Genomic DNA, 70,871 nt, shown 5'->3' on the forward strand with positions numbered 1-70,871 from the left:
GAACAAGGGAACAAGGGACTAAAGGAAGGGTGGTGTGCCCAAATCTGTGCTGGAAAAACAAACACAAGGCAAGCGGGTTCTAAAGTACATTGAGCAGTGAAAGTCACTCAGTTGTGACCGACTCTTTGTAACCCCATGGACTGTAGCCCACCAGGCACCTCTGTCCATGGAATTCTCCAGGCAAGAATACTGGAGTGGGTTGTAATTTCCTTCTCCAGGGGATCTTCCAGACCCAGGGATCTTCCCTGGGGGATTGAACCCAGGTCTCCTGCATTACAAGCATATTCTTTACCATCTGAGCCAGAGGGAAGCTACTGAGCAGTCGGCCTGGATAAGAAAGTCATGTGACTGTTTCTTCTTCTCACGGGTATCCCAGGTAGGGGATGTGTGTGTGTGTCTGCAGAAAACAGAATGGGAAAGCTTACATGCCATGGACAACCCTGGAGGACTGGGATGAGGAGATGTTGAGGGGAGAGGTGGCAAGCAGGAGGGCTGGGGGAAGGGGGAAGTGGAGTCTAAAGACAGGACGATCTGCTCTGCTACTTTCCAGCTGGGTTCCCCAAACAAGCCACTTGAACTTCTGAGTCTCAATTTGCTAGCTGTAACTTGAACTTCAAAGACTGTTATCTACCTACAGGGAGGACCATGTCACCTACTGTGACATGCCAAGATCCTGACTCGGGGGTGGGGTGGGGGGAATCCTGATTCTGGGGTGGGGGAATCCTGATTTGGGTGGGGCAGAATCCTGATTCCGGTCAGTCACGTTCATCAGACTCAGGGTGAGCCCCAGGCAGGCCGAAACCTGGCCTCTGCTCAAACTGAAGTTGCACTCTGCTCCCCAGCCTGGGCTGGGGTTCAGCTTGGGGGTCTATTTTGCCTAGAATCACTTTTTGTGGCCTCCTTGTTTCTCTCTGTCCCCCATCAACCCCCGTCCTGACAAATCCTCCTCTTTTTCCATTCCAGCTTATAAAGTCCTGTTTACCCCCGCGGCTTCTTCAGCCTCCCAAGACAGAGCCCTGAGACGAAAGCGGCTATAGGATTTCTCTTCCCATTTTCATAGTCACAGACCGAAGCCCGCAGCGAGTTAGAAACGCTGGAGGGAGCTTGTTTCGGAGCCCCTCCCGCAGGCTGGGGCCCGAGGGGCCACTGAGAGACGGCGGTCTGGTAAGGGCACCGGGTGCTGGGGTGGGCGCCGGCGCACCATCCGGGGCCTGCGCTTCCCTCCGGCCGCCAGCAGCAGGCGTTGCGGCGGAGGCGCCCTCCGTACCCGAGCATTAACTTAAGAATAGCTCACACTAATCCCTGGCTGTGTGGAAACAGCGTTTTATTAAATGCTTCACACAGATTTGGTATAATAAAGATGAATATATTATATCCTTTGCCTCCCCCAGAGTGAGACAATAATGAGAGGAGAAAAAAAAAACAATAAAGTGAAACATAAATACAATGTAATGGGACTTGTGTCGAGGGACGCGTGGCCTGTCGGGGCTGCCATGCCGCGACCTTGCAGCGGGAGCTTGGGACGGGGTCGCTGGGGAGCCTGTATTCCAGCCTTCCTTGCCCAGCCAGCGGTCCCACCAGCCTCCCTCCACTCCCCCCAGCCAACTCCTCTGCCGCTAGGAGGACTTTCCCTCAGAGAGGCGCCCCTGGAGGGGGTGAAAGCGTCGGGTGTCCTCCGGCCATACCTGTGCCCGGGAGGGGGCCTTGTGCCTTCTCCTCCGCTCCCAAGACGTGGTCTTCTGAAGACGTGGGCTACACAGGACCGACTGAGCAGATGGATAAACTCGAAAGAGGAAAAAATCCAGGTGCGAAGGCTTCAACCTAAGCTCTGCTTCAGAGAAGAGCCGCCTTCCTTGTTCCGCCCTAGTGGCTCTCCCACAACAAGCTGGAGGTCCCCCCACCCCACCCCGGGTGTCCTTTCCATTCCTTCCCCGGGAGCGGCCAAAATCGTTTACCTGAAAAAATTTTCAATGCTTTTCCGGCACACAAAAAATGTTGAATGCTTAGCAATTCAGCCCAACCCCTCCTCGCTCAGGTGGTGGCCGGCCCTGTGAGGGCTCGATTTGCTAGTCCAAGGGAGGCTACCTGGCTCAAATTTAGGAGCGCCTCCTAAACGGAGGCAGGTTCGAATCCCACCTGTGCAGTTGACCAGTGGGACGCAGTCTTAACCTCAGTTTCCTCTTCGGTAAAACCAAGATGTGGTGAGGACTGGAGAAGTTTCTAATGCCTGGGAACCCATCAGCTGTAAAAAAAGAAAAATAAGCAGCTACCAGCTGCTCTTGAAATATTCGTTAAAATAAATAGTCGTTTTGGACCTAGTATTCTCCTGAAACTCACTTCCTCAGGCCCCAAAGCAAGCAACCCCTTTTCCCAAACGAATCGAATGACTTAGTCTCTCATCCATCACTCTCCCTAAATTTCTTGGCCTTTGCCCAGTAAGGGCTTAGAGAGGTTAAGAGACTTACCCAAGAACACACTGCTGGGCAGTGGTGGAGCCGTCTGGGGTCCAGGTGCCATCAGTCCATCTCACATGCCTCTGCAAAGACACCCCAGCCAGCCTCGTCCCCAGCCGCCTGGCCTCCGGAAGCCCAAGGCACCGAACCAAGAAAAACAAATGCATAGAGGCGGAAGAAGAGGAGGAGGCAGCGGCAGAAGACGAGGATTCTGCTGGGGTGGGAGGAGGGATGAGCAGGGAAGGGGGGACTCGAGGTGCCTTCGGTGGACTTCTCAAGACCCCCGGAGACCAGACTGGGGCCTCGGTCGCGCCGGCCCCGAAGGGCCAGCGATGTCAGCGCAAGGGTCTCCGGCAGCCCGAGGTTCACTCCATAGGAGTGGGGAGGCTGCTGGAGAGAGGGCGGGGCCGACTGCCTGGAGGTGAACGGTTCTGGAGAAGAGCCGGAGGAATCAAGCGGCAGTGGATGTTGGACGGGATGAGGGCGAACCCTCAAGATCAGAAACCCAGAGGCTGGTGAAAAGTGGAAAAGCCAAAGGAAGCTGGTTCTGCTCAAACGAAATAAGGTTGAAGGTGGTGTGCACTTAGACAAGACCCTCATGCTGGGAAAGACTGAAGGCAAGAGGAGAAGGGGACGACAGAGAACGAGATGGTTAGATGGCAACACCGACTCAATGGACACGAATTTGAGTAAGCTCCAGGAATGGTGAAGGACAGGGAAGCCTGGCGTGCTGCAGTCCATGGGGTCGCAGAGTCGGAGAACAACAGGCCTAGCGGCCTCCGGTGCTCCCCTTCAGCGCCGGCTGACGCGAGGTGGGGGCGGGAGGGTGGGCTGCCGCCTCAAGAACTGGATCTATGGGTGGGTGGGTCGGTGGGTCGATGGGTCAGTGGGGGTGGGGTTGGGGAAGAAGCACAACCTGGGGATCCACCGTGGGTGAAAAGTCCCGCAGCTTCCCTGGAGCTCCATTCTAAGCACAAGGAAAATCCCGGCCCAGACGAAGCAGCCCCTGGACACCCGGGCTCTGAGCACAGGAGCCCGCCTTCTCCTCTCTGCTCAGAGCCACCCCGCCCACGTTCTCTGCGCGACTGGGCATTGCCGCAGCTCGCTTGCCCACAGGTCGGGTGGGCCCCCTCCTTCCCTATTCCGGCCCTGGTCCCGCTGCCTGTTTTCTCTTGCCTGGGGTCTTAAGAGCGGCTTCGCTGGGACAGCCCTGCTCAGTAGGCACCCTCTGACTGGTGGGGCCGCAGGGATTCGGGGGACCAGTGAGTCTCCTGGGATTGGGCCCGGCAGAACCCAGGATGCTAGCGGCCAGGAGTCTTCTATCTGGCTCCCTCCTCAAGCGCGTTAGTGACCCCCTCTTCCCCTCAACCGGAAGGTGAGGCGCTAATGCAATGAGCCCCTGCGCAGCTGCTGAATTATTCACGTGAAGTTTATTATGAGAAGCCTGACTCAGGCCTTTCTGGAGCCCGCCTAACCACGTCGCTGGCCAGCTCCTAAGTCTACTCGCCCCTCCCCACTTAGGTTCCTTTCCCCATCCACCTGTCCTGGCCCAGGCTCCTCTGCCTGGCGCCCTCCCACTGGCAGAGACCTCTGTGGTAGCCTGATCACCATTTGCGGTTTGGGGAGCTCAGGGACCCAGGAGTTGGTTTAGTAGTAGATCAGTTCTTGGTGCTTCTGTAGATGGCATAGCAGCATAGTGAATGGAACCCCTATTGTGGACCCAGGACTGGGGTGCAGCCTGTCCCCAACTCCCCCCTGCAGCCCCAAGCAACCATCCCAGGAGCCCACCAGTCCATGTCCCAGGCTGCAGACCTGCTGAGGTTGCACAGGGGACCAACCAACCTCAGCAGCTCGATGCCCAGGCCAGGGAGTGAGGGGCACTCTTTCTCCCCCTCTGGGTTGGCACTTCTGGCCTCCTGATCAGCTTCTCTGCTTACCAGGAAAGTGGTCCTCACTTCTGTACCTACCCCAGTGCTTCTGGATTTTCATGGCTCATTTCAAATGCTACTCCCTGTGGGACAGAACCAGACACTACTCCCCCCACCCCACCACCCCTGGCCCCTATCCTTTACCCTCTGCATAGTCCCCTGAGCTACTGGGGAGGAGGTGTATTTCCTGCCACTCCTACTGGCCCATCTCTCTCCTTCTGTCTGTTCCTCCTCTCTGCTTCTGGGCTCAAAATAGGATGGGAACCTGTTTTTTTTTTTTTTAAGAGAGAAGGTTAACAAACTCCATTCCTGAGTCAGGCCATACCGCAGCTGGGTCCAGAACTTAGGACACTCCCCACCCACCATGGCCAAAAAGCATTAAAGAATGAGGTCTCTGTGCCCCTTCATGTATATTGGAGGTACAAGCCACAGGAGTGCCTCATACATCTGCACGCAGCTGGAAAAACAATGCACCCACCCTTCCCTTACTCCCTTCTCTGTCTCTCAGGGGCACAGGCAGAGGTCCCTGCCTAGTTCTCTCTTTTATCTCTTATTTAGTTTATTAATCAATGAATGCATGGAGAGTTCTTCATATATGCCACGCTGGCACAGGTCATGGAGAGGAGTTTCAGGTTCCCAAGTTCACAGCCAGGTGGAGAGAGGTAGAAGGACAGACAACAACCAGCAGTTCCTGGCAATCTGACAGTGTCTCCACGGGGAATGTTTGAAGGGGCACAGAGGACAGAACAGGCAGGAAAGTTTCCCCAAGATGAGTTGAGCACTAAAAACAGCAAGAAGTGCCAGGAGGGAATTCCTTGGCGGTCCAGTGGTTAGGATTTCTCACTCTCACTGTCAGGCCCCAAGTTCCATCCCTGGTCAGGGAACTAAAATCCCATAAGCATGCAGCATAGGAAAAAAAAAAAAGTGCCAGGCGGGGCAGCAATAGATTTACTTCTGGCCTCAGGGTGAGGGAAGCAAAGGCCTGGGACCAAAATGAGGGCTGCAGGAATATGGTCACTTGGGCCTTGAGCATCTTTCCTCATCTCTATCTATCTGTGTTACTCAGTGATCTGTTGATCCCCCTACACTTCCAAAGGGCAATCAGTTACCCCATACAGGACTGAAGGGCCAGAAAGAGGTTGGCTTATGTGGTGGGACCACCTGTCACTAGGTTCTAAAGTAGTTCAGCTCATGAACGAAGTTGGGGAGGTGAGAAGAGAGAAGGAAAGAAGGGTGCTCTCTAAAAAAGTGCCCTGGTCTTAGAGCCTACCCCCATCTCTCTGCCAGAAGAGGTCCCGAGAGCTAGTCATGGTCAGAGACAGCAGGGCAGGTCCAGAAGCAGGCTTGGAGCCTGGCATGAATTTCAGAGCAGCTGGCTCCCTGCTCCCCAGATCTGCAGAGAGGCAGCTTCTCTCTCCCTTCCCCTATTGGCCTGCTTCTGGCCTTAACCTTTTCTGGATCTCCAACCCCTTTTGAGAATTCAGTGTGTTATATAATATTGCCCCTGAAAAAATATGAACACTCGGGCTCATATACAAAATTTTACACACAATTTCTGGGATCTACAGAACCCCTAAAGTCCATTCAAAGAAACTTTGGGCTCCAGTTAAAAATCTTATGGTTCTAGGATTAAGATTTGAGTCAGAAAAAAAAAAAAACAAAAAAACAGTCTTTAAGTCCTAACTACTCCCAAACAGGCTGTGTGACTTTGGCTGTGTTACTTAACTTCTCTGTGTTACTAACTTCATTTTCCTTATATGTAATCAGGGTAATAGCAGTAACTACCTCATAGGGTTGTGAGTAATAAGTGAAATCAATAAAACTCTTAGCCGGAAGCCAAGCACATGGTAAGGGCTTATGGTGTTTATTGTCATGGTTATTATTATTGTTGTTACTGCAGAAGGTGGCCCAGGGCAGAAAATAAAAACCAAGTGGGCAGTTCTGGTTCAGCCAGGGTGGCAGGAGTCTGCTTCTACAGCAGAAGAAACACTCTCTGAATTCCATGAGGAGTGTCACAGTAGCAGGTCCCTGGGGGACAAAAATGATCCCACTTGGTGGTCAAGTTAACTCATTTCCAGCAATGTCAGAACTTTTTTTCTCAGGGAAGCTCTGGCCTGAAGGCCAACCTGATGCTTACACAAATAATCTGGAAATGAATGGAGCTACCAAAACAATCTGGATTAAAGCTAACAGAGCCTTTGGGGATTTATTTGAATTATTCTCCCATGCTAAGTAATAACTCCTTGTGTATCAGTCTACAGTGTCCCCTTATCCTCACAATTCATGCAATGTTCTTTCCCTCTTCTTTGTCTGAAGAGGGAAACTAGGGGACAAGCAGATCCGGGGCAGAATAATCCCTTCCCCTTGCAGTGGAGATGGAATAAGGCTGGAATACCCTGGTGGTATAGACAGCAAAGCAGGAATTCGGGAGTCAGGATGCAATATTGACCAGGCTCTGAAGACAGGCATTCCCTCTGTAGAACAGACTCCGGGACCAACTCCAGGGGAGAAGACAATGGCCCAGCTGACTGGGAAGTGGGGAACCCTCTGGAGCCTTCCAGATCCAGCACTGGATGCCTGGAAGGGGGCTGAGCAGAAGGTGAGATCCTGGAGCAATGGCATATTCCTTCCAACCAACCCCTACCCTACCTGTCTCTGAGTTACTTCCTTTTCCAAATCTCCTGATCTCCAAAACTCCTCTGAGGTGGGACCACCAAAGCCCAAGCCTTCCCCCTCTACACAATTGTCTATACTCCATTTGCCTGACAAAAACTCATTCAATCAATACTTGAGGGTGTCCCCATTCTTGCCTAGCCTGTGAATGTCTGAAGTGGACAACCCCCACATCAAGGACCCTGCCCTAAGGGATCTCCCATTCTGGCAGGAGAGGGAATGAGGCTGAGGGCAAACCCCAAACACAGCCCCTAGCTCTGCAGAAGGGTTTGGGCTCTCGTGAGTTCAGAAGATTCTATCCTCCTACACACTGGGGTCTGGAGTGAGTTGGGGGGGGACGGGACAATGGACTGGTTTTTGAAGATAATCTCGATGCGGTGATGGATTTAGGGGACCCTGAACAAAAATAGGCAGGTGATACCATGTGCCCCCTGATTCCCCAGCTATGCTGGCCAGAGCTGTTTGGCCAGCCAAGAGTACAACCAATTAGGCCAAAAAACCCCAAAAACCTTGGGATTGGACAGCCAAGAAGGGAAGAAGATTTGACGATGGTGATTAGAAGGGGTACTATAGCAGATGATTTTGGAATGTCCTGTGCACTTTGACAAAACGTGGCCATAGACTGAAGGTCCAAGGAAACAGGACTCCAGGGGAGGCATTCTATGCTGCCACCTCTCTGCTCCCCAATTCACATTCCTCACCTTCCTGGCAACCTCACAATAATCCTGAACTCTGCTGGTCCTGAGGGACTGGGAGATGGGAGGAACGGGGTTGTCCTTGCAATCCTGTCTTGCAGACCAATGTCAGGTGTGGAGAGATGAACAGACTGGAAGAATAGGGGAGGAGGAGTATGGGTGAGAGCTCCTCTGGAGGATGAGGACCAAAGAGTCCCCATTCCCTGATGTGGAGGGGCCTCTTCTGGATATGGTTTGCCTCAGACTCTGGGTCGTGGCTTTGGGGGTTATGGCAGGAATGGGCTGTGGGCCAGGGGTGAGGTGGAATCCTAAGAGCAGAAAGTGAGAGACAGCAGACCCCTTTCCATCTCAGAGCTTCCAAGCCAGCAGGGTTCAGCTCCCCGGAACCCTCTTCTTCGGGTCCCTCTTCACCATCTCTGGACTCTGAGCCCTGGCCCAACCTTACCTCATGGCTCTCAGAGCATCACTGATGCATGAGACTGGCCTGCCTGGGGGATAGTTCTGCATCTCTGGGGGAACAGTCTCACCATTCCTGCTTCTAAAGTACCTGTCCTTTCCCCAAAATGCAAGACAAAGACGGGGAGAGAGGGTAAATAGCTCTTCCCAACACTGCCAGGCAGGCCTGGGGCAGGCACTGGGGTCCCAAACAAGAATCCTCTCTCCCTACACTGTCCTTTTTTTACTCTGGAGAGCTACAAGCCCTTTTCCAAACAAACAACTAACCTGGAGATAAAGAAACTGATCTCTGATGCTCAGAGGTCCCTATGCTAGAGGCATCCAGGAAAAGAACCTGTCCCCTGCCCCGCAGCCCAGCTTGGTTTTCTCTCTGGAGCAGGTAGGACAGGGCAAGAAGCCCAAGAAGTCCTATCCTTCCCATCCCAGCCTCTGAGTCGGGCCACGGTCCTTTGCATTGGCCTCTCTGGAGCCGTCTCTGGACCAAGCAGGGCTGCCAGACTGCGCTGCCTGCCCTGGAGTTTACAAACAAAGCCAGAGAAAGGGCTGGGGCTGTGTGTGAGGAGGACAGCAGCTATTCCTCCCTCAGCTGCGGCCAGTCCCCTCCTCTCCTCCTTTCTATGGGGGCAGAAACAGAAAACTAGGGTGGCAGGGCAAGTAGCTGCATACAAACCAAAGGAAGGACTCAAGAGAAAAAAAAACTAGGGGCACAACCCTCTTGGGTGCCTCAGGGGGATGAAAAACATAGGCATGCCCAAATACCCACAAGTTTACATATGTTTACACAAATATATCCATGGAGAACCACACATATATATACATATTCGAACACATAAACACATTCAAATACCGATGCACACAAATGCTCGCTTGATACGCACAGAGTTCGGGCCATAGGGTTGCCAGAGCCCAGTCTCACTCGAACCCCAGCTCCCTGCGGGTTCCTGAGAGCGCAGCCCTAGCCGTGGCCCGGCCCCCTCTGGGCCCCCCGCCCCGCATCCGGAACAGCTGGAGTCGGCCTGGTGGTGCACTCAGGCCGGGCGCTGGGCTGGGCGGGGCCGGCAGCGGGGCCCCGGCCGGGGCCGGGCAGAGCGCAGCGGGGAGGCCCTGAGCCTGCCCCGTTAGCCCCGGCACCCGGCCCGGTTACCTCGGTCGGACGCCGATCACCAGACGGGCCGTGGCCCCAGTCGGTCCGGAGAGCAGAGGCCCGAAAAGAGTGTGCAAAATTGCGGGAGGAGGTAAGGCTGTCGCTTCGGCTCCGGCCAGGGGAGAGGTGCCTAGAGCCATCAACAACTACTCCCCCCGCCACCTCTCGGCTGTGTAAGGCTGTGTCCTCGGACTGGCCTCCTCCCCCAACCCCTGGGATTCCCCCACCCCTGAGTCCTGTGTCGCCTCACCCAGGGCTGCAGAACCTCCTTGGACCTACCGCGGGCCACCCCGAGGGCTGCAGATTCCTTCCGCCAGGCGCTGTCGCCCAAGGCCGTGGGTGAGGGGTAAGTGGGTCTAGGGGTAGGGGCGCTGCGTCCTTGATCTCAGCTCGACAAAGTCTGCTCTGGGTGGCGACGGAGCCCACCCAGGCTCCCGGTCTTACCTGGCCCGCGCGGCGGCTGCATACCTCCCCGGCTGGGCTCTTGCCGCCCTTCTCGGGCGCCAAATCCCGGGTTGGAGAGCCCGAGATCTCCGGGCCAGCGCTGCCATCACAGCCAGGCCGGCGGGAGGCGGGTGCTCCGGGAGCGCGGCTCGCAGTTTGGGGTGGGGGCGGCGGCTTTTCAGTCGCCGGAGGTTCGGGTGCAATAAAGGCGCGGCTAATGTAATTTACAAACAGCTCGGGCCGAGCGCGGCGCAGCGCCCGGACTGACAGGCGCATTAGGCAGGCTAATTCCAGCCGGCTCCTCCTACCCCAGGCCCGCTAATTAATGAGCTTCCCAACTTAGAGCAGCCTGCATTGGACAGACAGAGAGTGAAAGAGAGGACGAGGGAGAAGGAGAGAAGGAGAGAGACGGGGGGAGCAGAGAAGAGAGAAGAGGGAGGGAAAGAGGGAGGGAGAACGGGAGGAGAGAGAACAGAGAGAAAGAAGAGAGGAGAAAGACGGAGAGAAAGAGAGAGAGAAGTGCCGCTGCAGATAATTGACTACTCCTCGATCAAGGCTAACTTGTTAGCAATAGTCAATTGCCCCATCTCTCCGCCTCCCCTCGCAGTACGGGATCGGCGCCCTCGCCTCGGCTCTTCCAACTGCTGCCGCCAGGACCCTGGGCCAGGAACCGCCGCGGAGCCACCTGACACCTTTAAATAGCACCGGGGCTGGCGAAACTGGAGCCCCGCGCGGCGCGCCCCGGCTTGGGCCTCGGGTTGCTGGAAGCCCCGGCGGCGGCAGCGCCCGCGTCAGCGCCCTCCTCCCGGGGCCCCGTGCGGCTCTGCTCGCCTCTGCTGCTGCGCTAATCGGCCCCGAGCCCGGCCCGCGCCCTGCCCGGCGCGGCCTCCTTCCCGCCTGCTTCCCGCCTGCTGCCTGCCGCGCCGTCCGGCGCCCGAGCTGCCCGCGGGCTGGGTCCCCGAGGCCCGAGCCGCCCGGGCCGGGCCCCCAAGCGAGGCCGAGATGACTTCCAAGGAGGACAGCAAGGCGGCGCCGGGGGAGGAGAGGCGGCGCAGCCCGCTGGACCACCTGCCGCCTCCCGCCAACTCCAACAAGCCGCTGACGCCGTTCAGCATCGAGGACATCCTCAACAAGCCGTCTGTGCGGAGAAGTTACTCGCTGTGCGGGGCGGCGCACCTGCTGGCGGCCGCGGACAAGCACGCGCCGGGCGGCTTGCCCCTGGCGGGCCGCGCGCTGCTCTCTCAGACCTCGCCGCTGTGCGCGCTTGAGGAGCTCGCTAGCAAGACTTTTAAGGGGCTGGAGGTCAGCGTCCTGCAGGCAGCCGAAGGTAGGCGCCACCACTGGGTTCCCCCGCGCCCAGCACCCCGCGCCCTCTTCCGTGTGTCCCACGCTTACTTCCCCGTGTCTCTGCCCGCCTCACCCCCCACGCCGGTCGTCAGGGCCCTCCAACCCAAGCCGCTGCCACTGGGAGTGGAGATGCGTGGAACAGGACCCAAACCCTGTCTCCTAGAGACCTCGGGATAGGCTAGAGTGACCGCGGAGGGAGGCGGGAACCCAAGATCTCTCCGCGGTCTGCCTGGTTCCCTCCCGTTCTCAGTGGCCTGGTCACTCCTAGCCCTGTTCCTGGGCTGGGGAATGGAGAGCCTTTGCTGGGACCTTTTGGGTAGCAGTAGAGTCGTGTTGATTGCGACGAGGTGGAGAGCCAACATTCACACCCAGTCAGAGCGTCCCTGTCTGGCTCTCATGTTCTAGCGACCTCGGGTCTTTCAAACGAACTCTCAGGTGACGGGGCAGAGATCAAAACAATTTTTCCTAGGGACTTCCGGTAGAGGAGAGATGGAGGAAGGGGACTTGCCGTAGCCTAGGCTTGCCCTAGTCCAGGTGGCCGAATCTAATCCGAGAAGGGAACAGCGGCAGACTGATGGCCGGATGGGTCTAGGTGGGGTGAGTAAGGGCCGGGGTGGGGTCTCCTCTCCCCGGGCGCAAGCCTATACTCTGGTTTCCTCGCAGGCCGTGACGGGATGACCATCTTTGGGCAGCGGCAGACCCCCAAAAAGCGACGAAAGTCGCGTACAGCCTTCACCAATCACCAGATCTATGAGTTGGAGAAGCGCTTTCTCTACCAGAAGTACCTGTCCCCCGCCGATCGCGACCAAATTGCGCAGCAGCTGGGCCTCACCAATGCTCAGGTCATCACCTGGTTCCAGAATCGGCGCGCCAAGCTTAAACGGGACCTGGAGGAGATGAAGGCCGACGTGGAGTCCGCCAAGAAACTGGGCCCTAGCGGGCAGATGGACATCGTGGCGCTGGCCGAACTCGAGCAGAACTCGGAGGCCGCGGGCGGCGGCGGCGGCGGCGGCTGCGGCAGGGCTAAGTCAAGGCCTGGCTCTCCGACACTCCCCCCAGGCGCCCCGCAGGCCCCGGGCGCCGGGTCCCTGCAGCTCTCGCCAGCCTCCCCGCTCACAGACCAGCCAGCCAGCAGCCAGGACTGCTCGGAGGACGAGGAAGACGAAGAAATCGACGTGGACGATTGAGCGGCGCCCGGCATCTTCCACCGCCCGCGGGCTCCGAGAGCCGGATGCCCGCCGCCTCCCGGACCGGACCGCCGAGGGGAGCTGGGACCTCCTCTGCAACTCCCGCCTTCTCCCCATTCTTGGCCCGGACTCGGCTCCCGGCAGCCGCCTCTTCCCTCTCGAAGCAATAAACCCGGGCTGGCCGGCCGAGCCGGTCGCCGCGCGCTGCCTCCACCGCCCCGGGAGCCCTCGCCGCGCAATTCTGTCTGGCTTCTGTATAAATATTTAAGCCTATATGCCGGGTTCTTCCCACCGCAGCCTGACTTCTTCCTTTCTTTTATTTGTTAAAGTTTTGGAGAGTTCCTTGATTTCAAAGCTCAGGCTGCCGGCTTTGCTGAGGGCGAGGCAGAATCGAGGGTAACAAACACTTAACCTCGAGGTCTGGGGGAGGGGGCCGCCCCGACTTTTTGATTTTTCTCTGCATGTGGCGAATGCACCGGCCCTCTCCCTCCTCACCTCCCTAGACCTATTGCAGTTGATTTCTTTTATTCCCTTCTGCCTTTATTTCCCCCCAGCGTGGGAAGGGACTGAGGGGGACAACCGGGTCCTGACTTGCAAGTTTCAAATTAATGTTTTCTCCCCCCACAACCTCCCACCCCTCGAGAGAAAAGTCTGTTTTCGATGCCATTTCTGCCTCCTAATGCCCAGAAATGTTATTTTAAAGATTCCTTCCCACCCTCTCTTGGTTGCCTTGGACTGACTACTGGGGTCTGGGTCTTAGGGACAAAGCAGGGGGAAATCCAACAACCAATCAACCAACGAAAACGGAACCCAAAGTCCAAGCATTATTTTTTACTCTTTTTAGAATTTCTTTGCATGTGACAGAGACTGAGAGGAGGCCCACCTAAATCCTCGCCCCACCTCCTCCAGAGCTCTGGGTCTGCCTTGCAGTCTCCAATGCCCTGCTCCTAGCTCGACTTGGCCAGACAAGGGTGGCTGGATGAGGGTGGGTCCCGCGTGCCACTCCCCTTCTCCTGCCCTGCCCTCTCCCTCCCGGACTGTACCTAAGGCCTCTTTCTCCGATAAATAAAGTCTTTGCCATTTTACTAGAACCGGCGGTGACCGTGTCTGAATGAATGGACCTTCTTCAGTGAAGCCGCGGCAGGCTCGGTGTCTCTCGGCTCCTGCTCTCGGGCTGCCTAGGCCTTGGCGATTTGGAGGAGTTTCGGGGCAGGCGTGAGAATGAAGGGTGAGGGGGAAGTGGTGAGAGAGAGGAGGCGCTCGTTGCCCACGAACACGCGGCAGCTACCAAATGGTGAGGGGGCGAGAGAAGCGGGCTTCGCCAGGTCCGGGTAAAAAGTGAGGCGTACAATGCTGGAAGGAAATCTGTGCGTACTTTGAGGGTGCCACGGGTGCAAAATTAATTTATGTGGGGCAAAGGCTGAGGGTGGGGGGACTTGCCCTGGGGTTCGTGCAACGCAGCCGGGACCCAAGGGTATTCTTCCTGCGCTCCCCGGAACACCGGCTAAGCCTTGGGTGGTACAGCTCAGTCGGACAGCGGGGTGGAGCCTGAGGGCTCCCAAGTTTCGGTTCGCCAGAGGGCCTCAGCCTTGGGGGAGGGAAGAAAATAAAGCCAAAGGCACGAGGGCAGGCTAAATTGCTGACACGGGCACAGGAAGATGTGAGCCCGAGGCGTCTGAGTTGGGATGGATTTCTGGTAACGCTCACAAATTCTGGGACCCGAACCCTGCTGGGGACTGAGACATAAATCTACCAAGGACTCTGCGGGGGGGTGGGGTGGGGTGGGGGTGTCCCAGCCCCCCGAGTGCGGCTGGGGCAGGAACAGGGGCAGCTTTCACTTTTCTGAACGGACCGGGTTTCTCTCTGGGCTTTTGTTATCACTGGGCTGGCGAGTGGCCGCTGTCACTAGAGGAAGGTCCCGCCTCCAGGCCACTCGGCTCTCTTTCTAAGCAAAATTGATGTGAGAAATGCGCATCTGTTCTCGGGCAGGCGCTGGGGCCCCGGGGCCTGAATCCGGAACGTGCGAGTCCACGAGGAAACTAAGGGAGAAAAATAGAAAAAGGAGAACAGAAAAAACACTTCAAAATCTGATCGAGAAAGTGGAAAGCCACAGAGACGAGGGGAGAAAGAGGAAAAGCTACAGAGAGAGAAACAGAGAAACAGACGGAGAGAGAAAAAGGGAATGGGGAAGAGAGGAGCGGCGAGAGCGAAAGAAGGAAAGAGCCGGCCGGGCAGCCGGGCCGGCGCGAGGCCGGTTCCTCCCGGGCGACATAAATCGCCCTCAAAGGATGGATGGGTCTGTAATTCGGAGCGCGGACCATGAAGGCCGGGACGAATGGACCCGGGCGGCCGCTGACAGGCGACAATAGCCGGGCCCAGCCCCCCGTGGCTCCGGGTGCGGGCGCGGCCACGGCCCTCCGCAGCCCAGAGCGCGCCGGCGCTGGCGACCATATGGTTTTTGAATTTTCTTCACAATTTGTAGACAATTTGATGGATTAGGTCCCCGCGCGCGCCTCCCCGGCACAAAGACGGCGCAGGGACCGCAGCGCGGCGGTCACTCGGGCATCTGCGCCCGCCGTGCGCACCCCGCCCCCGCCCGGCCCCCGCCCGGCGCCCGGAGCCCGAGGCCGCCCGCCCAACACGCCCATGAATCCCAATGAAGCGGCCCTGGCACCTCGGGCCGCTCCCCGCTTCGCGGCCCCGGGCCGGGCCCTGCTGGGTCCCTTCGGACTGGGGGCGGCGGCCCCGGGGCTAAGCCCACCCGAGCTGCGGGGCCCGCGGGGCGCGCAGCTAAGCAGGCGCATCGGGGCTGAGGAGAAACGGGGCCATTTATCCGCCCGTCTAGTTAAAGCGGGTTATTTGTTTGCTTCCCTGGCCTCCCCCTCCCCTCCCCCTTCCCTCCTCCCCCTCCTTCCCCTTCTGCCTTTTATTCTTTTGTCTCTAAATGGATTTAATGAGCCTGAAAAACATGACAATTGAATATAACCAAGAAATAAAAAATAACGAGGGAGGAAGGAAGGAGGAAAAGAAGGAAAGAAGGAAGGGCAAGGATTAATAAAATAAAGGGGAAAATCCATTCAATTCAGCAAATGTTTGTTGTGCGTCTTTTCTGCACCAGGCCACGCTGGGGGCTGGGGAAATGGAAACGAATCAGATCCAGTTCCGGCCCTCAAGGAACTCCCAGTCTAGCGGACGGGGCCCCCACCGAAGACAGAGGGGACTGGGCCGAGGGGCAGGGGAGCGCCTTTTGCAGAGCTCGGAGAAACGACTTCGGGCTTGGGGTAGAGGGGGCTTCAGGGAGGAGGTGGCTTTGGACCCAGGCCTGGAAAGACGAGGAGGAATTCGTTGTTTCTATAGGCCAGAGAGAAGGCGGGCGGAAGGAGGGACTGCAGTCGTCGGAGGGAAGGGGAGAGAGGCGAACGCTGAGCCCTGGGCTGAACCCAAGGAGGCCCGGGGAGAGCGCGCTGTGCAGGGTCCCACACCGTTTGGGGAGCGGATTCAAGCCGCCCCGACGCAGTCTTCTCGGCTGCGCTGGATTCCGTGCCTCCGCCAGGCTGCCCGTGGGCTTCTGGAGCCTCGCTGACAGCGCGCGTGGGCTTGGAGGTCGGACTTGTTCGACCGGGCAGCGTGGTGCGGGACTAGTCTCCTGGCCCCATCGCGCAGGGAGGCGGTGGCAACCGAGGGCAAGGGCTGAGGGACTTGTCTGGCCACCGGAGGGAGGAGCTGGGATCAGGGAGGCCTGGGCTCTAGCTCACCCTCTCCCAGGCAATCCGGCTCGGATGAGAGCAGCTACCCGCGCGCCGCCCCGAGCGCTGGGATGGCTTTGGCCGAGCTTCGGGCGCTACACCAAGAACCTGTGATGTGAGAGGCCCTCCAACCCAAGTGCTGGCCCTGGTCTTCGCAGGCGCCGGCCCGGCGGGCCTCGGGTGCGGCTGTGCGGGGTGTGTTCACTCTGTGCGCTCTGTGGGGGCCGGGCGCGTGCATTATGTGTTTATTCTCTGAGAGTGAGTGTACGTGCAAGTGTGGCCTGGATCGTGTGAAGGGCTGTGGGCCCTGCGCCGTCTCGGGGCGAGGTTCGTTAAGGTTCGGGACCTTCCGGGCCGCTAGCCCTGTTGCCCGAGGCCGTCGCGGGCCTGCGTGCTCAGGATTCTGGCCTCTCTGCAGACCCACTTTCGCTTCCCCGCTGCCCTGGAGAAGCGGCCTGGCTCTGCCTCTTCCTTCACGGCTGGGTCTGAGGCCTCGGCCCTGCTTGCCAAGTCCCGGGACGCGGGCAGGTTCTGCTCTCCGGTCCGGGACCCCGCGGCGCGCGGACTAGCCGGGCCCCTCTGCGCTATCCGGCTAGCTCTGCTTCCCCGGCTCCGCCTTCCCCGGCCCGGGGGGCCGGCGGGCGGCGCCGGGTGAGACCAGGAGGCGCAGTTCCTTATTTTACGAGGTGTCGGGCCGGTGTCAGACGCAGCTCCGATAAGTAATACTCCAGTCTGAGGGACCAGAACGTGGTAATTAATCCCAAAGACTTAAGTGTATTTTAGTTCAGGAGAAAAAAAATCACTAATTCAATCGTCCGGAAAATTGAAGTTTGATGCATGAGTCCCCCCTGAAAGGGACGGGCTGGGGCCGCGCGCCTCCCCTCCGCCCCTGCCAGTCGCCGCGGGGACCCCCTCCTCCCCACCCTTCTGAGCCTCCAGGTCCAGGGAAGTCCACTCACCCCGCCCTGCATGTCTCCAACAGCTGGAACCCAGGGGCACCTTGATTTTGCTCCCTACCCCAATAACCAACCCTCTTTCTTGGGGCGCAGAAAGTAGTTTGTGCTGAGAATACAGATGTTCCTCCCCCCCATACACACACCTGGGAAAGAGGCCTAAGGGAGCGCAGGTGTAGGGGGAGTGGCTAGATAAGGGGCCCAGAGTGGACAGGGGTGGGGGCTGCAGGATATGTGGGTGAGGGGACCCGGAATCTGGCAAACTGGGGTCATGAGGGTCAGCAGGTTGGAAGCGGCAGTAGTAAGGTGGAGAGGACCCTGGTCGGCTGTGGGAGGAGTCTGTGGGTGTGCTGGGTGGTGATCGGGTTAGGCTGTAGAACTATGGATAGTTGGTTTGTGTGGGAACTGGATGCCTCCCTAGACTGTGTGCCTGTGCCAATGAGGTCCTGGGCAGAGGTCAGCAGACCTGGGGGAGCTGGGAGCCCAATCCTGGGTGGGTTTACAATGTCTGCCAAAGGTGAGGCTCAGGACTGGAGCAAAGGAAGGTGGTGGTCCTGGGCCTGTGCGTGTGTCTGAGCAGGGAGCGATTCTCGGAATGGAGGAGAATTCCCACCTGAGTCTTCCTGGGGCCCCACTTCTGCACCCCTTGATTCAGGGCTGCCATCAGCAAGTCACCTTGGTGACTACGACTAACAGCGGCCAGTCCAGGAGGAGACCTTGGGGCCGAGGGGGTGGGGGGGTGTGGCCAGGTTCTCCAGCACCAACAGGGTGTGTCACTGAGTGTGTCAGGAGAGCGTGTGCAACTGAGAGACTAGGCATGCACAGCTGACTGATGGAAACAGAGCATGTGCAACTGGGGGTGACTGGGTGTGTGCTGCTGTGTGTGACTAGGTGTGACTAAGTTTGTGCAATGGACAGAAAAGAAGTAAAGCTGTCACTGGGGTAGGAGTGACCAGTGGGTGAGTGATCCTGCTCTGGGTGTGTGATGTGTGCAGGGATCGAGTGTGAACAGATAATCGAGAGAATGAACACTGGTGTGGAACTGAAGCTGCAAAAAACAAACAGAATCCTAGCTCCAAACAGCTTGACAAGCTGGCTACTCAAATTCTCAAATTTAGAGTTATCAGGAGATGGGGGATGGGGGATGGGGGATGGGGGTGGGGTGGGGAGCAATGGAACACATGATCAGAAGGGAGGGAGGCTTATGAGAGGAGTGGAGAACTTCAGTCTGAGCCTGAGTCTACTCTGAAGGCAGTGGAGGCAGTGAATAAACACTATAAGCACAGGCTCTGCTTTTTTGGTTGGAGGGGAGGAGTTTCTTCTGTGTGCTGTTGGGTAATGGCTAGGATACGGCCTGCCCCCTCCTACTCAAGTTGGTCCCCAGGCTAAACCTTAGTGCAATTTGGCTTTGGCTGTACCAGTCCCAGGTTGCCCTAGAAGGCCCAGCTTCCCCCAGCTAGGTTACTCCTCCCTGTGGGGACTCCTTCCTGCCCCAAATGGGGAGGGTACAAATGGCAATGTTGATGTGTGTGTATAGTGGATGGTGGGTAAGTGATGCTGCTGGCAGTGTCGGGACTGAATGAGTCCTGCCTGCTTCGGAATCTGGTGTATGTGTGTGTGTGTGTGTGTGTGTGTGTGTGTGTGTGTAATGTGTGCAGGGATTGCTGTGCATTGGTGTGTGCAAGTAGACATGTGCAGGCTTCCTCATGGAGAGCTGGATGTGGCTAGTTGTTTGTGAGTAAATGTGGATGTGGCAGGGAAGAAAGAATAGTCTCCTGTGAGTATCCTGGAGCCTCCGTGGGTTTAGTTATCAGCATGTACAGATAGAGATGAGAAGATTTGTCACTACATCTAGGTGTGGTTGTGCCATCTGAACCCAAATGTGCTCAAAACTCAAGGACTCAAGTCAGAAGCAATGGGTCCTAGGGCTCTGTGGGGAGGGATATAGGGCTGGGAGTCTCCTCTGCCAAGAAATAGACCTTCCCCGCTTCCTTATCTTTCCCCTCAACATAGAGCCTGAGAGGGAGGGTAGGGTGGAGAAGAAGTGACCCCTCCCATGTCTCAGAGGCTGCTCAAAGTGAAGTGCCTGGGTCATAGGGACTGTTCCCTCTCTCCTGAAGTCTGTGATGGCGTTTATTGATCTGGTTGCCTACAGACCCCCTGGGATCACACGCCTGCATGAGAGGAGTGGGGAACCTTAGTCTGAGCCTGAGTCTACTCTGAAGGAAGTTGAGGCAGTGAATAAACACTATAAGCACAGGCTTTGCTTTTTTGGTTGTGGGGGGCGGGGGGTGTCCTCTGTATGCTGTTGAGTAATGGCTGCCTGCCATGGCCAATCCAGGGCACATACAACACAGACACACACTGTCACACGGACATCCTAGAAACAAGGCAAACACCCAAGGCGGGCACTAAGTTGCACAGACTCCAATGCAGAAACCCAAAACCCACCCATGGGGACAGACATACGGAATGCCCAGAAACAGTGCAGTCACAGCACATGCATGGACATACAGGTAGCCAGCAGCACACACAACAGTTAAACAGAGAAACCTTTGCTGTGAAACAGTTACACCAGCCCCACTGTTATACACACAATACAGACACAGTGACAGAGGCACAGCCCACAATTACCACAAGCACACCCGTGCCTTCAGACATTCTGTGCAACCAAGGCGTGGCGAGGGAGCTAGCTGGTTTAGGTGACTTTGGGGGAAAAGCTGTCAGGGTTCTGACTGTTCTGAGCAGAGTCCAAAAGCGACTGAGGAGAGCAAGTCACAGACAAAGGTTGTGGGCAGGGAAGCCAAGGCTGCCCGGGAGGGCTCCCAGCCCTTGGCCTAGGAGAAAACCAAGTCCCCAACCACCCCAGAAATGCAATCAAAGCTGCCCACCGCCCACCCGCCCTGCACAATGGCTCTGGCTGGAGTCGTTATCATTTTTGTTAACTTTTTATCGACTGTTTGCTAGATGGCGTGTCAGTAAAGTGTATGATTTGAGATGAAAAATTAGGCAGATTAACCTGAGGGGAGAGCCTGATTGATTACTAAATAGGATCAATTTGAAAGTTTTAGTCCTGGCGTTTCTGCAGAGCCTCTTAATACTTCAAACTTCAATTTTACGGGCGATTGAACTAAGCATGTTTCTGACAAAATTGATATATGTATTAATTTGCTTTAACTGGTGATTAATTACTCTCCACTGAAAGAATTATATGGAGCTGTTTGCCTGCGATTTGCATATTAATCAAATTCTAGTTGATAATTCCACCAGTGGGGGGGGTCGGGGCGGGGCATGGGTCGAGAGGGTGTGAAGGGGTGTTGGCGCCAGTGCAGGTGCCGGTGTGTGCCCCAGTGTATGTGGGGGGGCTCCCCACCCCCTCTTTGCTCGCTTCCTGCTTAGCTGCCAGTTTAGTGCATTAAAACCAAAGATGCAGAACGAGTTTGCCCGGCTATTTGGCGGGAGCAGAAATTGCCTGTCCGGTTTTATGATCTGCTCAGCCTGAGCAGCCGGGTCCTTAATGTCCCCTGTCAAAGTGTCCGCGATTTAAAGGGAAAACGGCCCCCGCTTTAGCGCCGAGCTAGCCTGACAAGGGACGAGGCAGGACCAAGCACCCCTTTAAATAACTCCCCTTCCAGAAGAACTGTGGTTTCCAGATGGCACCCTAGCTCTGGGGACCCTCAGAAACCAAGCTATGTCCTTGGAGAGGTGCTGGCTCCTGGGATGCTCTAGCCATGAAGCGTGCCCCTTCGACGCATACCCATGGGGCCACATACAGGCACAGTGGAGACCCTGAGACATGGTCAGACACTGTCACTTGAGCTGATGGGCAGGAAGCCACCCTCTTAGACACGCGCAGTCACACTCCTGTTCACTTAGATCCCCACTCTGGGGCCTATCCATAGACACACTCAGCTACCCCCACGCACACCCGAACACAGAACCCCACACAGGCGGGGAGCACACATAGACACCCAAGTCACGTCCACACGGCCTTTCAAGCGCACATGGTCACACACAGACACACGTACTTTCAGATTCACAGGCAGACCTCATCCACACACACACCCAGGCTTGGAACCCTCTTGCATGGGTAATTCACAGGCAGCCGCATACACCCCAAGGCCTGCTCCCATCTTTCCAGGCACTTTGCAAGTCCCCACCGCCCCATCCTGGTCCCCTTGCCCCGCCCGACTCTTCAAGCTAAAGGGGGCGGCGCCACTGAATCAACTTTTCCCATCTCTGGATTCAAAGGGTAGGAGTGTAATTAAAACCAGATAATTAATGAGACAATATTCCTCCAGCTACATCTTTAATGAACAAACCCCTTCAGGGCAGCCTCTTCTTCTAGGCTCATTAAAGAGAAGAAAGTTGGGCGGCTCGCGGACTTCCCAGCGCGTTAATAACCAACCCGGAGTGGGTGCCTCGGCTGGGAGCTAGGGAGCCGCCCCGGCGCTTCCTGGCCACCGTCCTCCCACCACCACTCTGCACCTTGTCCCGCCCCCACTCCCATCCCCTCCACCCCCGATCCCCACCTAGCCCCAGCTTCTCGCGCCTCCCCAGAGATCCCGCCAGCCGCAGTTCAGTGACTCCCAGCTCCGCCTGCCCTCTCTCTGGCGGCCTCTCGCCAGCACCAGGCAAACTGCGCTGTGATGTGAGCGGCCGTCAGGCCTCCCATTTTCCCCCTCGTCCCGCGCTGCGCGTTCCGGGCCCTCTGGCTGGCTGGGGTCGGCTCTGTAGAAGGGAAATCAAGGCAAGAAAGGGGCCCGAGTCTCCCTCTGAATCCTAGCTGGGTGCCCTAGCTGGGTGGTCTAGGACTGGCCTTCGAGCTGCGGTCCTAGGAAGGGATGGGCTAGAGGTGGGGGTAGAGGCGCTGGTTTTCCACGCGCACCTCGTACACTTTCAGGAGCGCGCACTAGCAACCACAGGCACGTGCACTCGCGCGCACGCTATCTTGCATACACAGGCGTGCCTACTCGCTCGCGCACACAAAGCACGCTCGCGAAGCCTCGGGTCCAGACCATGGGCCCCGACACAGGGGGAGAGCCTGACTTGAGCCTTCCCCCCGCCGCCTGAGGTCGCCCTGGCGTCAGTCTTCTCCAGGGTGGGAAACTTCTCTCTTGGAGCGCAGCCTCCAGTGCCTGGAGCAAGCCTCTGGGCCAGATTAACTAGGAGCGGGCAGCCCACGGGGGCTCGGGACCGGGGGAGCCCTAGCCAGACCCAGGCGGGGGCGGTAGCTCTGGCGGCGGCGCCAGTGTTCGACTACGCTGGCTTTTAGGGATGAGTTATGTGGCAATGAGCGAAGTAAATCTGCATGCGCAAAAGATGCTAATTACTCTTAATAGCCTACCCAGACGCCCCGAGACTGGAAACCCAGAAACGTAAATCTGCTCCCGATAAATATTTTTAATTGTGAAATTTCCTGGAAAGAAGGCTTTGGTTGCGCGGGCCGAGGCATTTGGCTTTGGAGGGAGGAAAACGGCCCCCACTCGGAAAGCCGGGTCCGGAGTCAGGGACTCGCCGCACAAGGGCGCCTGGAGCGGGCTGAGCGACCTGAGCCCGGCTGGCCGGCGCTGGGTAAAGTTAGTGATGTATCGCATTAATTACCAGTGTGAGCTGCAAATGGTTCGAGGCCCAGGGAAAATTAATGGGAATCCAAATTCTAATTATGTAGCTGTTGTTAAAGAGTTTAACTAGATAGTCACGGAGAAAATTGGATTATGCATAGAAATATGCAGCCGGCGCGCGCGGTCCGGGACAGGGGTCCGGGGACTCTCAGCCACCTCCCCCACCCCCCGCCCCCGCCCCCGCCCCCGGCACCGTAGGACCCTCCTTTCAGAGGAAGGAAAAGACCCACCCGCCCCAGAGTCTTAAGATCCGGCGTTTTCAGTTGGCAGAGGCTGAGCGGAACTCAGGATGGGAGGAGAGGCCGAAGAAGCTTGCGGAGGCTCGGGCTTGGATGTAGGGTCGGTGTGGAGGTCCGGGGCTCCTGGGTCCCTTGGTCTGGGTGAGGGTTTGTGCACACTTCCCAGGTACTGCCCCCGAGTCTGGGCGAATTCATCCTGCATCTCTGACAATCATACAATTATATCTGGGAGGTGTGGGTTTATATTTTTTCCACTGTCAGTTGAAGGAAATAGCCACCAACCGGAAGCCCAATTACACCCGAAGCCTCGTCATTCACTTTAAGGACTCTGGATATGTTTCCATTTTCGCAGGAAATGAGCTCTGATGAAGCAGCACTAATACCTCTGGCCTCGGGGAGGGGGAGGGGACTCTCAGGGGAGGGCTCTATTCCCTGGGAGGCCTGGCAGCGCTTGCTACTTCAAAAAGGGTCACCTTGGGGCGGCGGTCACCCAAACCTCCACTTCTCCCAGTTTCTCCCAGAATCCTGGATTCGTTTTGTCCCATGCCACCCACTTGGCAGGCCCCCACTTTCCCGTATTCCCGCGCTCCGGCCTTGGAGCCCCGACCACGCTGCCACTGGCGGGGACTGGGAGCGAGGGCCTAGACTGTTGAGGGGACTTTGCAGGCCTAAAGGGAAATAGAGCATCCTTTTCAAGCCCATCTACCCCATCCCAGGAGGCAGGCAACCTCTGAGGATGCGAAGGTTTCTGGAGCTTGGCGGGTAGGCCTGGGTCGCAGGGGAAGCATCACTTCTCTGCGTCCCAGTCCCGGCTCCCTACAGTCTCAGAACCTAGGTTTCTATCCCCCCTTAAGGAGAACGCAACCTCTCCCCGCCACCCCCCGCCCCGCCCCTTTAGGAGAGAAAGCCGGTGGGTCTGGGTCTCACCTGAGTTCCCGGTTCTCCAGGCCAGGCCTCGTTTGCACTTGGCGAGGCTGCCAGCGCATGACAGTTTCTAGCTCCCTTCATCGGACCTCCATTTCCTAGATGGCGGGATGAGATTAACGCTTGCCGTGACCTCGGCCTCTTCGGGTCCTCCTTTTCCTCCACACCGGCTGCCGATAGCACTTGGAGGGCTAGAGCCGGAGGGAGTGAGACCTCTGGGTCAAGCCTCAGCATGTGGGGAGGATCCCACAAGTTTGTGACATCAGTGTCTCAGTAATTTGCAGGTCTTCAGCGAGAAGCTAAACTGGGGCCCGATGGATCAGTTCAGGGAAGACCTCAAGCAGAGGAGGGGGCAGGTGACTCCGGGGTGGCCTGGACAGACCAGTTCTGACCCATAGAATGCGTCTGAGTCAGATGCAGTTAGACCCTTCCCCTTTTATCCTGGACTGGGCGGGGGAGGGCTGTGGAGGGCAGGTCTTCAAAGCTTGGGGCAGATTTAGAGGGAGTAGAAGCCCTTGAGGGTTCTGAAGGAAGAGCAAAGAAAGAGGCCAAAGATCCGGAGATTTCTCTCCCTGGCTTCCGGTTGCACAGGGTGGAGTATGGAAGGTCCAGGGCAGAAGGTGATAAACAGACCCACAAATCCCGGGAGAAAAGCAGACAAATGGACAGAATCGGGCATGCTTTTGGATTTTTTTTAAGTTCCCAGGCCGAATTCAGATTCTAAAACCTCCAGTTCTCCCAGTGGCCTCGGAACAAAACCTATAAGTCTGGAGGTTTTACAGGTTTTAATCTGAAGATACATTAAAATAACTGAGGATCCTCCACCCCTTCTCTAGCTCCCGAGGAAGGTCTGGGGAATTCACCCTCTATCCCCCACAATATGTGCCATGCCTCCCCCCACCCCCCACTTCTTCTCGCCCTTTCCAAGCCCTTCTGGGAAATATGGTTGCTTCACAGCCCCCCCAAAATACCAGGTCCGTCCTTCTGTTGCAGTGAGGAGGGCCCTCAGACTCAGCTGGCTCCTTTCTGGAGCCCTCCCTAGTCTTCAGCTAAATCCCGAGCACTGGAGCCAGGCTCTTCAAAAAGCCTGCGCTTCTCTGAGACGCGGGCTTGGAGTACCACCTAGTGGCATTGGTGGAGACGTGCAACAGCAGCACGCACGCTTCAGTTCAGTTCAGTTAGTTCAGTCGCTCAGTCGTGTCCGACTCTGCGAACCCATGAATAGCAGCACGCCGGGCCCCCCTGTCCATCACCAACTCCCGGAGTTTGCTCAAACTCATGTCCATCGAGTCGGTGATGCCATCCAGCCATCTCATCCTCTGTCGTCCCCTTCTCCTGCCCCCAATCCCTCCCATCATCAGAGTCTTTTTCAGCCCCCCCTTTTCCCACTACCCCACCTAGAACCCCAAAGTCTCACCCTCACACCACAAGCCCTTACGTGAGCACGCTTCACCTCCACTTTTTGGCACTGGGCCATTAGGAGAGGGCCACGGCAAGAAAAGAGCAAGGGTGCGACTGAGGGGCACATTCTTGGAATCCACAGATGCCAGGGACGTTCTTTCAGGGATTGGATATGGAGTAGGGCTGAGAAAGGCGCAAACCCGTGTCTCCGCTGGTGCGCCGGGGGTACAGGGGCCGTTGAGCGTAAAAACGGTCCTCCTTGGGCTTCACTGTGGCTCAGACGGTAAAGAGCTTGCAATGCAGAGATCCTGGTTCGATCCCTGGGTCGGGAAGATTCCCTGGAGAAGGGAATAGCAACCCACTCGAGTATTGTTGCCTGGAGAATCCCATGAACAGTGGAGCCTGGCGGGCTATACAGTCCATGGGGTCGCAAAGAGTCAGACACGACGAGCGACTCACACTTTCACTTTGGGGCGTCGCAAGAGGCTACTTCTTCTGGGCGACTGCCTTAAGGGGAGATTATGAGTGCCTAGTTGTCCCTGGTCCTACTCCAGCCAGGCGCTGCACTGCAGTCACCCGGGACTTCGGAAGCAGATTCAGAACCCTCCTTGCTCCCCAAATTCAGGCCCTCGCAACGGCCTCCACGCGGGAAAGGTTAGGCAAGAGCTCCCTCTGCTGTCCATAGTTCGGTACTGCTGCAGGCTACCGTGCTGCAGGGCTGCAAAACTCAAGGCAAGAGGCAGGATCTGTTTTGTTTCTCTGTTCCTGATCTGATCTGCTGGCAGACATCATAGCCATCCCTCTGCCGTCAGAAAGGAGATCCCTTACCCAAACGGGCATAAGAGGCTTTTCTGATATTTATGGGGTTGCACAAGGAAGAAATGACTCTGCTCCAGAGTTCCACCCCTACTGCTAGTTCGGTGCTCTTTCTGCTGCTGGCCCACACCCCCAACTGACACAGTGTCTGGCAAGTTATAAATTTCTTCCTCTATACTATGATTGTCAAGCCTGACAGAACAGGCTGTGTTTCATGGGTAGTAATCTCCAGATGGAAAGTCAGGGGAAGGATGAGTACCAGCAGGTCAGTCCACTCAGAGCTATCTAAAAATTGGTGAGAGGTGATGACAGTGTGTCTGGCACTTCTAGAGGAGCCAAGACTCCTGAATTTTCAAGTGACCACCAGTTATTCCCTGGCAGAGAACCCCCAAGATGGCCCTCTCATAGCTGACACACACTGATTTCTGCATTTACCAAGTACTTCCTCCTGCTCACCCGGGCAGCCGCCGTCTCCTGTTGACACTGAACACCTGACCTTGGCACAGCCACGCTCACCAGAGCCCCAGTCATCGGATCCACTCCCACCCCTTGCAAGACATTCTCCAGGCCTGGACTGTTAGGAGAAGCAAGGTCATAGAGGGCAGGAACCCTGGTCAGCTGTGGGATGAGGCAATCTATAAAGGTCACTCTAGGTCTTTGCCCTTGAATTTGGCACTGTCCTTAGAGAAGAGAGGGAACAATGTATGTACGTGTGTGTGTGTAATAGAAGGAGGGGTACAGGGCTTTGAAGTACCCCCCCCCCCCCGCAATGAAGTCTGGTGACAATCTTTCACTTCAGGTGATGCTCTGTGATTCTGTATAGGTCTCCCAGACCTCTGATCCAGGCCCCCTCCTGCTCACCTGGACACATATCAAAGTAAACCACAAATATTGGGAATTTCCAGTTACTCTAAGTAGCCCATGAAAATGAGATGTCTTAAACTCAAGCCTTAGATGGGGAAAGTGGTAGAAGTGGGGGCTTCTGCCTTTTTCTTTCCTTATCCTTTCTCTCTTGGGGTCTTCAGTAATTTCCCATGAAGGGGCATGGTGCTTCCTCCTCTCTCCAGTGTGGACATCTGGGGGTCCTTAGAGTCACTGCACTTCACGCCAGGACACCTCATGTGCCCTTCTCCCCAGGTCCAGGATGGGAAGGCAGCAGGGGAGCCTTGGCTGATGTGCCTGGCTGGATGGCAATCTGAGCTTGGGAAAATGCAGATATAGGGCTGGTACTCCAGAACCACCCAAATGGAATCCCTGGGAACCAGACCTGAGACTCTTCCCTTTGGCGTGGGAACCCCCTCCCTCTCTGCCCCTTCCTGGATTCTTGTGCATGCTGGTCTATGAGAAATGTAGAACCTCCCCCCTTCCCATACAACCCCCGCCCCAAGAATGGCTTACCATGGAGGAAATCACACCTGTAATTAGGGCTCAGACAGCCTGGGGATTTATGCCTGTGACTTCCTAGCTGTGGGACTTTGGCAAGTCACTTCATCCCTCTGAGCCTCAGTTTCTCCGTCTGTGAGTTGGGGACAGTAATCCCTGCCTCAGAGGGTAGCACTGAGGGCTGGATGAACCTAATGTTCCCAAAAGATCTTTGTAAAATCTCAGTACAAATGCCAGTTATTATTCAAGAACTTCAGGGAGAGATGTAAGATGTTAACAAGTTCCGGAAGAACCTGCACCCCCACTTCAGAGATTTCTCCTCCTTTTGGGCACATGAGGACATCCCACTTGCAGTGTCCTGAGGTCTCTACACTGCCCCCACATTTTTTTCCCAGCCCACTTCTCCCACTGAAGAAATGTAACTGATCTCTGTGGGAAAACAAAGGGGAAAACAGCCATGTCCTTACCCTTCACACGAAAGGGCTTACCTTGAGTCAGTTTCCAGTATTAACAAAGTGTTCATGGGTTAAGTTCACCTGCCAGGGGTGAGGGGTTGGGGAGAACTTGTTTAAAAAAAAAAAAAAACAGGAGGCTGAGCCTGGATCAGGAGTTGGGAGGGGGGTGCTGGCTGGTACATTTTTATCATTCTCTCCAGGCAATTGGGACTCCTCTGTCACTGGGGGAGACCCACTGCCTTGAACTATCTAGTGTTATTGGTCATAAGTAGGCAGTGGGACCCTGCCAGAAAAGTTCCCCGCCCAGAGACTGCCTGAGACCCCCAGAGATCCCTGTCTCTGGTTTCCTTCCATGGCAGAGACTGGGGGTGGGGTAGGGAGTAGTGAGGTAGGTAGACAATGGGGACAATAACCTCGAATGACACTGACCTAGAACAACAGGAGGCAGGTCTGACGAAAAGAGCAGGGCTTTGAGGTGTGGGACGGGGGTTTCACTCACACTGGCCTTGAGGTCTGGGCCTTGACCTGTCTAAAGCCAGTTTCTTCATCTGTGAAATGGGGGTGACACTCAGACCTGCTCTATTCCTGAGTGCTCCTGAGTAGCCGTGATTTCCAAAGAGGGAGTTGCTTTTTCACCAACATATAGATGTTGTGCACATGTATGTAGAAATAAGAAAAGAACATGCATCTTTTTCTGAAACTTACCCTTTTTTTTTTCCACTTCATAGTAGATCCTAGATATCTTTCCATGCCTAGATTTTGTGGTGGTACCTTGTAAAGTGTAAACAGCAGAACTGTTGAAATGTTGATTTAAATAACAGACAAAACATTACCCTTTGGGAATAGTGTGGGTGTGCTCATGTCTTTGAGATGATAAGTTGGAGGTAAGGGAGGGCTTGTGAGCACGTGTAGGTGCTTCAGGGGCTGGTGATCCAAGCAGGATGGGAGACTGCCAATTTTTAATAGTGCAAAGGCTACAGTAAAAAGGCAGGTATTCAATTTGCAGTCTTCAGCCCCTAGAAAGCCACCCTCAGCTGCCTCTTAGGAGTCTGCCTCCTTGTCAACTTGCATTTGAGGGGCTCATACTCAGGCCTTAGGCAATGAGAAGACTCACAGCCACCTCTGGGAGGTCATAGAGGGTATATGAAGGGATATTTAAGCTGCTATAACAAGGAGGCCCCCAAATACAGAGGCTAAATGGGGTAGATGTCTTTTCTCCCTCACATGATAGTCTGTTTGTGTGCTAAGTTGCTTCAGTCATGTCCAACTCTTTGCGACCCCATGGACTGTAGCCCACCAGGCTCCTCTGTCCATGGGATTCTCTAGGAAAGAATACTGGAGTGAGTTGCCATGCCCTCCTCCAGGGGATCTTCCCGGCCCAGAGATGGAACCAGCATCTCATTATGTTTCCTGCATGGGCAGGTTGGTTCTTTACCAGTAGCGCTACCTCGGAAGCCCCATAACAGTCTATATGCTGTCTCAATTAAGAGCAGATTCTGCCACCAGGTTGCCTGGGCTCAAATCCTACCCTTTGTGACCTTACGAAGTTAACCTCTCTGTGAGTTTCCTCATCTGTAAAGTTGGGATGATAATAGATAATGATACAGTAATTCTGCCTATTAGGATTTTTGTGAAGATCAAATGAGTTAAGCCCCTCCAAAAATTCTTTATTGAGCACCTCCTATGTATTGGTCACAGTTTGAGGTCCATGATGACTCTCATGGTGGTGATTTAGTCGCTAAGCCATGTCCGACTTCGCAGCCCTATGGGCTGTAGCCCGTGGGGCTCCTCTGTCCTTGGGATTTCCCAGGCAAGAATATTGGAGTGGGTCACCCTTTCCTTCTCCAGTGGCTCCTATCAGTGGGCTAAAATTGGCTGCTGTAGCTCCTGCCTTCATGTCTGCCTCCCAGTCAGTAGGAAGAAGGAAAGGATAAGAGGAGCACATACTCATTTCTTTTAATAGCAAAACTTAAAAGTGGTCTACAGCTGACCTCCTCATAGCTATCAGTTAGAATTCCCTTCCCCAGACTCACCTCAGCTGCAAGGATGTTGGGAAGTATAATCTTCAGCTATGTGACCACGTGCCAGCTAAAACTCAGGTGTGATAAAGAAAGAAGGGGCTCGTGGAATTTTGTAGAAAACTAGCATTTTCTTCGTTCCTGGGGACAGCCACATCTTCCTCACATAAAGCCCCCGAGGAAGACAGTGACAGAGGGAGGAATGAGAGGGAGCCTGAGGGAAAAAAGTCATAAAGGGATCAGTTAAGAAGGAAGGTCCCTGAGGGAATTCCCAGGTGGTTCTAGTGGTAAAGAGCTTGCCTGCCAATGTGGGAGACTTAAGAGATGCAGCTTTGATCCCTGGGTTGGGAAGATCCCCTGGAGGAGGGCACAGCAACCCACTCCGGTATTCTTTCCTGGAAAATCCCCATGGATAGAGGAACCTGGTGGGCTATAGTCCCTAGGGTCGCAAAGAGTTGGACATGACTAAAGCAACTTCGTACTCATCCATGCAGTGTTTAGGACTCTACCCTGGGTTCAACCCCTGGTCAGGAACTAAGATCCCTCAAGCAAAGAAGGAAAGTCCTTGAGACAGGGATAAGGATATGGGAGGGCAGAAACCAAGACCAGCTTGATGGCCAGGATCTGGGGTCAGGGTTATCCATTTGGATCTCCTTGTTTATTTCCTTCCCCTGCCTCTGGGGTGTGAGTTAAGGTCTGTGGACTTCTGTGCCGGGGAAAGGTGCATTATTCTTTTGTGCTAGCTCGAGCTCAAGAGAAGGAAGACTAATGCTGGAGGGTGCTTGGGGAGTCCTGGGTAGTGGGAGTGGAATCAGCCACAGGCCAGGGAGAAGTGGTCCAGGGTTTCCACCCCAGAGGGACGATGTGCTGAGATTCCCAGGGGCCAAGGAGAAGCCACCAACAGGAGGCACTGGCTGGGCAGGTGTACGGGCTACAGACCTGACCTGCGGGATGGTGTGAAGGGTGGCACTGGGTGACCACTGATGGAGCTGGGGACTTGGGGGCATAGGGACAATGTGATGACACTGAAAACCTGGGCTTTCCTCACACCCACCCCCTTAGCCTGTTGTCTAGCTGTGTTCTGCACGGATCCCTAAGCTGACAGGAGCCTTCGGACCCAGCATTCTTCGTCCAGTGCCCAGAATCCCCTGCAGCTGTGCTTGAGTGTGTTTTTCTGGGTGATGACACATCGTGCGCTGTTAGCAGATTCCTAAAGGGCCTGTGAGTCAGCAGAAATCAACAACCGTGATTTCTCTTTTCCTGTGTCTGCCGAGAGGAAACCACCTTGATCTGATTCTGAAACTCCTGTGACAGTGCATATAAATGTTTATACATATTGAGTTTGAGGATGAGCAGGAATTCCATAGCCCCTGTCCCTGGGAGGACAGCAGTGAAGATATGGCTGAGGTTTCGGCCAAAGCCCTCCTGCCAGAGAAAGGGGAGGTAAACCCCAGAGGCAAGGGAGGCTGGGACAGGTGGTGTTCATGCCGTCACCAGTGGGAGAGTCCCTGGAGGAAGAGAGGCAGCCCACCGGGGCAGTTTTCTCCCTTCTGTGGACCCAGCCAGAGGAGGTCAGAGGGAGGGAGCATAGCAGAGGGGGAAAGACAAATGGAGACTTGGCAAGTGGAGGTGAGATCCAGCGGGTGTTTTCCTCTTCTTCAGCTCTAACCTTCGATAAACCTGGACTCCCCGAGACTGGAGATTTTAGACAGCAAAGTCTTTGGAAGCATGAGACGGGCTTTCGATATGTATCTGTTGAGTGATTGAATGACTGATTAAATAAAGCAAAAGTGACTTCATGAGGGTACAGCCATGTTAATAAAGAAACAGGAAACCCAGTCTTTGTTAGTCCTTGGAAGCAGGGCCCCAGTCATTCCAACACAGAGTTGCGCTGTGTGCCGAAACCCTCCCATTCAATCCCCAGATCAACCTAAAGACACAGGCGCTGGGAGTTGGGATGTCCTTGTGCAGGTGGGGACATGAGGCTGGGGGCTAAGGCACCACGCAGTGTGGCAGTTTGCAGGCCATCAGAACTGGACCTGCTTCCTGACTCTGCTTATGGGGTGGGGGGAGCACCTTACAAGCCTGCCCCTCTTCTCAGGTCCCAGAGAGGGTGGGAATTGTCCAGCTTCACTTTCAGCATCTGTTTCCCTCCTTCCTAGGTGAGCAGTGGCATCCATCTCTCCAGCTTCTTGCAACTCCAAGTGTGGTCCTGAGACCAACAGCATCAACACCAGCTGGGAGCCAGTTAAAAAAGCAGAAGCTCTGCCTCTCCCAGACCTGCTGAGTCAGAATCTGCATTTTTAACAGGATTTCCCTGAGGAATTGGTGAAGTTCAGCTCTCCCTCTCTCTCTCTCTCTGCCATCCCCTGGTAAGGGAAGCCTTGCTAGCTTCATTTGTAGGAAGCCACTTCCTCAGGGATGCTGGAGGCAAGGATGCCTGTGTCATCCAAGACAGGCAGCCCCTCTGGTCCCCCTTCAGATTTCCTTGAATTTCCTTTCAAACCTTCCTTCTCCTTCCAACCAGAAAGCCAAACCCAGAGGTGCCCTCCCCACCTAAATCCCTGAATTACCTTAAAACAACAGTAACAAAAACTTAAAATCCCAGAATAGTTTTAAATTTACAGAAAAGTTACATAGTATGGAGTTCCCATATACCCCTTACCCAGTGCCCCCTATTGTTAAAGCCTTGCATTACCATGATGTATTTGTCCCAGCCAAGCAAACAATATTGGTGTATTACTAATTAAAATGGACTGGAATGGGCGAATTTAACTCAGATGACCATTATATCTACTACTGTGGGCAAGAATCCCTTAAAAGAAATGGAGTAGCCATGATAGTCGACAAGAGAGTCTGAAATGCAGTACTTGAATGCAACCTGAAAAATGACAGAATGATCTCTGTTTGTTTCCAAGGCAAACCATTCAATATCTCAGTAATCCAAGTCTATGCCCCAACCAGTAATGCTGAAGAAGCTGAAGTTGAATGGTTCTATGAAGACATGCAAGGCCTTCTAGAACTAACACCCAAAAAAAAAAAGCTGTCATTTTCCTTATATGGGACTGGAATGCAAAAGTAGGAAGTCAGGAAATGCCTGGAGTAACAGGCAAATTTGACCTTGGAGTACAGATTGAAACAGGGCAAAGGCTAATAGAGTTTTGCCAAAAGAACGCACTGGTCATAGCAAACACCCTCTTCCAATAACACAAGAGAAGACTCTACTCATGGACATCACCAGATGGTCAATACCAAAATCAGATTGATTATATTCTTTGCTGCCAAGGATGGAGAAGCTCTATACAGTCAGCAAAAATAAGACTGGGAGCTGACTGTGGCTCAGATCATGAACTCCTTATTGCCAAATTCAGACTTAAATTGAAGAAAGTAGGGAAAACCACTAGACTGTTCAGGTATGATGTAAATCAGATCTCTTACAATTACACAGTAGAAGTGACAAATAGATTCAACGGATTAGATCTGATAGACAGAGTGCCTGAAGAACTATGGACGGGGCTTCATGACATTGTACAGGAGCCAGTGATCAAGACCATTCCCAAGAAAAAGAAATGCAAAAAGGCAAAATGGTTGTCTGAGGAGGCCTTACAAATAGCTGAGAAAAGAAGAGAAGCAAAGGCAAAGGAGAAAAGAAAAGATATACCCATCTGAACGCAGAGTTCCAAAGAATAGCAAGGAGAGATAAGAAAGCCTTCTTTAGTGATCAATGTAAAGAAATAGAGGAAAACAATAGAATGGGAAAGACTAGAGATCTCTTCAAGAAAATTAGTGATACCAAGGGAACATTTCCTGCAACGATGGGCACAATAAAGGACAGAAATGGTATGGACCCAATAGGAGCAGAATATATTAAGAAGAGGTGGCAAGAATACACAGAAGAACTATACAAAAAAGATCTTCATGACCCAAATAACCACGATGGTGTGATCACTCACCTAGAGCAAGACATCCTGGAATGTGAAGTCAAGTGGGCCTTAGGAAGCATCAGTATGAACTAAGCTAGTGGGGGTGATGGAATTTCAGTTGAGCTATTTCAAATCATGAAAGAGGATGCTGTGAAAGTGCTGCACTCAATATGCCAGCAAATTTGGAAATCTCAGCAGTGGCCATAGGACTGGAAAAGGACAGTTTTCATTCCAATCCCAAAGAAAGGCAATGCCAAAGAATGATCAAACTACTGCACAATTGCACTCATCTCACATGCTAGTGAAGTAATGCTCAAAATTCTCCAAGCCAGGCTTCAACAGTACGTGAACCGTGAACTTCCAGATGTTCAAGCTGGATTTAGAAATGGCAGAGGAACCAGAGATCAAATTGCCAACATCCATTGAATCATCAAAAAAGCAAGAGAGTTCCAGAAAAACATCTATTTCTGCTTTATTGACTACGCCAAAGCTTCTAACTGTGTGGATCACAACAAACTATGGAAAATTCTTCAAGAGATGGGAATACCAGATACCTTACCTGCCTCTTGAGAAATCTGTATGCAAGTCAAGAAGCAACAGTTAGAACTGGACATGGAACAACAGACTGGCTCCAAATAGGGAAAGAGTACGTCAAAGTTGTATGTTGTCATCCTGCTTATTTAACTTATATGCAGAGTATATCATGCAAAATGCTGGGCTGGATAAAGCACAAGCTGGTATCAAGATTGCTGGGAGAAATATCAATAATCTCAGATATACAGATGATACCACCCTTATGGCAGAAAGTGAAGAAGAACTAAAGGCCTCTTGATGAAATTGAAAGAGGAGAGTGAAAAAGTTGGCTTAAAACTCAACATTCAGAAAACTAAGATCATGGCATCTGGTCCATCATTTCATGGCAAATAGATGGGAAACAATGGCAACAGTGAGAGGATTTATTTTGGGGGGCTCCAAAATCACTGCAGATGGTGACTGCCGCCATGAAATTAAAAGACACTTGCTCCTTGGAAGAAAAGCTATGACCAACCTAGACAGCATATCAAAAAGCGGAGCCATTAGTTTGCCAACAAAGGTCCATCTAGTCAAAGCTCTGGTTTTTCCAGTAGTCATGTATGGATGTGAGAGTTGGACTATATAGAAAGCTGAGCACCGAAGAATTGATTCTTTTGAACTGTGGTGTTGGAGAAGACTCTTGAGAGTCCTTGGACAGCAAGGAGATCCAATCAGTCCATCCTAAAAGAAATCAGTCCTGAGTATTCATTGGAAGGACTGATGCTGAAATTCCGATACTTTGGCCATCTGAGGCAAAGAACTGCCTCATCTGAAAAGACTCTGATGCTGGGAAAGATTGAGGGCAGGAGGAGAAGGGGATGACAGGATGAGATGGTTGGATGCCATCACTGACTCGATGGGTGTGAGTTTAAGCAAGCTTCAGGAGTTGGTGATGGACAGGGAAGCCTGGCATGCTGTTCACAGGGTCTCAAAGAGTCAGACACGACTGAACAACTGAACTGAACTAACTAAACTCCATGTTATTCAGTTTCACTAGATTTTCCACTAACGTCCTTTTTCTGTTCCAGGATTCCATCCAGGATACTTCATTACACCTAGTTGTCACATCTTAGTTCTTCTGATCTGTGACAGCTTCTCACACTTTTCTTGCTTTCTTAACACCCCTAACTGTGGAGGAATATTGGTCGGGTATTTTGAGACTTACAATTTGGGTTTGCCTGGTGGTACTGTTCTCCTGGTTAGACTGGGGCTCTGGGTTTCAGGAAGAAGACCAGAGAGGTCACGTGCCTGTCCTCCTCACATCCCACCTCATGGGGGACATGTAATCTACTAGACTCTTCACCGATGATGTTAAACCCAGTGACCTGGCCGAGGTCCTGCCTCTCCTGAACTCCCCTTTTTTCTTTCCCCAAGTCTCTCTCATTTCCTTCCTGGTAGTCTGTCGTTTCAGTAGTTAATGATATGTTTGTGCTGCGGCATCTCCTCCACCCCTTCTCTGGTGCCTTCCTCCCCGTACCACTTAGGTTGTTGCTCCGATGCTTTTATTACCGATAAGGTGTCCTGTCGGAACACATCCTCTGCCAACAGAAGCACTCATGCAGTCACGTGTCTCCTGCCAGCATGAAGCCCCAAAGCTAAAAGGAAGCTGCCCACGGGGGTCTGGAGGCTGGGCCTTGAACAAGCCAGGATAACACTCCAGGTGATTTAGGAACGTGTAATCTACTCACATTGAAGGAAAAAATTAGTGATAGGGAACAGGGCAGTACTAGATGAGTGAGGGAGGGAGGTATCCAGACACACCTGAGTGTTTGCATGTCTTTATATTTTATTCTAAATTCTGAATTATCCCTTTCGATCATATTAGGCTGTAATTATGTGCTGCTGCTTTGACAGCAAGCCAGTCATATTTTCATTTTAGAAGAGCAACACTGAATGGGAAACAGCCAGTTGCCCTTCCCACTTTGAGCCTTCAATCTGCCTGTGCTCCATCAGGCAGCCCCCATCCCCACCCTAGATCCAGGGCTTCCTGCTGCCAAGTAGTCATTGACTATGGAGACATTAAAAGCATACTCCAGGGGCTCCGCCAAGCAGACCAGGTGCTCAGGAAGGCAGACTCTGGCCTCCGGGTGGAACTGACTTCTTACAGAGTCCTAAGCATGGGATGGGAGAGGCCCCCAGTGCTTGGGCTGACCCGCCTCAGCCCCTGCAGCCCTAGTAAAATCTGTAGAATCACGTTCAACTTCCAGAATTCTCCATTCATTGCTAAGTCTGTATGGTTCCAGGATTGTCCAGAGATGGTAAAACATTGATACCTGCCCTTCCTGAAAGGGCAAGTCATGTATCTGCCAGGCAGGAGTCTGCCTATGGAACGTTCTGTAGGATTCTTAGCCACCCTACACAGGATGCATGATGGGCCCAGATAATATGTTAGTTCCTCAGTCATGTCCAACTCTACGCAACCCCATGACCTGTAGCCTGCCAGGCTCCTCTGTCCATGAAATTCTCCAGGCAAGCATACTAGAGTGGGCTGCTGTTTCCTTCTCCAGAGGATCTTCCCAACCCAGGGATTGAACCTGAGTCTCCTGCATTGCAGGCAGATTCTTTACCACTGAGCCATCAGGGAAGCCTAAAAAACACTCTGTTAGTCCATATAATATGCCACTGGCCAGTACTCCTTCAGGAGTAGTTGTGGTGGTGGTGGGGGGTGGGACAGTCAGCTGGCACCATCACAAATGCTGGTTGCTCACATGAGATCGAGTGAGGAAAAATGTTCTCTGTGCTCATTTACAAAGAACTGGCCCTTTGATCCAGCTGGACCACACACAAGGAAAGGTGAGGGGCAAACAGACCCTGAAGACTGTCAGCACCTTAGTCAACTCTGTCTGAAGGCAGTAAGTGGAAACCCACCCAAAACAGCTTCGTATAACTCAGTTGTCGAGGACTTCTCCTTGAGCCTTCCCCAGAGGCAGGCTGTAGAAGCTGGGGTACAGTGTGACCTCCCCTCCACCAGACATGGCTGATCAGAGCAGAGGTGGATACTGACCCAGATGGGCCTGAGCCTTTCTCCTCATTTGGACGAGGGCTGGAGGGTGATCAGGACATCTCTGTGGCTACCTGAATGTGTACACTCCAGGGCTATGGAGCCGCCACGCTCAGCCTTGTGCACATAGAGAACTGAAGGAAGCTGGCCTCAACTAAGATGCTTCAGACCATGGGACCCAGAGAGAGAAGGGCTTCTAGGTCCTCCTGGGGTTGGAGGGAGGTGCCACCTGTCCCTAGGTTCCAGGAGACATCTATCCTATAATAACTACCCTTTTTGCCTAAGTTAGCCTGGGTGAGTTTCTGTCACTTAGACCCAAAAAAAGCCTAAGACAGAGGGTATTGTAGGAATTCAGAGGCTGTCACAGAAAGGAAAAGCAGGAAACATACTGGGGCTCAGGAATTGGAAAAATCATGTCTTTCTCAATCTGCCCATCTGGTTCTTTTTCTTGTCTCTATTTATCTCAACAGAACAGTTTTCTTTTTCTGTTTCCGTCAATGAATCTCAAACCCAATGGTTGCCCTAGTCCTGAATCTATGCAATCTTTAATTTCAACCATCAGACTGTAATATCTGTGAAAGTGAAAGTTGCTCAGTTGTGTCTGGCTCTTTGCATCCCCATGGACTGTATAGTCCGTGGAATTCTCCAGGCCAGAACCCTGGAGTGGTCCTCCAGGGGATCTTCCCAACCCAGGGATTGAACCCAGGTCTCCCACATTGCAGGCAGATTCTTTACCAGCTGAGCCACAAGCGAAGCCCAAGAATACTGGAGTGGGCAACTTATCCCTTCTTCAGAGGATCTTCCCAACCCAGGAATCAAACCAGGGACTCCTGCATTGCAGGTGAATTTTTTACCAACTGAGCTATGAGGGAAGCCCTCTAGTTAAATATGAGAAAGAAATTCTGCTTAGCCTGGGGGACAAGGAGGCTCACACAGTATTTTAATCAGGGACCCTTTCTTCCTCACTCCTTTCTTTCTTTCCTTTCTATCACAGAAGACCATCTCTAACGAGCCCAAGAAGAAAAGTGGGCAGAGATTAGTTAACATCACTGACATGAACAGACTGGAAAGGACTCAGGAACAACTCGGTTGAGAAATACCAACAGTGTCCCTGGGGCTCCAGCCCTCTGTTGGCCTCATCCCCTCATACTGGACCTTTGTGTGGAGTATGGGGAAGGCTGACACCTCTAGGCTTATATCACCCAGAGTAAATAAAGTGATCCCAGACTTTTCAAAGGCCTTCTGTCTCCTGTTACCTGTATGCAAAATTGCAGTTAAGGAGCTAATAACCCAGTCAGAGTCACACTCCCTTCCTTTGGTTGATCACTGTAGCCAGGAGTGCCAGGATAATGTGAAGACAGCTCCTCAATGCCCCCATGGAAGGGAGGGAGCTCCTTAAAGAATAGAGCTGGTTAGGAGGGTCCACTGTCTGCCATCTGCAGTGTGACACCCACCCCCGTTAGGGGCCAGGGGTATGGTTGATAAGCATCAGGGAAAGCTGGGTTGTGGTGATGGATGCAGATCCTCCACTTCTGTCTTCTGATCACTCTCCCTCAGATCCTTGTCTTTGCAGATCTGAATCATTCTCCCAGAAGCCCTTTGGTTTCCTGTGTTCTTGTTCTCCCTGGAACTTTAGTTTCCCGCTGTCACCTGTTCTGCCTGGACTCAGCCCCCTGGCTCTTGGACCCTTGCTTACACTCTGGGGGAAGACTCTGGAAGCAGGGCTCTGAGCGAGAGCCTGGGTTAGTCTTGCAAACTGGGGAGAGTAGACCTTGGCTCACAGGGGCCACTGGGGCCACAGGAGGTCAGTTTATGGGGGGAAATGTTTGTACCTGGCACAGTGTCCCTGGCCCAGGCATTAGACCTGGAAGTTTCCAGGTTGGACTGACTTCTGTTCCAGGGAGGGTCTTAAGAGTGAGTAGCCCTTCTAGCAGCAATTATAAGCACCTCTCTGTGTTGTTTCTGTCATCCCCAAGTCTTCAGCAAAGTTCTGTCAAATGCTAACAATAACAGAAAGACATTAAAGGTCAGAGGCCTGCAGGCAAACCCTGCCTTCCACACTGAGACATGGGGAGACATCCGGATTACTTCACAGCTCCAGTTGTCTCTCAAACAAGTCTGTTCAGACATCTTTAAATATGCGTTTTAGCACTTCTCTCTGCCAAAGTGTTGACACTCGGGCTGGCTTTCCCAGGGCTGAGTGATGCCTCGACGGGCGTGTGTCACCCTTCCTGGTACTTGGAGGTTCAGGCATCGCCAAGAGGCAGGAGACTGAGCCAGAGGAGCATTCCTGCTTCTCAATCAGTATCTTTTCTGTTCGCAGATCGCTCAACACCAACCACTTAGTCCATGTGGACAAATCTGTCCAGACTCTCAAAAGATACAATTCTTGAGGTGAGGAAAGAGGAAGGACTGTCTTCCTCACACCCTTCTCCCACCTCCTCCTATTCCCCGCCTCTCAGCTCTGGTTGGGATGATTCTGAGAATGGGTAGAAAAGTGGAAGGTAGGGCATTTCAGTGAAGTCAGATGAGGGTGAGGACCCTGACCCTGGGTCTCCCTGGGAGCTTGGGGTGGTGCTGACTTTGGGACCCATCTCACAAAAATATGAACTAGCATCTGCTGCTGCTGCTAAGTCACTTTAGTCGTGTCCGACTCTGTGCGACCTCATAGACAGCAGCCCACCAGGCTCCTCTGTCCCTGGGATTCTCCAGGCAAGAATATTGGAGTGGGTTGCTGTTTCCTTCTCCTAAACTAGCATCTAATAAGGTTTAAACCAATGCCAGGCTGTGTTAATCAGTAACTCTCTTTAAACAACCTTTTTATTTTGAAAAAAATCTTAAACCTACCGAAAAGAATAGTATAATAAACTCCCAAATGGCCTTTTCCAAGATTCATTGATGATAACTAATATTTTGCTACCTTGGCTTTTTTCTCCATCTCTTTCCCTAACACATACACACACAGCTGTAATTTTAAAATTTTATTTATTTAATTTTTTGACTGTGCTGGGTCTTTGTTGCTGCTCAGGCTTTTCTGCAGCTGTGGCGAGGGGGGTCTACTCTCTAGCTGTGGTGCACATGCTTCTCATTGCAGTGGCTTCTCTTGTTGCAGAGCGTAGGCTCTAGGGCGCTCCAGCTTCAGTGGTTGTAGCTCCTAGGCTTAGTTGCTGCGTGACCTGTGGGGGGTCTTCCGGGATCAGGGATCAAACCCATATCTCCTGCTTTGGCAGGTGGATTCTTTACCACTGAGCCACTAGGGAAGCCCTGTAATTATTTTAATTTTTTTTCCTGAACTATTTGAGGATTAGATAGAAATGTCATATCCCTATATACTTCAGCAGCATATATCTCTTAAGAAAAAGGATATTTTCTTACATATCCTTAGGACAACTACCAAACTAAGGAAATGTGGCTGATATACACTACTATCCAACATAGGGTCCACAATCAAAGTTTGCTCTTTGTCCCATACTGTCTTTTAAAGCATTTGTTTTTCCCCAGTGCAGGATCCAGTCCAGAATTACATGTTGTGGTTAGTTGTCATATTTCTTCAATCTCCTGTAATCAGCAAATATTCTTCTCATCTCTTTGTCTTTTATAATATTGACTTTCTGGAAGAGTTTGGATGTCTGACAGCTTTCTCCTGGTTAGATGCAGTCTGTGCATTTGGACAAGGATGCCGAGTGAGTGCTGCTGCAGCCTCCTTGGTGCCTTCATCAAGAGGCACAGGATGTCATTTGGTCCCACTATTGGTGATGTTAACTTTGGTCACCAGGTTAATGTGATCCCTGCCAAAGGTTACCTTTTTTCCCTTGAAATTAATAAGTGCTCTGTTAATTAATGCGAGATGCTTTGAGACTGTCTTTCCCCCCAGAAACTCTTGCCCAATAGTTTTAGCATCCACTGCTAATTCTCTCCTGTATCAACAATTACTGTGACAGCTGAGAAATGGAGTTGATGCCTTTCAACATCTAGAATCAGTTGCTATTTATTATCTCATTTCATAGATTAAACCACTGGGGCTCCGAAGGTAAAGTAAATTGTAAAGTCAAATCATTGGGTAAAGTCACTGTCCCACAAAGTAGAAAGGCCACAAAGCTATGAGATTCAGACTCGGGCCTGACTCCAGAGCAGGTTTGTCTGCCCTTCTCTCCTGCTGCTCTGTCGCTTCTCCAAGCCATCAGCTGTGGGAGGTGATGGGATGGTCTCTCAACCCTGTCTGCCCCACTGAACACATTACTTCCTGTTTCTTTCCCTAAATTGGAGGCTGAGGCTCTGGTCACAGTTGGGTGGAAAGAAATGGGCCTCAGGGTCATTTTTGCAACCCCCCGCCCCAACCATGTCTAAGCCTTTCCCTCTTAGTCCCTTCATGATCCTTCCTCAACTGATAGTCAGAACAGAAATCTCACAAAGAAGTCAACTCAATGAGGGGGAGAGCAGGAGGGCCAAATTAGGAGCATGAGAGTAACAGGTACAAACTATTATATATAAAACAGATAAGAAACAAGGATACATTGTATAGCATAGGGAATTATACCTATTATCTTGTAATAACCTATGTTGTTTAATTGCTCAGTCGTGTCTGACTCTTGCAACCCCTGGACTGTAGCCCACCAGGCTCCTCTGTCCATGGGATTTCCCAGGCAAGAATACTAGAGTGCGTTGCCATTTCCTTCTCCAGGGAATTTTCCTGACCCAGGGACTGAACCCATGTCTCCTGCATTGCAGGTGGATTCTTTCCATTGAGCCTCTTGGGAAACCTGTAATAAACTATAATAGAGTATAATCTGCAAAAATACTGAATCACTAGGCTCTACCCCCCAAACTAACACAATATTGTAAATCAACTATACTTCAATTAAAAAAAGTCACCTCAATTATTCTGCCCCCTTCCCCAAAACACACACACACACACCCCAGAGCTAACAGGCCCTCTCCTCTCCTGATCTGATGGCAGAGGGAGGGTACGTGTGGGGTGGACCAGGCTTTGCAGCGCACACAAGAAGTGCTTGTGGTGGGAGGAGAACCAGAGGCAAAGCTACAGGGCCACTGCAGTGTCACACGTGTGTGTGTGTGTGTGTGTGAGTATGTGAGTATGTGTGTGTGTTATAGCTGGGAGCTCTAAAAAGGAGTGAGGAGAGAGGCTAGGTCATGCTGAAAAAGTGCTGATTTGGGACTTGAACTGGGTCCACCATCAACCTGTGTGTTATTTAACATCTCTAGGCCTTGCTCTTGTCATCTGTAAAAGGAACATTATGGAGGTTATGAGGATTAAATGAACGAATCCATGGAAAGTGCTTTGCAGGTGAGTTTTGGCTCCATCAACGGTGGGGGTGTGTTGCAGAGAAGATGCTGTAGGGGACGGTGGGTGGCAAAGGAGCCTTGGAGGGCCCTGGCCCCAGGACAGTGTCTACACAGGGAGCAAACCGGTGGTTGGTCACTGAAGAGGCTGCTGAGGAGAAAGGTGAGACTGAGGCAGGAAGGCTATTCTGGTCATGTGGGCTGGGAGGGCCAGATGACTCACTCACTTACTTGTTTACGCTTTATCTCTCACCTGCTTCCAGAAAGGCTTTGAAGTAATTGAAGCCTCAGGTGCCTCAACCTGCTGAGACAAGGCAACGTCCCAGCTGGAGCATGGCTGGGGCGAGGTGGCTCGGCTTGGCAGGCCCTAGGCTCCCCCGGAGGAAGGAGGAGGGCCAGCTTCTGCGCATGACGGGGAGGACAGCAGGGGTGAGGCTGAGGGAGGGAAGCTGGACCGGGCCCTGACCGACCACCAGCCCAGAGGGACAGAGGGGCTGTAGTGTCCATTCTGGACAGCAGAATGTGGGAGGAGGCCTGGTGGCAGGCGGGCACTGAGACCAAGAGTTCTCAGAGTCTGACTGGGTCCACTTCTGGGATTCGCTCAGTTGCTTTCTTGAGTATAGACAGCCCTGCTGGGTATTCCTGGTGGCCAGTCCTGGGTCCTCCTGCTGCCCCAAGGCCCAGGCCCTCTCCACCAGGAACCACCAACTCCTCATCTCTGGGGGGAGTTTCCTCTGGGGTCCAGGTGTCCCTGGCCTCAGGCCGAATCACTTGTTGGGTCCCTGTCCTCCCTCACCTCCCAACCTCCTCCCTCCCCTTCCCTGACCCCACCCACAGTTGAGTTGGGCCCCAACCACCCCACCCTAAAGCAGTGGGACACCCTGATGGTCCACTGCCTTGACAGCTAGGAGGAGGAAGCTCCTGCCTCCACCGGCGGGAAGCCCTTCTTTATCTGCCCCTCCCCTACACCATTTCCGGCCTCTTACCTAGAACATCCTGACTTGCCCCAGGCTCCCCTCAACTCAGGTTTCCTTAGGGGGCAGGTTGATGGCGTCCCCACATTACACCAAGTTTTGGCAAGTCCAGCCCAACTCTGACAGACTTTCTGTCACACTTCCCTACAGCTACTTAATCCACTCTTTACTGTGTAATGGAATACCTTCCATTTAGGGAGGTGGAGGGGGTCTCCCCCAGGCGGGATTAAACGTGATGACAGTTCCTAAAGGTAGGGGGTGGAATTCAGGCTAGAAAGGTAAGGCAGAAAGACTGACGGGCGACATCCCAAGTTAGGAGCCAGCATCTGCCAGCCTGGGTTGTGGCAGAGAGGAGGAAGGAGGGGCCTCGACAGGAGCAAAGCCCACCCTGAAGACACACCAGGGGGCTTGGCAGACAAGGTGAGAGGGGCTGAATGAGAAGAGGAGGGAAACGAGCACAAGGAGTCAGGCATGCGCGGTGCAGGGCATGGGCGAGGCAAGCTGGCACCCAAAGCCAGTGCTCTGGGACAACCCAGAGGGATAGGGTGGGGAGGGAGGTGGGAGTGGGGTTCAGGATAGGGGGCATACATGTATACCTGTGGCTGATTCATGTTGATGTATGGCAAAAACTGTCACAATATTGTAAAGTAATTATCCTCCAATTAAAATAAATAAATTAAAAAAAAAAAAAGAGCAGGGAGCTTCAAGGCTAGAAGTGTGCTGGCCTCAAATCTTGAAGGCCAGAGGCCAGGACAGGGTGCAAAGAGGGCAGGGTGGTGGGGGAGGCAGGAGGCGCCTGGGCAGACAGTTGTTGACCACCATCTGGGATAAAACCTTTTCATAGGTTGAGGCGCATCTGTGTGGGAACAAAGTTCCCTGTGAGAGGAATCCCTGGCTGCAAGGAGCAGAAACATACTCAACCTGCTTAACCAAAACAGAATTTACAAAAAAAAAACACAACAACAGAATTTACTAGAAGGAAACAGCAGCAAATCTGTCATACACTTTAAAAACTTATTATTATTTATTTGATTGCATTCAGTCTTAATTGTGACATAGAAGATCTTCAAGGTGACGAACAAACTCTAGCTGTGACCAGCAGCATGTGGAATCTTAGTTCTCCAGCCAGGGATGAAACTTGCATCCCTTGCATTGCAAGGCGGATTCTTAAGACCAGACTGACAGGGAAGTCCCTGTCATAGATTTCAAGTTGCAGGGATGAAGCTGAGCCTAATAAGGAGCTAGATACAGGACTTGAAAGTGATAACTGGGGTTATTATCCCCAGATATCAGCAAGCTTACCCACTTATGTGTCATACTCTCTCTCTCAACTGGTTTTATCTGCGTCTCTTTGCACCTTGTAGTGGACATTTGTCATTTGGGGGCTCCTCAACATCTATATCCCCCTAATAGCACCCCTATTTCCTATGGAGGGCTGCTTTTAAATATACTCTGGATTTTGTTTTTATTCAGGAGTGATGAGGCCAGCTGGTCAGGAGATGATTGCCATTGGAAAGATCATTTGTTACTGTTCCCGAGAGGAGGGCATGCCTGCCACACGGGCCACAAGGGGAAGCACCGGGGTCACTCAGGAGGCAGAAGGAGCCCAGAGAAAGCAGGGCACAAGACTATTGTGGTTTCTGTGGGAAAGGCAAGGCAATGGGAGGGTAAGCAGGTTTATAATTTGCAAAGTTGAATAATCTCAGTGGTTTCTGGGATCTAGGATGGTATGTAGTTGTCTGGTATCTGGGCCCTGGGATGATCAGGGCTGAGGGATATTGTCTCCTGGAGTGTAGGAGCCAGATAGGAGCATTGTTTTGGAGTGTGAACTATGGACTGGTTAGTTAGTATATATATGAAAGTCACATTCCCTGTACTTCCCTGGTGGTGAGTGCCAAGACTTTGTGTTCCCAATGCAGGGGGCCTGGGTTCAATCCCTGGTCAGAGAACTAGGTTCCGCATACTGCAACTAAAGATCCTGTATGCTGCAACTAAGACCTGGTGCAGCCAAAACAAATAAATATTTTTAAAATAAAAAAAATTTTTAAAGGCATATATATATATATATATATACACATGTATATATATAAAGGCATACTGCCTGTTTGTAATCTCTAAGAACTAGTTAACCCTAGAAATGAGCAGTATCTCCCCAATCAGTAAGGCCCTAGCCACCAGAGCATCAGGAATATAGAAAATCAGAAATTATAATGACTATAGGAACTTAGCCCACTCATATTGGACATGACCTCGGTGGGATGTTAAATGCAGGCATTCTTTCTCCATCTATAAAACCAGAGAGAGCACAGTTTCTGTGTCTCATAGTCACTCTTAAGGAACTGAGAACTTATCTTTCACAATGTCCAAAAAAGAAAAAATCATCTAATGACCCCACCTCCTACTCCAGCTCCTGTAATACAAATGCCCAGCGCACTAGGGCTTACGGGAGACGATCCATAGAGTCATCTTGACTGCAAGGCTGGGACGAACCTGGGCTCTACCCGCTGGGCCGTGGTGTCCTCTGATATTATGATTCAAAACCCCCAGGGATAAACCACTGATGCCCTACAGGACAGACAACAGAGAAGTCTGGGACCAAGTAAAGTCTTCTAACCCTGACCTAAAGTTGTGGGAAACTGGCAAGATTATTGCTGGCATTGATCTTAGGGCGAGATCTGAGGGCTTCCCAGGTGTCACAGTGGTGAAGAATCCACCTGCCAATGCAGGAGATGCAAGAGATGTGGGTTCTACCCCAGGATCAGGAAGATCCCCTGGAGTAGGAAATGGCAACCCACTCTGGTATTCTTGCCTGGAAAATTCCACGGACAGAGGAGCCTGGCAGGCTGCATGCAGTCCATGGGGTCATGAAGAGTCAGACACGACTGAACGACTAAGCACAGCACATAGGAGGCGAGATCTCACTGATGAAGAGAAACAAAGATTGTTAAACAAACATGAAGCAGAAAATAGTGAATTTATGAAGGTCTATCATAATTCCCCCACATCATATCTTCTTTACACAAGTGAAAAAAGTCATGCAGAATGAATTTATAGGAAGAGTGTCTCACATGGAGAAAGGAGACTCTCGCAAGAGCATTCAGCCTGCTAAAGATCCAAGGGATTATGATGACTTTTTGATTAGTTAGACTTTTGCAGCAGTTTTAGGTTCACAGTAAAATTGAATATAAAGTACAGACAGTTTTTGTAAACCCCCTACCTCTCCTTCCATAGCTATCAACATCCCATTCCAGAGTGGTACATTTGTTACAGTTGATGAGCCCACATCAACATATCACTATTGTCTAAAGATCATAGCTTATGTTAGGGTTCACTCTTTTGGTTCCATGGGTCTTGACAAATGTATCATGTCATGTGTCTACAATGATAGTATCATATAGAATGATTTTGCCACTCTAAAAATCCCCTGTGCTCTGCCTATTCATCTCTCCCTCCCCTCTAACCCCAGGCAACCACTGATCTTTTTCCAGAATGTTGTAGAATTGGAATCATATTGGCTTCTTTCACTTAGTAATATGCACTTAAGTTTTCTCCATGTCTTTTTGTGGCTTGATTGCATGCCAGCTTGATAGCTTCTTTTTGGTACTTGTGATATTTCATTGTGTGATGGTACCAGAGCTTCTTTATCCATCCACTTCATGGAGGACATTTTGGTTGCTTCGAAGTTTTGGCAATTATGAATAAAGCTGATATAAACTATTTGCAATAGCCAAGACATGGAAGCACCCTAAGTGTCCATCACAGATGAATGGATAAAGAGGAGTAAGGACAAAAAAAGAGCCCTCTGACACATGTATGTTTGTCTCTTTCTGCCTCTGCCCACAACAACCTTCAGAAGCAGAAATCCTTCAGAGCTGTTTTACTTCCACCTTCCAAATCTCAAGCAAACTTCTTGTTAGGCCAGTTCTAGCTCAGAACCACACAAGGAAGGGTGTCTTAAAGCGTACTTCCAGTATAATCAAAGTGACTTAGTACAACACCACCGCAGGGACCCAGGCTCCTCCTAGCTCATTGCTAGGCATTCTCTCCTCCTGTTAACCACCCTGCGTTGAATCTCCTGAGGAGAGGTAGGTCCACCTTGGAGAGTGGCATTTCAGGAGTAGCAGAACCCAGACTGAAACCCAATGGGCTCATCCAAAGGCACATTCTCTCCTGCCTAAGCACCTGGTGGGGGAGGGTCACTGGGGAGGTGGCAGCAAAATTAAGGATCCAGATTGTAGTAGTTCCCTCCCTAGGTACACACCACCAGGGGAACATGTGCTCATAAAGAAAAATGAGAAGACATTGATATATAATACCTGTAAAAGAAAATGCAAGAAATGAATCTATATGAAATGAAGCAGAATTAATGGGCCAATAAGAACCCAGCTTTAATCATAATAAATTTTAAGATCATGGATGATATTATAATAATTGTAACATTATAATTGAAATAGGGAATGAGAATGTATAAAGAAGCTATCAAGTATGAAAAATATAATAGCTGAATTAAAGAATTCAGTATGATAGTTGAATGGCAGAATATATTCAGACTGAGAATGAATTCATAAACTGGAAGACAGGGTTGATGAACTCTCCCAAAAGATATCAGGAAGGAATAAAGAGGAAAAATATAAGGGTAAAGTTAATAGATATGGAAGATAGATAGGTCTTTAAAATGAAAGTTCCAGAAGAGGATGGGGGAAAAAAAGCTGGAAGGAAGGAAATATTTGAAAAGAATAATGAGTAAAAGAATTCCCAGAATTAGAGAAAAGTATCAGATTTCAGGCTGAGTACCAACAAGATAGTTTTTTTTTAAAAAATCACTTAAACACATTATAATAAAATTTAATAAAGTGTGAGTTATCTCTTATTTAAATAAAAATTTTATTTATCAAATAAAATTTAATAAAATTCTAAAAGCTTCTACAGAATCATAACTAATAAGCAAACAAACATAAAATAAAAAAACAACATATACTAACCACTAGGAACACGTATCCTACTGACATCAGCTTTCTCAGTAGCAATACAGAATGCAAGAAAAAGAACTTTAGAACTCAAATTTTAACATAAAAGTGAAATAAAGATACTCTAAAGGCTTCAAGTTCTTAGAAGATTTACTTACCCAAAGGCCCTCTTTGAGAATATTTTTGGAGGAAGTACACAGCATAGAGAATTAAATCCCACAGGACACTTTAAGATACTGGAAGGAAGGCTGACTAAAGTATACAGTAAGGTATATATTTGTCTAGATAAATAAGTCTAAAAGTAAAAAGACAAAAAACTGTATCTTGAGCATTAAAGTTCTAGATGATACAACATGACAGGGTTGTGTGTCTGGAAGGTTGTGAAGTGCATTGGAAGGCAAGCACATGCTTTTAATGGAGGAAGAGATATAGCTATCGATAAGTTCAAAATTGATAAGGAAAACTAAACACAAGTAAGGGTTATCATACATAAGCTAGGGGTAACACCAGAAGAATGAAACTAGAATGTATAATTTTCAAACCAAAAAAGAAATTCAATCTATCCAGTGAAAGTTATGGAAGGAGGAAAAAAGAAAAATTCAATATGGTAAATAGGAAGTATGAAATAAGATAGCTTATATGGGTCTGAATACAACAGCAAATAAATTTAAATATAAATGGGTCAAATTTATAAATCAAAAGAATCTCATTAAATAAAATTAAATAATATATTGAAATAAAATATGTTATTTTAAAAAGGGACACAGAAAGGTTGAAAACAAAGAGAAAAAAGATAAACTAAAACATCAATCAAAATAAAGTCATTGTAGCAGTTTTCTTTTTTTGTTTTTCTTTTTTTTTTTAGCTGTGTCACCATGGCTTGGCTTGTGGGATCTTAGTTCCCAACCAAGGATTGAACCCAGGCCATGACAGTGAAAGTGTTGAGTCCTAACCACTGGTCTGCCAGGGAGCTCCCTGTAGCAGTTTTGTATCAGACCAAAAGATTTCAAGGTGAAAAGCATTATAAAGGACAAAGAGGGACAGTATATATTTGTAAAAGAATAAGTCCAAGGGATGAAATAGCAACAACTAGTGATATAGATTAAATTATGTAAGTGGCAACTGAGAAAACTTGGCTTGGGATGGGAATAGATAAATCAATGATGGTAATTAGAAATTTTTAATAGATCCTTCTCAAAACTGATAGGATAGGTAGACAAAAGTTGAACAAAGAGCTTATATTTAAACAATATATTAATAAGCTCAAATTAATAGATATATAGAGAGAAATTTATTCCTTAAAATTGGAAATATTTATGGAATATTAGCAAAATTTGACCTTGTAGTAGATCACAAAGGAAGCTTCAATTAATTTCAAAGAATCAGCATAAAAAATATAGGTCTCAAACTATAGTGTAATAAAATTAGAAATTTACAATAAAATGGTAGCTTTAAAAATCTCCTATGTCTGTAAACTAAAATAATACTTCCAAATTACTCTTGGTTTAAAGAGGAAATGATAAGGAAAAGTAGGGGAAAATAACTACAGTCACAGCAAAGATTATAAAAATAGTGAAAGCAGTCAATACTATGTGCTATAGATTAGATTTGTAAATAATCTAGTGGAACAAATTAAGGAGCCCTGAAAAAAACTCACTTATCTATAGATACATACAATATAACAGAGGTGGTATTGCATAGTTTGTATTAGTTAGCTCTCCATATAGGAAAAAATTAAATTCTTATTTCAGATCATATAAAAACAAAATTTAGAGGTATTAAAGACATAAAAGGCAAAACTAAATTTTTTAGAAAAAAATAGAATAGTTTTTAATACCTTTAAGGTAGGGCAAGACTTCTTGAACAAAGAACAAAAGCTCAAATTGTTAATATAAATGCTGATGTATTTCCCCACGTTCAAAATTTTAGCTTACACATGAAAATGACATAGGCAAGGTTGAAAGATAAAGCATAGATTGGGAGAGGAGATATACTGTGCACATTACCTACAAAGAGTCGGAACACAGAGGACTTTATAATGAATGCCAACAAATCAATAAGAAATAAACAGCCCAGTAGAAAGGACAAACTCAATGGCCAAGGAAAATGTAAAAGAATGTCCAAGTTTGTTCTGCACAGCAAGGGAAACCATAAACAAAATGAAAAGACAACTCACAGAGTGGGAGAAAATATTTGCAAATGAAGCAACCAACAAGGGATTAATCTCCAAAATATACAAACAGCTCGTGCAGCTCTATGTAACAGCCAAACAAAACTCCCCCCAAAATGGGCAGAAGATCTAAATACACATTTCTCCAAAGAAGACATACAGATGGCCAAAAAGCACATGAAAAGATGCTCAACATCACTAATTATCAGAGAAGTGCAAATCAAAACTACAAAGAGGTATCACCTCCCACCGGTCAGAATGGCCATCATCAAAAAGTCTACAAACCGTAAATGCTGAGAGGGTGTGGAGAAAAGGGAACCCTCCTACATTGTTGGTGGGAATGTAAATTGGCATATAAACCTATATCCACTCTTTTTTAGATTCTTTGCTGTATATAGCAGAAACTAACACAACACTGTAAATCACCTTTATGCCACAGATATTAAAAAAGAAAAGAATGTCCAACCATTCTAGAAGCCAGGGAAACGTGAATTTTTTAAAAATGAGATACCAATTCAGAAAGATTAGACTGGAAAATTATTTAAAATCTGACCAGACCAAGTGTTGTCAATGAAGTAGGGAAAGAGGAACTCACATATTGAGGGGAGTTTAAATTTGGATATTAGTTTAAGTGGAGGATGTGCATGCACACAGCCCATTTCCCTTCCAGGCGTACACCCCAGACAAACCCTTACCTGCATTCACAAGAAAACATGTATTCAAATGTTCACCACTGAGGGAATTCCAAGTGCTTCGGACTTGGCATTTTCACTACCGTGGCCCAGATTCAATTCCTAGTTGGGGAACTAAGATCCCACAAGCCATGTGGCACAATCAAAAAAAAAAAAATCTTTACCATTGACAACAACAGGTTGAAAACAATCTAAGTGTCCATCAACAGCAGACTGGAAGTACAATCACATGATAGAATTCTACACAGCAGTTAAAATGAACTGGAATTAAAATGATCTGTTAACATGGAGAGTCTCCAGAACACGATTTATGAAGCCAGAGAGAAGTTACAGAATAATATGTGCAATATCTGGAGAAAGGAATGGCAACCCACTCCAGTATGCCTGCTGGAGAATTCCCTGGATAGAGGAGCCTGGCAGGCTATGGTCCATGGGGTCACATAGAGTCGGACGCGACTGAGTGACTAACATACACACATGTACATCATACTATTTATTGAGTTTTAATTTTCTGAAAACAAAATTACATGACAGTTAAGGAAACACAAAAATGAAATGAAAGTACAAAAGTGTACGTGGGAATGATAACAACTAAGTTACTGATGGCAGAAAGCAAAGAATTAAAGAGCCTCTTGATGAAAGTGAAAGAGGAGAGTGAAAAAGTTGGCTCCTGAGGGGCTGTGAGTGCAAGAGAGCCAGGAAGCCTGTCTCAACCCCCCACCTGCCCGGAGGGCTGTGTGGGTTGGAAGCCAAAGGCAAGGGCAGAATGGACTGGTCCCGGGTTAGAGTTTGGCAGATTCACTGGATTCAACTCAACTGAGATTTTCTGGGTATCGGCTGTGTCAAACCCAGTGAGACGGGCTGGGGGTACTCAAGGTGGGGCCTGGGGTGGGGCACAGACATGAATCGAGCACAGTGGAATGAGGGTCAGGGGAGGCTGTACAAAAGATAGGACCAACTCAGCAAGTCTTTAAAGATAAACTGGTGTTTCCCATGCAGATGGGGACATGGAACACACTTCTTGATTTAATTTTGCAGAGCTAATGGATGAAGAACTAAAGAGCCTCTTGATGAAAGTGAAAGAGGAGAGTGAAAAAGTTGGCTTAAAACTCAACATTCAGAAAACTAAGATCATGGCATCCAGTCCCATAACTTCAAGGCAAATAGATGAGGAAGCAATGGAAACAGTGAGAGACTTTATTTTCTTGGGCTCCAAAATTACTGCAGCCATGGTGACTGCCGCCATGAAATTAAAAGATGCTTGCTCCTTAGAAGAAGAGCTATGACCAACCTAGACAGCATATTAAAAAGCAGAGACATTACTTTGCCAACAAAGGTCCCTCTAGTCAAAGCTATGGTTTTTCCAGTAGTCATGTATGGATGTGAGAGTTGGACTGTAAAGGAAGCTGGGCACTGAAGAATTAATACTTTTGAACTGTGGTGTTGGAGAGGACTCTTGAGAGTCCCTTTGACTGCAAGGAGGTCCAACCAGTAAAGGAAATCAGTCCTGAATATTCATTGGAAGGACTGATGCTGAAGCTGAAACTCCAATACTTTGGCCACCTAATGCGAAGAACTGACTCATTGGAAAAGACCCCGATGCTGGAAAAGATTGAGGGCAGGAGGAGAAGCGGATAACAGAGGATGAGATGGTTGGATAGCATTACCGACTCTATGGACATGAGTCTGAGTAAGCTCTGGAGTTGATAATAGACAAGGAAGCCTGGAGTGCTGCAGTCCATGCGGTCTCAAAAAGTTGGACACGACTGAGCGACTGAATTGAACTGAACTGAAATTACTGATGTGGTTTCCTTTGGGAAGGGAGGGAGTGAAGTGGGAGAGAGGAGAGACATCCAGCAGTCTCAGCTGTATTTTTCAATAAAACCTCTGAAGTTGACATTTTATAATGTTAAGATTTGACAAAGTTGGATTGTGGATACACAGATGTTCTTATATTATTCTCTTCTGTTTGTTTGAAAATTTCATAGTCATACAATAAAGTTCAAAGTAAAAGAATTATTAGAAATAGCTTTATACCAATAAGATTTTAAATCTATAAGAAATGCTTATTGAAATACATAAAATGCCAAGCTTTGAACAAGAAGAAATAGAAAGTAGGCCAACAACCAGTAAAATAACTGAAATTATAATCAAAATTAACACATTAAAATTTTTTTCTCAGCTCAGTTGACTTTGTAGCTAAGTTCTGCCAAACTCATAGTATTAAGGGTATCTTTTAATTCTGATGCCTTAATATCTGGGGCCTTGCTTACCTTGGAGAGACTGACATCTGAGGGCCAGCCAATTCCTAGAGATGGCATGCCTTTGACCTGCAAACTAACCAATCCAGAGTCTACATACCCCACTCCACCTTCCTTGGGCTCTTTCACTCCAGGCCACTATTCACCTGCTCTAATCACCCAGGGCCAGGTACCAGGCAACTAGGGGCAGCCCCTGTACCCAAGAGCTCACTGAAATTATTTCAACCCGTCCATCCTAAACCTGCTTGCCTTGCCTTGCCTTATCTCCTCCTGGTCTTATGCCTCAGAGCAACCAAAATTCAGGTCCATGAGGGAACATGTATGAGTGTTACTCGCTTCAGCAGAGAATTTGAGTTATCCTAAGTATCTATCATTAGGAGAAAGGATGAGAAAAACTATGAGGCATAAATGCATTCTGTGGAGTAAATGGGCAGCAGTTGGAAGCAATGGGTTTGAGGAATATATAATAACATGGGTAAGTCTTAAAAGCAGTAAAAAGGAAAGAATAAAAAGAGATATAAAATGTACACACATTCTCTCTACTGTATAACCCAGGGAAGGACTCTGCTCAATGTTATGTAGAAGCCTGGATGGGAGGGAGTTTGAGCGAGAATGAATACATACATATGTGTGGCTGGCTCCCTTTGCTGTCTACCTGAAACTGTCACGACATTGTTAATCAGCTACACTCCAATACAAAATAAAAAGTTTAATAAAAAATAAAATGTACACACATTCAAAACACAATATATTTCTCAAAGATACATACACAGGGCTTCCCTGGTGGCTCAGCAGTAAAGCATCTGCCTGCGATTCAAGAGACCATCTACAACACAGGAGATGCTTGTTTGGTCCCTGAGTTGGGAAAATCCCCTGGAGAAGGAAATGACAACCCACTCCAGTATTCTTGCCTAAGAAAACCCCATGGACAGAGAAGCCTGGAGGGCTATAGTCCATGGAATCACAAGAGTCAGACATGACTTAGTGACTAAACCACCACCATATATACCCAAGGGCATAGGCCAAATACAACATAGTAAGTGTCTATGGGGGAAAGGGGAAAACACTAGCGGTGGTGGTGGTGAAGGGTAGAAAAATACACATATAAGAGAAAGGGCAAGTGTGAGCCCGATTTGGTTGCATGATTCTGCATCACAGCTAAAACAGGCACCACATACACTCACAAACACTAGAGCCTACATCTTACACCAGACCTGTTGGCTTCCTTAAAATCAAGTCTGGGGCCTCTAAGGTGGCAAGGGAAGGGTATTCAGGGGGCCCTGGGGTAGAAGTACTGTTCTACTACTTGCCCTGCATGATAGGACACTCATTTTGTAACTATTTGTTAAACTACACAAGTAAGTCGTATGGATTTTCTTTATTATTCTTTTTCTCTCGTTTTTTTTAAAAATTTTTATTTATTTACTTTTGGCCATGCTGCATCTTCATTGCTATGCAGGCTTTCTCTAGTTGCATCCAGCAGGGGCTACTCTTTGATGTGGTGCTTGGACTTCTCATTGCAGTGCCTTCTCTTGTTATGGAGCGTGGGTTTTAGGGCGAGCGTGCCTCAGTAGTTGCAGCTTCCAGGCTCTAGAGCACAGGCTCAGTAATTGTGACGCATGGGCTTCTTTGCCCCGCAGCACCTGGGATCATCCTGGACCGGGGATAGAACCCATGTCTCCTGCATTGGCAGGTAGACTCTTCACCACTGAGCCACCAGGGAAGCCCCTCTCATTTTAAAACATGATCCCTTTTGTGCTTCTCTCGTGAAGTAGACAGAGGGGGCTTTGAGCATTTGTAGCCCACCTCATCTCCCTCTCCCTGTCTCCTTGTCTCTGAGAGGTTCTGAGGAACACAGTTTCAAAACTGTAAAACAGATCCAACTCTTTCACTGAGGGGCAAACTGCAGTCCATGTGGGGCGCCTCTGGACAGCCTGTCATCTTCTAAAGGGGACTAAGTCAGTTGACTATGACGGTCCTGATGGACCTAGTGCCAGGGGATGAAGGCTCCAGTCACTCTCGACCCCAGGAGGCTTCCCTTAATGTGCCTGGCACTGAGCTGGGCACAGGTGGTTGAGGGCTTGTTCCTGCCCCCTGCAGGGACAGTACCCAGTAACTGACCTGTGAAGCCCACCCATGCCTGTGCTTCCTTCACCTGGAAATCCTTCTGCTGTCCCTTTTCTGACCTCATCAGGTCCTGTGATTGTCAGTCCTCAACCTCACCAGACTCCTCTGGGAGAAAGTTAAAACGGAGTGACTTCCTGCCAGCCCCCAACTGAACCCACGTTTTATCTCTTTGGCTCGAAGCCATCTGTCAGGAAATGGCCCCTTTCCTTTGGGGGACTTACCTGTATGTCAATCTCAGCGGGTATTTAAAAAGTTTCCATGGGACAGGGGAGAAAAGCAATAAGGTCACCTGTGAATATTCCTTTCTCTGGGAACACCTGCTCCTTTCAACCACCCTACAAGTAACATCCTACAAGAAGAGGTTAGATCTTCTTTTCATCTCTGTTTCATGGGTGATGACCATGGAGGAGATGGTCTTGCTCGAGGTCACCTGCTGTGTGAGAACTGGACAACAGAGCCAGCTCACTCCAGAGCAGGTAGAGCAAATCCTATCCATCAGGGCAGTGACTGTGGGGTTCACAACAAAGAGTACATTCCTAACTGAGGGAGGATATTTGTGGAAGAATACCTTTTCATCCCCTCTGGAGAGAGACTGGGGACCCGGTGGTGGTTGACAGATGCAGAAAAACGAACCTCTGCTGGCCTAGATGGCTCTAAGGCCTCAGTGGTCAGGTCCTCGCCCCCATGGGTGAGAGAGGGAGGGAGAAGGAGGGTGGGAAGGAGGGAGGATGGGCCCTGGGGAGGTCTAGTGTGGGTGGGAAGAACCAGGAAGAATGAAAAGAACATAATTGGTGGCTATTTTGGGAAACTGGAGTTATTTTGAGGTGGTAAGAATTCAGAGGAACAAATTCTGGGCTTTAAGAGAAAACACCAGGACAAGGCTGTCAGGAGCCACATAGAGTCAGGCACACACTGGCCTTGGCAGGGGCTGCAGGTGTCTGAGGGTGCTTTGTAACAGTTTTGTAAGGTGTAAATAACCAGTCCTTAGTGGGAAGAAGCGCCATTGCTGTCCCAGGGACAGGAGCAAATAACTGGGGACGAGCTCCCTCTTGTGGTATTTTGTGGTAATGGCAACCCTGAACTCAGGCCTGGGAATCTGGGGAAGATTCCCTCAGGTGCCAGCAAGAACTGATGGAGCGCTGATAGTGCGTTGAGCCTTGCAGGAACCTTACTCCTACTGTTTCACCTTTACAACAGCTGGAGGAAAACTGCTTCTCTTTATCTGGTCTTGTCCTCCACCCACTACCTTGAGATGCAAGCTGAAAACTCACTTCTCAGACCTGGGGGACCCCTGCCCCTGTGTCCTGAACCTCTGCTGGTATTTCTAGAAAGCTTGGCTGCCTCTCTGATGCTGTTGCACTTTACCATGATTAGTTTATCTGACTGTTTAGCTTCATCAAAGGACTGTAACTTCCAGCTTAGTCTCCATTACATCCCTGGCAGAGAGAAGGGACTGAATTAATCTGTCAGATGAATAAATGATGAATGAGAGAGGATTCCTGGTCTGGCATGCGTAGTTTGGATACAGGGTCAGCATCACCGCAGTGGAGTTATGCAGTGCTCCAAGTGGGCGCTCACTTCAGGGAGAATGTCTCTAAAAAACGTTAAGCTTGAAATCTTGGGTATTTCTCCCTGCAAAGCCCCAGATGACTAAGCGTTCTATTCCTTCATATTAGAACTGTTCTCTCACTGGTAAGATGGAGACAGGAAACAAGGGGGGAATTTTAGGACATAACCATCTGGAGTTGGGACAGAATTCCTGAGGGTTGGTCCTGGGCACTTTCACTGAAGTGGGGGAAGAGGGTCCAGCGGATAACGTCACCCAGCAGGCGAATCCCAGGACATCATTTAAGCTGGCTCCTCGAACTCGGGGTTGAGTTCAGTGGGGTCAGGGGTCACACTGTCAATCTCTCACCACATTACTTTGTATAAGGTTTTGATAAGTGACTCTGGCCTCTCCTGGTCAGAGGCTTCTCCTCAATGGTCATCTGTATGTAGGGGTGGAAATGGCAGCAATGCCAGTGAAACCCTAGGCTCCCTTAAATGTGCCACAAAAACACCTTTGGCAACTCTCAGAGCACTGGGAAGGCTTCCAACAGTTCGATTTTACAGATGAGGAAACTGAGACTCAAGAGGAATGCAGTCTTGCTCACCATGATACATCTGGTAAGTAGCAGAACAGGGAGGGTGATCCAAGTCTGTGGTTCCAAACGTGTGAATAAATAATATATTCACCCAACCCAGAGTCAAACAGTTCAAAGCAGTGGCAAGTCAGCCTCCCTTCCACCGTCTCTCTCTCAGTCACCCCGCTGCTCTCCCCAGAGAACCAGAGCTATCATTGTCTTGTGTCCTTCCCGCTTTTCCATACACATTCAGACTCACATATTCTCCCTCCCTACACACATACATGGAGGGCAGCCTGGCACACGTCCTGCTCTGCATCTCATTCTTTACGCATAATATATCTTAGAGTTTGCTCCACATCAGTGTAATTAGAGCTCTCATTCTTTTCATGGCTGCACATATTACACTGATGGATATAGCATAATTTTCTCGGTTCTCTATGGATGGTCTTTTGTTTCCAATCTTTGAGATTACAAAAAACAAGGGAGGGTTGGAGAGGGGAAAATGAGTGCACCAATGTGGGCTGAGATTGCCCCAGAGGGAAATTACTAAGACTGTACTTTCTTCATTCTCCAACCTTACAGACATCTGTGAGTTTGCAGATACCCCTCTCTCTGCAACTAAAATGGTGCTGTTTTGTTCTCAAATAACTTAAAAAAATACCTTGGTGAAGGAAATAGCAGACGCACCAAAAAGCATTAGTAATCTGTTCTCTACAGGCTAGGGGTGCTATTAGAAGATGGTATGGGGCTCTTTGTTTCAAAGAAAATGAAGAATGCTATGTGCTTTAGACCAAGTAGTAACACTTACTAGAGGGAGATGAGCATAAATAAGACACTAGTCAACAGAACAGACAGGTACTCCAGAGACAAAGGTCCCTGACCATTATAATTATTTTTGTTTCTTCCAATTAAGTGCCTGAAACAAAAGAGGCCACTAAGATGCCACTTGATCAGTACTTTTAAAAAAATTATTTATTTATTTAACTGCACCAGGTCTTCTTTGTAGCATGTGGAATCTAGTTTCTTGACCAGGGATCAAACCTGCACCTGTGCATTGGGAGTTCAGAGTCTTGACCACTAGACCACAAGGGAAGTCCCAATCAGTACTTTTTAATAGTAAAAGCTGGTGAACAGAGGCTTGAGTTGAATTACTGTGGCAAGGATTATGAATTGCTTTGCAATATCTATTTCCCCCTTATCTCTCACTGAAATAGAACCTCTTATGTATGACATCCCTTATATATGGACTCTAAAAAGAAATGATACAAATGAACTTACTTACAACACAGAAAGAGACTCACAGAGAATGAACTTATGAGTTCCAGGAGAGTTTGGGATGGACACGTACACACTACTATATTTAAAATGGATAACCAAAAAAATAAATAAATACATAAAATGGATAACCAACAAAGAGCTACTGTATAGCACCTGGAATTCCACAGCCTAGATGGGAAGGGTAGTCACATGGCCATACCTACCTGCAAGGGAGGCTCGGAAATGTAGTCTTTATTCTTGGTAGCCACATGTTCTGCTAAAAATCAAAGGTTCTATTTCTTTAAAAAAAAAAAAAAACGTATAATTTTGTATTGGGGTAGAGCCAATTAACAATGTTGTGATAGTTTCAGGTGAACCATGAAGGGACTCAGCCATACAGACACATGTATCCATTCTGCCCCACACTCCTCTCCCATCCACGCTGCCCCATAACATTGAGCAGAGTTCCATGTGCTATACAGTAGGTCCTTGTTGGCTATCCAACCTTCTGCTCAGAATATAGAAGTGGTTATGAGGCATCTTGGAATGTGGATAAGGGCAATATTTAGTGGTGGTGAGAAAATAAGATAAAAAGGAGTGTAGGTCCCTGAGTGTCTTTGTGGACTAGAGATGCCATCCCGCCCTGGACAGCCTGCATTCTGACACTCACAAGAGAAAGAGATGAACTTTCATCTCGTTAGGACACTGTTATTTTAGGTCTCTGTTACTTGCAGGTAAATAAGTAATGCTGATAGATTGGTAAACCCCAATGATAGGGAATGAGGCACCTCCCTCAATTTCCAGACCTGAGTCATTTCATAGACACCCTTAAGTAAAAGGAAAATAGTGTTCTTAGTCAGGAATTCTGTAATAACAGCAAAAGAATGTTCTTTAATAATTATAGCTATCATTTATTGAACTTCATTATGTGTCAAGCTCTGTTATAAATGCTTAACATACATTATTTAATCCTTGAAACTACCCTATAATCCATATACCAAAGAAAATTGGCATATTAACAAAAATTAACTCAAAATGGAGTATAGTTCTAAATATAAAACCAATGATAAAATATCTAGAAGAACACATGGGAGGAAATCTTTATGACTTTGTGTTAAGCAAAGACTTCTTATCTATAGCACCAAACTCACTACCCATTAAAGAAAAAATTCATAAATTCTACTTCATGAAAGTGTTAAAACTTCTGCTTTTCAGTAAACACTGCTCAGAAAATTAAAAGACAGGATACAGACTGCAGGAAAATATTTGCAAAACATATATCATGGATTGGGAAGATCCCCTAGAGAAGGAAAAGCTACACACTCCAGTATTCTGGCCTGGAGAATTCCATGGACTACAGTCCATGGGGTCACAAAGAGTCGGACACAACTGACTGACTTTCACTTTCACATATCTGATCAAGGATTTGTATACAAGATATATAAAGAGCTCTCAAAACTCAATAAAAAGCAAGCAAGCAGTCCATTTTTTTAAATGGACAGCTGATTTGACTATTTTACCAAATAGGCACATGGAAAGATTTTTAACATCATTAATCATTAGGATAATGTAAATTAGAACCACAGTAAGGGGACTTTTCTGGCAGTCCAGTGGTTAAGACTCTACACTTCCACTGCAGGGGGGCATGGGTTTGATCCCCAGTTTGGGAACTAAGATCCCACATGCTACGCAGGCAAAAATAAACAAACAAAAACAACAACAAAATACCACAATAAGATACCACACCTTAAAATCGTTAAAAAGTGAACATACCAAGTGTTGGCCAGGATATGGAGGGACTGCAACTGTCACACATTGCTGGTGGAATGAAAAATGGTTTAGCCATTTTGGAAAACAGTTTGACAGTTTCTTATTAAAAATACACTTACATACTTATCATATAACCCAGCAATCCCTCTCCTGGGTATTTAACCCAAGAAAAATAAAACTTGAATGTTCACCAAAATCCTGAACATGAATGTTCAGATTAGCTTTGTTCTTAATTGCCCCAAACTGATAACAACCCTAAAGTCCTTCAACTGTGAATGGATATGCAAACTGTGGTACATCCATACAATGGAATACTACTCAGCAATTAAAAAGTAATGAATTACTGACACATACAACAAGGATGAATCTTAACTGTATCATGCCAAGTGAAAAAAGCCAGACTCAAAAGGCTACATACAGTATGGTTTCATTTCATGGCATTCTAGAAAAGGCAAACTACTGGGACAAAAATAGAGCAGGTGTTACCAGGAGCTTCAGATGAGGAGGAGGTTGATTACCAAAAGGGTATGAGGGACTTTGGGGGGATGGTGATAAAAATGTTCTATATCTGATTGTGTACCCTCCTCATCCTTCAGCACCAGCTGAGAGATCACATCCCCTGGGCAGTTTACCCTGACCTATGACTTTTGTCAAAACTCATAGCATTGTTCACTAAAAAAGGTGAACTTTCCTGTATGCAGATTATATCTCAAACATGACTTAGACTTCAAACTACTCTTTGAAGTAGGCACTATTACCCCCTATCTACAGTTTAAGAAACAGATTCAGAGAGATTTCAAGCTCACAGAGTCCAACTCCAGACCTGTGCTCCTGACAGCAGAACTATATTGAATTCCTCTTGCGGTCTTCCTTTAAGGAATCCTTTACTATTTCAAGGATCCTTTAGAGAGATTATTAGTTGCTGGCTTTCAGCTAACAAGAATGCTTCTGTGGTCCATTAGAGTAGAGGCTTATGGAGGTCATGAGATCATTTTTTACTTAATTTGCCCTACAGAGGGTCCGATATAAACTATTTCCTGATTATCTTCCTTTCCATCTTCAGAAACTAGCACACACTGACAATCTAGTATTTGGAAAGGCAACATGGAAGACCCTGGAACTCTCACCAAAATAGTACATCAAAAGCTACATCCTGAGGAAATTGCAAAACTTATATCATAAAGGACTATAAAAGTGAAGTGGTGGGGAGGCTTCCCTAGTGCCTCCCTAGTGAAGAATCTCCCTGCCAATGCAAGAGACACGGGTTCCATCCCTGATCCTGGGAGATCCCACTAAGCTCATGCACTGCAACTACTGAACCTGTGCTTTAGAGTCTGGGAGCTGCAACTACTGAACCCATGTACTGCAGCTACTAAAGTCCTTGTGCCCTAATCTGTGCTCCACAACAAGAGAGCCACCACAATGAGAAGCCCTTGCCCTGCAACTAGAGAGAAGCTCCCACTTGAGGCAACTAGAGAAAAGTCCACATAGCAACAAAGACCCAGCACAGCCAAAAATAAACATACACACACACACACATATATATATATATATATATAATATATATATATATATATATGAAGGCTGATGATTCCTATCACATCTCCATTTAACTATCAAGACACAGTAGAGCATGGATAAGGCTTGGACAAAAGTTTAGTCACTACAGCACATGGGGTGCTATGTGGAGCCTGTGGCATGTCATCATAGAATAGTCACAAAGGAGGCACCTCTCATGGTTCAGCAAAGAATCACAGCCTTTTTTTCCCCAAAAAGAAAATAGCTACTCACAGAAGGGGGCTTAGTTTGCTATAAATCACTAAGTGTACATGAGACACCACGATGAACTGAGTTGGCTGCTATTTGATCTAGCTAACCATGTGTTGATTGGACCCTTTAGAGTCTGTCATCAAGTAGAAGTGGAATCCAGGGAATCAGGTGCAAATAGGTCATGAAGGCATGAGTAAGTGTCCAGTACAGTCCACTCACCAGGGCCTGGACTAGGGGGAGGTAGACAAGATGCCTATGGTGTAAAATTTATGGAGGCATTCACTCAGGTGCTGACCCAGTACTTGCACAGTCCTGAGACTGGATGCCTCTGTATTTTTCACAACAGGCAACCCACTTGCCTCACCCTAGCTTATACTACAATATGCCACCCCTCACTCCACATTCGTGATCTCATGGGGAATACCCTAACACCAGATGAGGGAGGAAGAAAAGTTCCAAGGCCAGTTTACAGTGCAATACACGGACCCTGGTCAGAAACAAATCACTGTTGTACAGTCCCATTTGGGACGGCTCTGAAAAACAATAGAAAAGAACATCGTATCCAGTGGGTAGATGTCAAAGAGTATATTTTGTGCTCACTCTGTCTGTAGACAGGAGATGACCTGAGGTAAGGATCTGTAGTGAATGTATAGGTGGTGGCTGATGGTTTAGACAGATGGTCAATGACTTAAAAGGACTGATGTTAAAGGCTTCGGGTAAGGAAGTGAAAAGAAAAAAGGATAAAGAAGAATCCTTGGGAATGGATATAGAGTGTGAAAATATTCATGTTTTATGACATTGGGCACCAAAAACCTCCTACTATAGAACAGGTTCTTAATAATCAGGTGGACAAGATAACACACTTTAGATCTGAGTCCTTTACCCCAGGGAACTCCAGGGCCTGCTAAACCTTCTGTTGAATAGATGGTCCCAAGACTGGAATGAAAGCTATATCTGAACTCAGCATCTCATCAAAGCCAATCTGGTCACCATCATTGGGAAAGTATCCAATTTGCCAGCAGCAGCAATCAACCCCAGGTCCCCTATTCTATCACCCCAGGGGGACCTATTAGACCAGGATCTAGTGGAAGGTTTGGATATGCCTTCACCAAACATCAAGATTCTGCCAATATTATCTCCCATAAAGTTAGTCTATGCCTTATGACTGCCTTATTTCCCACACAACTTTGCATCTTAAGAATTCATATTCCATCACAATATTGTAATTATCCTCCAATTTAAATAAATTAATAAAAAATTTAAAAAGAATTCATATTGCAGTTTCAAAAACAGGCTAAATTTCATGATATTGACCAATCTTATGTATTTCATCATCCAGAAGCAGCTGGCTTTACAGATCAATGGAATGGTATAAAGGAAACTATGGCATGTGCACATGCTCAGTCACTTCAGTCCTGTCTGATTCTTTGTAACACTATACATTGTAGCCCACCAGGCTCCTCTGTCCTTGGGATTCTCCAGGCAAGACTGTTTGAGTCTATGGCTTGTCCCATCAAATCCATCCCCCCTTTTCCCTGAGCATATAGTTGTCCACACAGGGACTACATTTCACAATCTCCCTCATTTACCTCAATGGAATGTGAGTGGAACTGAGAAATCATTTCAAGTCATCTTAAAAAGCCTGCCCTGGGGTTGCTGAACCCTTTCCTTCCTGCTAGCCAGGACCGACAACGTTGCAAGGCACTTACTGAGGATGGCAGAGCTCCCTCATTTGCTCAGGTCTGGACATGTGTTTATAGAGCAGAGCTATCCCTGGTTGTAAGAGAAAAATACATTTTATCTAGTTTGACCCATTGTGTTTCTGGACTCTCTTAAAACAATTTAGCTTTTTATCATGGTGTGCTACAGTACTTCAAGGATGAGGTATATGTTGTGGGCTAAGGATTAATATGGAAGGCTATTTCTCCCACAATCCAATTATATGGGCCCCCAAAGAGGGGCAGAACCACAAGTACCCAATGACCCTCTCACTTCTTATGACCCTTATTTCTGTTGGATTGGGGTTAGGGAGTCCTCAAAGGAAGAAAGTACCTACCAGGAGAAACAACAATATTTTTCCTGAATTATAAGCAGAAACTGCTACCTGGTCACTTCCAGTTGCTCACAGCAATGGATAAACATGTTAAAGAGGGATTATGGGTTGGTCAGGGTGATTAATTCTGACTATCAATATCAAACAGGAGTTTTTCTCTACACCACGGGCAAAAGGAAGTATTTGTGGAACCAAGGGGGTCCCTTGGGGAGCCTCCTAATGCTGTTATGTCCCATGGTAAGTTAATGGAAATTAAAGTTTAAAACATTAATGGAAGTAAAGGTTAACAGTAACTACAACCCATCCTAGGCAGGATCATCAAGGTTCTCAGATCCTTCAGAAGTAGAGATTTGCTCCTCCCTGGGTAAAAAGAAAACCAGCAGGTGATAGCTGAAGGCAAGAGAAACAGAACAGAAAAAGGAGGAGGGATGTCATAAATATGAAACAAAATCTAATATTACAGAAAGAAAGTGGCTTTTACCTCCTGACCTTCTGTCATATCAGACATTTATATATTTGAACTTATTTGCATTTTCTTCCAGTTCTTATTTCCTTGCTATTGTATTATTATGTGTGGTGATAATTATCTTTACAATTTGTTCTAGTTCACAGGTTGCAGAATACTGAGCTACGATGCCAAAAGAATAAGAGGAGGAATAGAAGGAAGACCCTGAACTTAGAGCTATGAGGGTTTGGAATGTCTCACTTGAGGGTAAGTCAAATGCACTCTGTATGAATGACAGTAGCATGACATTGGATGGGAGCATTTTGTAGGGCGAAGGATTATTAATTTAGAAAGAAATGTGTGTGGATGTTGGGCAGTCAAAGGGGTGGACTGTAGCAGCATTTATCATTCCTCCCCCCACCGCCTTTTTTTTTTTAAAACCTAGCTTCTGAACACTTTCTGATTGGAGAAACTCTTCCCACAGAAGGTCAATATTGGTGGGTGAATTTTAGTTTTTCATACAGAAACCTAAAGGACTATGTTCATTTTCTCCCCATCTATGACAGCTGCTGCCTACATGTGTCCTAGGTGTAGCCAATCAAACGATCCCACACAAGATTTAAATCTGAAGGATTAAGGTCAGTAAGGATGGAAGGAGACTTGAAAGATTACACATAGTGATACTTGTATCTCTAGATACAAGAGTCTAGAGATTGGGGTGCCAGCAGTAATGCACTAACCAGTCCTTTCTGCAGTGTGACCTCATGGTGTTTCCTGATGTGATCTTCCTCATTTTTCAACCTTCCTGTTGCTCCTGTAAACTATCCAGTATCCCTGTAATAAGTTAAATTTTCTCTTGAGTTAGCTGAACCCAGACTTACATTGCTGAGCAGGGAGAAAAGTATTCTTGCCCAGAGAATTCCACTGATGAAGGAGCCTGGCAGGCTAGAGTCGATGGGGTCTCAGAGTCAGACACGAATGAGAAACTAACACTTTGAAGGAAGGGGAGGATTCTCTGTGGAGTAGTCTCTGAGCCGAATACAGGTGGGAAGGGTTTCTGTCCTGTACTGGCTGGAGAGGAATGCTTGTTTCCTACCGGTCCCTCTTGTGGACTCTGGTCACTAAGAAGACTCATTTGTCCTGACAGCCAAGGAGGCTATTGACAGTTGCCAGGCGTGTGGCCCAAAAGACTCAGCCCTCCTTCCCACTGCCCTGACATCCAAGGGCCATAAAGGCAGAGATGCCCGGTAGGTTCAGTTGTCTGGGGAGGAGCAGTCAGGGCTGATCAGCTCCTTTTTCCTGGGATTCCTGGCTGTTCCAAGAAATGTGGGGCTTCCCTGGTGGCTCAGAGGGTAAAGAATCTGCCTCCAATGCAGGAGACCTGGATTCGATCCCTGGGTGGGGAAGAGCCCCTGGAGAAAGGAATGGCTACCCATTCCAGTATTCTTGCCTTAGAAATCCCACCAGCAGAGGAGCCTGGTGGGCTACAGTCCATGGGGTCGCAAAGAGTCGGACACAACTGAGCAACTAACACTTTCACCAAAGAATGTGAAGAGGAACAGCTGCGTTCACTGTAATGAGCCTCAAACATAGCTACAAGGGGGGCTGCCCAGTAAAACAGGAGCCCAAGATGCTTTCTCCTCAACAAAAAATAAGGGGTACATGAACTCCTCTATCAGCCTTGCCTTTGCCCTCATCCTTCCTGGAAACCGCTAGCTAGACCAACTGAGGGGAGAACATATTGGGGGATGATTCCATGGGGGCCTCTTGGGGCTGTCATCTCTCTGTAGTGGAGTAATGCCCTCCTGAGGTCCTCCTGGAGCCCCATGGGGCCCAGGACGCGGGTAGGATTAGAGAGAAAGAGGCGCACAGTGGTGCTTATTTGTGTGGGAGGGCCACCAGCAACTGTGCCTTTCTTTCTGGGTTCTCACCCTGCAATTCTCTTCCCGCCACAGGATGAATTCTCGCTCGAAGTACCCAGCTCCTCCAGCGGGTTTCCAAGCGTTTACAGTTCTGCGGCGGGGTGGATCCCAGGCAGCTGAGCGCTTCTCTAGACTCTACCCCTAAACCCACAGGAGCGAATCCGCGGCCAGGGCGGCCCCCCGGGTTGGGCAGGGCAGGGTCTCTGCTCAGTCGCGTTTCCCACAATTTCTGGAGGCGGGGCTTGGGTAGGGAGTCCTAGAATAGGCAGAAAAAGCCAAGTTGTCGCGCACTTGCCTGCCCGGTCTGGATCTTGGGCCCCAGGACGGGATAGAGCCCACAGGAGAGGCCGATGGCAGATTTCGCCGAGGCCGGGAGCCGCCTGGTGCACGCGTTCCTGGAGAGCAGGAAGAAAAGGCAGGCCCTTCTCTACCCGGGGCCGAGGCCGCCGCCTCTCAGGCCGCCCTCCGAAGCCCAGGTCAGCGCCGGGCGGCTGGATTCCCTGGCTTCTCAGGTCCATTTGGCCGAGTGGAGCCACTCGCTGCTGAAGGAAGGACCAACTGCCGAGTTCCCCAGCCCTGTGGGGACAAGACCACATCCCGGGGCCCGTAAGATCCACCTAAGAGCTGGGTGGTGGTTTGACTCTGCCGACTGATCGGATCCAAGCTGGTGGACGCAGGCTGCGTTTTCTCCGCCGCCGCCCGGCCCCTCGACACCCTAGAGGACTGGTTTGGGAGGACATAAGTGCAAGATGCCCCTCTTCTCTATTTATATCCCTCATCCAGGACCTCTCGGTACCGGGCTTCAAAATGAGAGCCCATTTCTCACACTTTTCACATGTCTTGCAGTTCCAACCTGGCATCCCCTGCCTGTCTGGCCTCGACGGAGGCGAGGGGATGCTCACAAATCGTCCTACAGAGCTATCCGCTGAATTTTTGGCCTGGACACAGGCTCCAGGCAGTCCGCAAGAAAGCAGAGTTTTCTGCATGCCCTGGATAGGCTCCTGAGCGCCTCAGGGCAGCTCCCCGCAGGCCCGCACGGGAGCTCACTGGCGTCCTGTGAACGCCGGTGAACTGGCCGGGACACCCCGCGACAAGCTGTGTGGAAGGGACAGTGGAACTCACCCCTGGGCAGAAGGTGCAGGAACTGGGACGGGGAGGGGGTCCCTAGAACTGAGTATTTGGCTCAGTTGGTGCAATCAAAGGCCCCAGGCCTTCCAGTAATTCCGCCACTTCGATCTACCCCACCCCCATCAAGAAGCATCCGGTCTCTGAGGGACCCCGACCCTTCACTGTCTCTAGACTAGAAGCCTCCCCGCAGCGCCGAGGCTGGCTGGTATGGACCAGCACTATACACCGGACTGGAGTCGCCCTGTGATCCCGCGCGCCTGCGCAGAGGAGGCAGGCGCTGAGGAGGCAGCGAGGACCTACCTGGGGCTTCTGTGGGGTTAATAAACTATCCTCCCCCACTCATCCTGCCCACCAGCCGGCAGAATCCGCCCCAGTGGAGCAACCATGCCTCCCCTGTGCTGACCAGGAAGACCCCAATTTCGGGCCTGAGATGCCAAAGGGAGAGAAGTAGAAGCCTGTGGGTAGAAATGGGTTCGAGGGTACCACTCTGTGTCTGTGAGCTCGTGGGCTGGACTCCTGAACAAAATGTGCCACACACAAGAGCCAGTTTTCCCCTGACAGCGAGTAGACTAGTGAGAGGATTCTGCAGAGGCTCCTAAGTGTTTTCCTGTGAATCTGTGGGACCCACCTCTGAGCCTATATGCAGTCAGGTGTGACCTTGTGGCCACTGGGAACAGGTGGGTGAATGCCTGCAAGCCCACAGTTTGCCTAGGCTGACGCAATCGTGAGGGTGAGATCTGGGGACAGCAGCTGTTGTGTAACCAAGGAGCCTGCTGGAATAAATGTGTAGACATATGACAGGATCGTCCCGCCCTGCGGACGCATTGGTTGGTCTGAGACCCAGCCTGAGAGTGAGATAGGAAGAAGGCAGTGTGTGCCTGTGAGCACGCATGGAGGAAGGTGTGCGGTGGTCTGTGATAGACATCGCTCCGCAGCGGCCCCACCCTGCCAGGGCCTCTGAGCCTGTCTCCACCCGTCCCATCCCGTTTGGTCGTACCAGCTCTCACCCCGAGGGCCCGCCCCGCGGACAGTTGGGCGCCTGTGAACAGGAGGACTGGCTAATCTGTTCCTTGTTGCCAGGAGGAGCGGGAAGTGCAGCACCTAAATGCACAGTAAGCTTCCCTTTGAAGCGCTGAGTAGGGAAAGCTGCGAGGCCACTCGACTTTACCCCAGGAATCCAGGAATCAAGAATCTGGGGATGGGGAGGGGAGGGAGGGGACTCCGGCAGTTTGTAGGACCCGCCCCTCTACGGCCCCACCCCGCCTGGTGCACAGAAAACCTTGGTCAAGCCACCCTGGGGGCTCCGGCGCCACTCCTGCAGCACCAGCTAAGAGCCAAACGCTTTTACTTCCCTTATCTCCTTAATCCCTTCTGTAATCCAGGGAAGGATTGGCCCTATAATTTGGACAAGGAAACTGCAGGCTCCTAAAATTTAATTAACTTGCCCGAGGTTAGAAAGCAGAGAAGCAGAGCCCAAAACCTAGGATGATGTCCAAAGTCATCTCAGCAGGCGCCTGGAAGTGAAAGAGAATTTTAGAAAGAGGGACAGGTGCACTGGAAAAAGAGGGGCCATGCAGGTAACAGGGAATGAGCAGGACATAAGATAGCAGGGAGTGGTGAGGCCTGTGGCATGCTGGAGAGTGAATTTTAGGGTGTCAGTTGTGTCTGTGTTTTTAATTTCTTTAAATAAAATGGAAAAATACTCAGGCAAATAAAATTGCAGGCCATATTTGATAGGTAAGCTTGAGAACCCAGAATTAGATCTCAGACATACAGGGGTGGTACCTTGATCCTTGAAGTAGCATTAGCACCACAGGAAGCTTGTTCTAAATCTGGAATCTCAAGCCCCACCCCAGACATAATGAATGAGAATCTGTGTTTTAACAAGGTTCCCAAGTGTTTCTTATACACCTGAAAGTTTAAGACTGTCAGGTGCAATTTATATATAAATGAGTACATGTTCAGTTCAGTTCAGTCGCTCAGTCATGTCCGACTTTGTGACCCCATGAGCCACAGCACGCCAGACCTCCCTGTCCATCACCAGCTCCCGGAGTTTACCCAAACTCATGTCCATTGAGTCGGTGATGCCATCCAACCATCTCATCCTCTGTCATCCCCTTCTCCTCCTGCCCTCAATCTTTCCCAGGATCAGGGTCTTTTCAAATGAGTCAGTTCTTCTGTGGCCAAAGTACTGGAGTTTCACCTTCAACATCAGTCCTTCCAATGAACACCCAGGACTGATCTCCTTTAGGATGGACTGGTTGGATCTCTTTGCAGTCCAAGGGACTCTCAAGAGTCCTCTCCAACACCACAGTTCAAAAGCATCAATTCTTCGGTGCTCAGCTTTATAGTCCAACTCTCACATCCATACATGACTACGGAAAAACCGTAGCCTTGAATACACCTTATATTGTATATAAAAGAGCCTCCCAGGGACACCTCACTTACCCTCTTCCCCCTTCTCTACCACTCTGGAGAAGGCAGGGAAGAAGGGAAGACAGTGCTCTCTTTTCTTTTCATATTCT

The 70,871-nt window shown here is 49.7% G+C and overlaps 2 protein-coding genes across 3 annotated transcripts; one reads left to right on the forward strand and one right to left on the reverse strand.

Moving 5' to 3' along the window:
- Positions 1-1,058: 1,058 nt before the first annotated feature.
- On the reverse strand, positions 1,059-10,069 carry LOC122446686 (protein phosphatase 1D-like). Of its 2 annotated transcripts, XM_043477170.1 has the most exons (3): positions 9,794-10,069; positions 2,466-2,536; positions 1,059-2,242 (listed from the first exon to the last, which is right to left on the reverse strand). In XM_043477170.1, the coding sequence occupies exons 1-3, from the start codon at positions 10,067-10,069 to the stop codon at positions 2,239-2,241; spliced, it is 351 nt and encodes a 116-aa protein (XP_043333105.1). In that variant the 3' UTR covers positions 1,059-2,238. The 2 variants fall into 2 exon arrangements, with proteins under 2 accessions (XP_043333105.1, XP_043333106.1); XM_043477171.1 differs by lacking the exon at positions 2,466-2,536.
- Positions 10,070-10,143: 74 nt separating this feature from the next.
- On the forward strand, positions 10,144-13,418 carry LBX1 (ladybird homeobox 1). The gene is made up of 2 exons (XM_043477169.1): positions 10,144-11,120; positions 11,804-13,418. The coding sequence occupies exons 1-2, from the start codon at positions 10,796-10,798 to the stop codon at positions 12,325-12,327; spliced, it is 849 nt and encodes a 282-aa protein (XP_043333104.1). The 5' UTR covers positions 10,144-10,795; the 3' UTR covers positions 12,328-13,418.
- Positions 13,419-70,871: the final 57,453 nt, after the last annotated feature.

Source organism: Cervus canadensis, chromosome 8 (assembly GCF_019320065.1).
Source record: "Cervus canadensis isolate Bull #8, Minnesota chromosome 8, ASM1932006v1, whole genome shotgun sequence".
In the NCBI taxonomy this organism is placed as follows: Eukaryota; Metazoa; Chordata; class Mammalia; order Artiodactyla; family Cervidae; genus Cervus; species Cervus canadensis.

Excerpts from the sequence above, each read along its gene's own strand:
- LOC122446686 (XM_043477170.1), bottom strand. The coding sequence starts at position 10,069 with ATGCGCCTGTCAGTCCGGGCGCTGCGCCGCGCTCGGCCCGAGCTGTTT. Across the intron at positions 2,537-9,793 it reads GCAGCCGCCGCGCGGGCCAG|AGGCATGTGAGATGGACTGA; the intron begins GTAAGACCGGGA and ends GTGTCTTTGCAG.
- LBX1 (XM_043477169.1), top strand. The coding sequence starts at position 10,796 with ATGACTTCCAAGGAGGACAGCAAGGCGGCGCCGGGGGAGGAGAGGCGG. Across the intron at positions 11,121-11,803 it reads CGTCCTGCAGGCAGCCGAAG|GCCGTGACGGGATGACCATC; the intron begins GTAGGCGCCACC and ends GTTTCCTCGCAG.